General features: G+C 37.3%; 1 protein-coding gene across 7 annotated transcripts; it reads right to left on the reverse strand.

The window, feature by feature from the left end:
* Nucleotides 1-9,989: 9,989 nt before the first annotated feature.
* On the reverse strand, nt 9,990-56,144 carry SLC36A4 (solute carrier family 36 member 4). 7 transcript variants are annotated; one of them, XM_022561422.3, is made up of 12 exons: nt 55,989-56,143; nt 45,182-45,305; nt 43,858-43,948; nt 42,318-42,406; nt 41,199-41,294; nt 39,058-39,142; nt 33,975-34,202; nt 31,936-32,034; nt 28,748-28,917; nt 20,159-20,328; nt 15,143-15,193; nt 14,158-14,263 (listed from the first exon to the last, which is right to left on the reverse strand). In XM_022561422.3, the coding sequence occupies exons 1-11, from the start codon at nt 56,038-56,040 to the stop codon at nt 15,168-15,170; spliced, it is 1,230 nt and encodes a 409-aa protein (XP_022417130.2). In that variant the 5' UTR covers nt 56,041-56,143; the 3' UTR covers nt 14,158-14,263; nt 15,143-15,167. The 7 variants fall into 7 exon arrangements, with proteins under 7 accessions (XP_022417129.2, XP_089771519.1, XP_089771518.1 ...); XM_022561421.3 differs by lacking the exon at nt 15,143-15,193 and having other exon boundaries at nt 9,990-14,263; nt 55,989-56,142; XM_089915393.1 differs by lacking the exons at nt 15,143-15,193; nt 33,975-34,202 and having other exon boundaries at nt 9,990-14,263; nt 55,989-56,144.
* Between the last annotated feature and the right edge of the window lie 15,945 nt (nt 56,145-72,089).

Genomic DNA, 72,089 nt, shown 5'->3' on the forward strand with positions numbered 1-72,089 from the left:
TTAAATTTGGTTCAGTGGCTGCATTCCTTGTTTGATTCTTGTGCAGTTCTAGCCATTATTTTGAAGAGAAAAATTACATACAAATTTCAGGAGGGAAGCACGTGTGAAACATCATTCCATATTCCTCTCCACTGTGAAGTTTCTCCTCTCCTTTTTTTAAATTGTTAAAAGTCTGAACAGACTGGATTCCTCCACCCCTTTTATAACAGCAATTAATCTTCAATCACCTCCTCCTTTTAGGTTCCCATGTTGAGGTCTCTTTGTTCAGATCACAGTGTTAATAAGATCAGCACCTCAGCTGTTTCCATCTTTCACGAGTCGGTTTTGTCCATTAATGGAATGATGGGAGGGAATGTGTGAGAGGAAGCTTTGTGCTAAGTGTACAGATCATGTACCTGATCCTGACTCTCTGATGCTGATTGATCACCAAGATGAAGATGAAAACATGTGGCTTGCTAAGCCTGAGGACATTGCTAGCAACTTCTCAAACTTCGTTACTGAGATATCTCTTCAAACATCAGTGTGCGAATGTGTTTTCTCAGGGGTCCATAGTTTAACTCCATCGAAACCCTTAAGCTCAAAATTTCTTTAAATTATTGTGCTTTATTTTAAAAATTTACGTGATTTTTGGATCTTAATAGTATAATTGTTTTTTGGTGTAAAATAGTATTTTTATTACCATCTCTAGCTGAGACTTACTACATGATTGCCAACCCCATTCCCTCTTCCTGGGCAGACAGAAAGACTCTCTTAGTCCCTCTTTGAATTAGTAACACAGGCCATGTGATGAGGTTCTAGGCAATAGGACGTGGGTAGAAGCGATGTACCCCTCTTCTAGGTCTGGCCACAAAGCTCCACTAAAGGTTGTCCATGCTTTCTCTTTCTCTTCCTTGGTGACCTTGGAGGCCATGAGTTTAATGTGGCAGTGACACAAGATGCAAAGAACTTATTATCACTGTATCCCCACATGGGAGAGGCGGGTCCAACGTACAGCACATTGTGATATGAGCAAGAAGTAAAATTTTATAATGAGTAAGAAGTAGTAATTTTATAATGTTTACAGCTCCTAGGAGCACATTTTCCCTCTGCCTAAGACTACAGGGGTGATTTGTTAGAGCAGCTATATTACTTGTCCTGACTAACATACCATTAGAACAATTTTTTCCTACCAGCTATACCCATCATGATGCAATTTCATTGAGTTAATCAATTTTGAAAATGAGGTTGAATTGAAGGGTGATAATATTATGAGATTTAGTATCTAGGGAGTTTCTCTCTTTCTTGCTGTGACAATATCTCTAGACCTAAGACTAACAAAATATGTGGATACCAAAAATATTTGTTCTTTCACCTGTTTCTTTTTTCCCAAAGCCCAATGAGCTTTTTCACGGTAATCGTTGAGAGAAGATGCCCCGAATACCGTACAAAAAGCAATATTGCATTTTGAAATTTTGGCAAGTGAATCTTCTTGTCAGAGGAAAAATTGTTTGCATCGTTTGGCAGATTTAAAGGGTTTCTGATCTATTGTCATTCTGTCAGCGTCTCAATTTTTATTGAAAAATGGTGACTAATGATGCAATTTATTTTACAAAAATGTGATCATTTCCATCACTTATATTTTAAGTCTCAAAAGATTCAGTCATCCCCATATTCATTGTCGTCACCAACGGCAAATGCCGACATTTGCACCCGTTTTCAGCACTGATTCCCAATTTCCCATGTCCACAACCAGGAAACACCACCTGGGGGCGCTCTTTCATTACTGTCAGGTCTTCTGTAGCCTAGCCAATTCCCTTAGCCATTCCTTCCACCAACAATCTCTCACCAGCATTTCTCAAATTTTTGTTATCCCCAAACCACCGAATGGTTTACTCAGTGTGCTCGTGGACCATTAATTTTAATTGACTAGAAAGAGACATGATAAGTATTTAAATTATAAAAATGGAACATAATACTAATGGTAAGATTAATTATTTCATGTCAGTGGAAGAGGGATGATCTCATTGCTAACCTTTTTCACTTTGAGCTCAATAATTCAAGCATTAGGTTCTACTCTACGTGCATTATGTTTCTTTCCTGCCTCTTTTACCGCTGGTAAATTAGAGGATTAAAATGACAATTATAGGTGATTGGGGATGTAAATGTTTGATGGCGCCATCTGATAAATCTGGATATTCAAGTCAAACATGGACCCAGAATTAATGGAGAGATTTAATGAGTAGTGCCTTGAAAACTCTAAGTCCACAATCAAATCGAAAGCTGACAGTTTATTTGGGGTAGCGACAAACAAATTCTTAATCTACTCTGGTTGCATTGTCTCTGTCAAGCACTTGTTTATATTGTATTGCTGCATCTTGATGTGGCTTTTAAACATACCCACGGTTTCGTTGTTTTGTTTTCTCTAATGGGAAAGAAAATCACCAAATATTGGGAATGAGTCAAATTCCTAGTGACTGAGGCATTTGTACCCTAGCTTGTTTTGTCTTGTTTTTTTTCAATGAACTGAAATATTTATTGAAGAAACAAGGCACAGGTAGATAGAAGATTAATTTTTAAATACTAAATCGTTGCCCAAAACTCTTTGCCACAAATGCGGGCACTCCAATCTAGGAGAGAACATCCCAGGCTGTGATGCTGAGGAAAACTTTCATTAAAGAAGTGGGGTTTGAACTGTCTTCTTTGAAGAAATTACTGACCTATGTGTTCTCACTGCTTCCACTTAATTATACATTTGGGGTTAATCAGAAATCAGCCCAGAATAGTAAGTCCTTCTGTTGCTTCCTATGTCTCTCAGATCACAAAATTAAGCAGAAACATAGAAGATAATCCAGAAGTAGATTTACGGGACAGCTAGAATTTAGAAAGATAACTTGATGGGGGAAGGACAGAATTGTTTATTGACAACCCGTATCTTCATGTCTTGTTTTGTTTTAATCCTGACACATCCTCACCATGAAAAATTGGCAATAGTTCATCTTTGCAGTGATGAGTTCAGGATTGTCAAGATAATTGAAGACATCACTGAGATGCACCGTGCATTTGAAATGATAGAAATGGTCTTTATTGACATTATTAATGTCATGAAGGAATGTCCCCATCCCTGATCTCACAGCTCCTAGAAGCACATTTCTCTCTGCCAACCAGCATTCCTCAGTCAGGAAAAGCACTGTTTTATAGTCACTGACCATTTCTTGGCAGAAAGTCCTGAAAAGGTGTACACGCAATAGCTGCAAGTTGATGGCAGTTATAATTTTCACTATTACTTCATTAAACATAAAGTTGCAATCAGGAGGCACTATTACCAGAGACTGCTAATTAATCTCTGTAAAACCAAGCAGTACATGGATTTGCATTTAGGGGCTACTTTTCTAATCTTGTAAGAATCTGGGCCTTTGTCAGAATTGAGCACAACACATCACCAGTCTGTATAATAGCTCCAAAATAAACTTTTAATTAAAACATCTCTTCTCCTGCGGTATGGGTTTTCTGCTTTACAATAACCCTAAGTCATCAAACACTTCCTTCATATACATACTATACTGCAGTGGTTGAAAAGTGAACCATTGAAGGCATGCTCATTTAATGAGCATCTTCTGCCACTGATATTATGCAATTGCGGCAGTGGTCTTTTAAATTTTTTTTATTGACATATAGTTGACGTGCAATATTATATGTTACACGTGTACAATACAGTGATTCACAATTTTTAAAGGTTATACTCTATTTATAGTTATTATAAAATATTGGCTACATTCCCCATGTTGTACAACATATTGTTGTAGCTTTTTTTTTTTTTTTTTTCAGTACGCGGGTCTCTCACTGTTGTGGCCTCTCCCGTTGCGGAGCACAGGCTCCGGACGCGCAGGCTCAGCAGCCATGGCTCATGGGCTCAGCCTCTCCGCGGCATGTGTGATCTTCCCGGACCGGGGCACGAACCCGTGTCCCCTGCATTGGCAGGTGGACTCTCAACCACTGCGTCACCAGGGAAGCTCCACATGTGTCTTTTTGAATTCTGGTTTTCTCTGGGTATATGCCCAGTAGTGAGATTGCTGGATCATATGGTAGTTCTATTTATAGTCCTTTAAGGAACCTCCATACTGTTCACCATAGTGGCTGTATCAATTTACATTCCCACCAACAGTGCAAGAGGGTTCCCTTTTCTCCACACCCTCTCCAGCATTTATTATTTGTAGACTTTTTGATGATGGCCATTCTGACAGGTGCAAGGTGATACCTCATGGTAGTTTTGATTTGCGTTTCTCTAATGATTAGTGATGTTGAACATCCTTTCATGTGTTTGTTGGCAATCTGTATACCTTCTTTAGAGAAATGTCTATTTAGGTCTTCTGCCCATTTTTAAATTGGGTGGCTTGTTTTTTAAATACTGGGCTGCATGAGTTTATATATTTTGGAGATTAATCCTTTGTCCGATGATTCATTTGCAAATATTTTCTCCCATTCTGAGGGTTGTATTTTCGTCTTGTTTATCATTTCCTTTGCTATGCAAAAGCTTTCAAGTTTTATTAGGTCCCATTTGTTTGTTGGTTGGAAGATTTTTAAACACAGTTTCAATTTCATTACTTGTGATTGGTCTGTTCACATTTTCTGTTTCTTCCTGGTTCAGTCTTGGAAGGTTATACCTTTCTAAGAATTTGTCCATTTCTTACAGGTTGTCCATTTTAGTGGCATAGAGTTGCTTGTAGTAGTCTCTTAGGATGCTTTGTATTTCTGTGGTGTCTGTTGTCACTACTCCTTTTTCATTTCTAAGTTTATTGATTTGAGTCCTCTCCCTCTTTTTCTTGATGAGCCTGGCTAAAGGTTTATTAATTTTGTTTATCTTCTCAAAGAACCAGTTTTAGTTTTATTGATCTTTGCTATTGTTTTCTTTGTTTCTATTTCATTTATTTCTGCTCTGATCTTCATGATTTCTTTCCTTCTACTAGCACTGGGTTTTGTTTGTTCTTCTTTCTCTAGTCCTTTAAGTCTAAGGTTAGATTGTTTATTTGATATTTTTCTTGTTTCTTGAGTTAGGCTTATATTGCTATAAACTTCCCTCTTAGAACTGCTTTTGCTGCATCCCATAGGTTTTGGATCATCGTGTTTTCATTGTCATTTGTCTCTAGGTACTTTTTGATTTCCTGTTTGAGTTCTTCAGTGATCTCTAGGTTATTTAGTAACGTATTGTTTAGCCATCATGTGTTTGTGTTTTTTACATTTTTTTTCCCTGTAATTCATTTCTAATCTCATAGTGTTGTGGTCGGAAAAGATGCTTGGTGTGATTTCAATTTTCTTAACTTTACAGAGGCTTGATTTGTGACACAAGATGTGAACTATCCTGGAGAATGTTCTGTGTTCATTTGAGAAGAAAGGGTAACCTGCTGTTTTTGGATGGAATGTCCTATAAATATCAGTTAAATCTATCTGGTCTATTGTGGCATTTAAGGCTTGTGTTTCCTTATTAATTTTCTGTCTGGATGACCTGTCCATTAGTGTAAGTGAGTTGTTAAAATTCTCCACTATTATTGTGTTACTGTCGATTTCCTCTTTTATAGCTCTTAGTAGTTGCCTTATGTATTGAGGTCCTCCTATGTTGGGTGCATATATATTTATAATTGTTTTATCTTCTTCTTGGATTGATCCCTTGATCATTATGTAGTGTCCTTCCTTGTCTCTTATAACAGTCTTTATTTTAAAGTCTATTTTATCTGATATGAGTATTGCTACTCCAGCTTTCTTTTGATTTCCATTTGCATGGAATATCTTTTTCCATCACCTCACTTTCAGTCTGTATGTGCCCCTAGGTCTAAAGTGGGTCTCTTGTAGACAACATATATATGGATCTTGTTTTTGTATCCATTCAGTGAGTTTGTGTCTTTTGGTTGGAGCATTTAATCCATTCACGTTTAAGGTAATTATTGATATGTATGTTCCTATGACCATTTTCTTAATTGTTTTGTGTTTGTTTTTGTAGGTCCTTTTCTTCTCTTGTGTTTCCCACTTAGAGAAGTTTCTTTAGCATTTGTTGTAGAGCTGGTTTGGTGGTGCTGAATTCTCTTAGCTTTTGCTTGTCTGTAAAGCTTTTGATTTCTCTGTTGAATCTGAATTAGATCCTTGCCGGGTAGAGTAACCTTGGTTGTACGTTCTTCCCTTTCATCACTTCAAATATGTCATGCCACTCCCTTCTGGCTTGTAGAGTTTCTGCTGAGGAATCAGCTGTTAACCTTATGGGAATTCCTTGCATGTTATTTGTCATTTTTCCCTTGTTGTTTCAAAAATTTTTCTTTGTCTTTAAGTTTTGCCAATTTGATTGCTATGTGTCTTGGCATGTTTCTCCTTGGGTTTATCCTGCCTGGGACTCTCTGCACTTCCTGAATGTTGGTGGCTATTTCCTTTCCCATGTTAGGGAAATTTTTGACTATAATCTCTTCAAATATTTTCTCAGGTCCTTTCTCTCTCTCTTCTCCTTCTGGGACCCCTATAATGCGAATGTTGGTACGTTTAATCTTGTCCCAGAATTCCCTTAAGCTGTCTTCATTTCTTTTTCTTTATTCTGTTCCATGGCAGTGAATTCCAACATTCTGTCTTCCAGGTCACTTATCTGTTCTTCTGCCTCAGTTATTCTGCTATTGATTCCTTCTAGTGTATTTTCCATTTCAGTTATTGTATTGTTCATCTCTGCTTGTTTGTTCTTTAATTCTTCTAGGTGTTTTTTCTTTAATTCTTCCAGGTCTTTGTTAAACATTTCTTGCATCTTCTCTACCTTTGCCTCCATTCTTTTTCTGAGGTCCTGGATCATCTTCACTATTGTTATTCTGAATTCTTTTTCTGGAAGGTTGCCTATCTGCACTTCATTTAGTTGCTTTTCTGGGTTTTATCTTGTTCCTTCATCTGGTACATAGTCCTCTGCCTTTTCATTTTGTGTATCTTTCTGTGAATGTGGTTTTCCTTCCACAGCCTGAAGAATTGTAGTTCTTCTTCCTTCTGCTGTCTGCCCTCTCTGATATTCTTCTTAATTTCACTTTCCATTTTTAGGTATTTCTACAAAATGATCACTTTGGCAATCACTTTTCCCAACAGTGATAGCTTCTCATTCTTGATTTGCACTGGGGTCCCTCTCTGGCATATACTGTGATGCACTTTGACAAGAGGTAGCTTCTCGGAACCGCCAGAGAATACTCTCCTGCGTGAGAAGATTCCAAGAAACTGAATGTATGAGTCTTAGCATCAAGGATCCATTAGGCATCAAAAATTCAGGAAAATACCCTCAGATATCAGTACTAGATATTATATTTTAGACAGATACTTTTTTAGGCAGAAATTGTCCACTTGCATTCTAAGTCAGATGTAATCTTTTGTACAATAGGCAGAAAGTGTAACCTCATTTTTTTTCCTACAGAACAATCTGCTTGTATAAAACATGAAGACATAAAGGCTTGCGAAGAAGGATTTTCAATCTTTTCCTACTTATAGACTTCACATCCATTCCCAGAATTTCCTGAATATGTTTTTAAGGCTTGACTATTTCATAGGATTTTCTATAAGAGACTCAGACTTGAGTGCTTTATAGTTCTGTAGCTGGCTAAGCTCACATACAAAGTGGGAAAAGAGTGTCATCGGCCACAGTCATTCAATAAATAGACACGGGGTTGGAGGGGCCAGTACAAAAAGCTTGACTTGGCCCCTGCACCTGAAGATTTTATTAAGTGCCAGAACTCTAATATGGGTTTTTCCTTGTTATTTTTGTCATTTCATTCATTCATCCCACAAATATTTTTTGAGCTTCTCCAATGTGACTGACACTCTTCTAGGCACTGGATATTCAGTAGGGAACACAAATGACAAAATTGCCTCCTTCATGGAACTTATATTCTCTAGGGGAGGACAGACAGAGAGGGAACCAAAAAATGAATATATGTATCTATACACACACACACACACATACACCCACACACACACACAGTATGCTTGTAGAACTCCCAATTTAATAGAGATGGACACAGAAAATGAATTATCACAGTGTAGAAAGTGGGTTAATGAGCCCAAGGTCATTTGCTAGTGTGACGGAAGGAGTACACAACTCGTTCTGGGTGGGGGAGAGGATAGATGGGAAGGCTTCCTGGTAGAAGACATGCCTAAACTGAATCTTAACAATAACCAAGGATTAGCCAGGAAACAATGGGGGAGGGAGTAGAAGGAAGTAGTTTCAGCACGAAGACCTGATGAAGTCATGCAGATGAAAACCAGATGGTGTGTGGTGTGTTTGTGGTGCAACCGGCAATTTGGTGTAATTTGGAGGCTGAGGCAGGGAGTGAGTGAGGCCCTTGATATTTGCACAGCTGAGGTTGGGGAAGGAGAGAAGATTTATGGCAGGGGAGTCTGTAGCACCTAGTCTGTGCCCTCGTGGAGTATTGTTAGGTACTGGAGCTACAAAAGTATGTAAGGCACTGTAGGTCCATGATCTGAAGGCGCTTGCTTCTGCACTGCCCATCTTTTGTTCACTTTCTTGTTCTACTGAAGACCTGCTCAGCCTTGACCCACACCCAGCATACCTTTCCTCTCCACTCAGTGCAGGCTGGGTGGTCAGTGTCCAGCCCTCGTCCTGTAGCCCAGATCTAGATCCAGGATGGAGGATGGGGAAGTTATTCCCTAATTCCTTGGCAAGATGAATGTATTAACTTTCATTTGAGAAGCATTCTATTATCTCGTACAGGTGGTCCTGTGCTTCATGGCACCAGGTTGACAGTGATGATCAAAGACCTTCATACCATTTAAGCCTTCAAACAAATCCGTCTCCATAGGGAAACTCTGAACCAAACCTGTTCTTCAAAAACTGATGTACATTTTCTAAGAATTCTTTCCCCTGGGGTCTGTGGACCCCTTGAAATATGAACCCCATAAACCTATATGCAAAATTTTGAGAGAATGTGCATATCTGTTAAGAACAAACACTAAACTTTTTACATTAAAAAAAAAAAACTAATTTTATAAGGTGGCCATATTTTTCTCCTCCAGCAAGTATTCCACAGGGTATTTCATTGCATTTATGCCTGTATGTTATGTACCCAGCCCTATCCCCACTCTGTATTTTTTTGTTTGGCTGTTTTTTGTTGGTTTTTTTTTTTTTGGTCTTTATGTTCCTTCCGTTGCTTGACAAGAACATGTACTACTACTACTAAAGCTTTATAAACTCCTTGTTTCTCTCTCAAAATCTTATTTTTCTCTCACAGCCTTCCTTTAACTACTCACTTAAAAACAGTAAAACCCATCTCTTTCTCCTAGCATTATGGTTCCACTTTCTGCCGATCCTCCTTTCTTGGTCCAAAAGCATATTTTTACACAGCTGCAGTTAAAGATTAATTGTATTTATTCTTTACCAAATTACTAATCTTCAATATAACATTAGTATAATTAATATGATCCCCATTGTATGCTAGGCTAAGATATCAGAATTTATGATTTCCTTATTGTTGAACATTTAGGTTGTTTTCAGTTTTTCACTATTAAACATAATGTTGCCAATGCACCTTTAGGTATAGGGTCTTTCTCTTCTGATGAACTATAGTATGTCTTTTTATTAAGTTCAAAGAGCAGAATTATTTATGTAAAAGTATAAATACCTTTATGGTCTCTGATTTGGGGTTGGCATAATGCAAGCAAAATGTATTAGTGGGACTGGTACATATTCTTGACCTTGAGAGAGTGGTAAACGACCTCATGGGTGAGGCATCTGCAGACTGCCCTCCCTGCATTCACTCTGAAGGAAGTCCTGGTCATGGTTTTGAGTACGACATTTCATTTTTAGTCAACTTCTGCTCTTAAATCCCAGAGGTGCATAATATCAGCTTCCAAGATTGAGGGTCACATGACAAGGAATTAACTGCAAAGACTTATTAAAATGTTATTATGAGAATATACTAGTGCCCTTTCCAGCTTATGACCTTTTTCAATGTCATTTAACCTTATAAAAGAAAAATTTATTTTAAAAGGTATTTGCAAGCAAAATAATATTTTATTGAAAATTCAGAAGTTACAGTACTTTAAGACATTTTTTCATATTATAAAGAAAAATAAGTTAAAAGAGAAAGAATTAACTCAAGTGCACTGATATTTAGTTTTCATTCAAACAAACATCATTTTGAAAAACCAAAATCCACAGCTTCATTTATTCACGGTATAAGCACATATTTTCCTATTTCTCATCAAGAAAACTAATGGAATAATCTTCAGAGTAATCTTTCAACACATCACCTTCCTGGATCCAATTTAAATGGAAAATTAGTATCTAACTCCACAGACTACTGGAGTGTGCGTATGTGTATACATAAGAACTAGGTAACCTTGATATAAAATTTTAAGAATGAGAGTGATTTGTCACTTCATTTTATCATAGGGCAATAAACAGCATTTCTAAAGCATGTTTTCTTATCCCCTAGGTCAAAACCAACCACTTTCAGAAAGGTGTTTAGCCTAGTGAGCACTAGTGGCATAAATAAGATTAATTATGGTTAATCATACTGCCAAAGTGTTAACTATTACAGTCAGCCATTTAGTATTAAGAAGTATCTTGTTATGACTTTCAGATCAAAGTCTCTCAAATTTTCTTACGAAGGGGAGCTAGTTGAGCCAAAAAGATTAAAAGACTCATTTTTAAAAAACTCATTTTATAGTATCAATGGTCTATATTTTTACCAAATTATTTTCTCAACAGAACATATTCATTGAGCCACTGGTATCACTTACATAATTTTATTTGTTATTTCCATTAGCTCTATTATGTATCCTCTCCCTTTCAAATGAAGAAAGGAGTGGGTACATACTTTCAGTAAACAAATGCAGTACTAAGCTGCTGTACTGCCATCTCTGGCATGTCAGTCCCAGAAGATGCCACGGGGAAGCTACAGTAAGAATGTCCACAGCTGGACATGGCACTAATGTAGGACGTCAATTAATATTTGTACAGTACTTTACAGTTAGAGAGCTTTTCTGTAACTACTATGAAAACAGTGAATGAAATCACCCCACGTTTGGACATTTACAACATGCACGTTGCATAAAATGCTTACAAAAATGTTAATTGCATTACATAGGCAAAAGGCAGAAATTGTTTTAATAGAGGAGAATCCAGAGAGGACAGAATTAAAACATAATGTAGCACTTGCTAACACAGTGCTTTTTTTCGTTTGGTAACACCACACAAATTTGTCTTTAACTAAGAAAAAACTAGGTCTTACTTCAGTTGTGGGGAAATCTGGCCATGGCGGGACAAGAAAATACTCTGATACAAAATAAAAAAGGTCTGAAAGCCACTGTTTTGACAAGTTGACTCTGAAACTGGTGAAAGCCTTTTGGCTGTAAGGGAACAGTGATGACTGACTTAGCTCAGAGGTCATCAGAGGTGAATAAAGCTTTCCTTTCCCCCCCCGCCACTCCACTAGCAGCAAAGGCTCGTAGGCACCTGATTAGCTTTCAGAGAAGAGGGTGCTTTACCGTGGTGGCAGATGAAATGCTGAAGTCATTTAAGCAATAATGTAATGGACCAAAGATACTGGATACAGAATTTGACAGGTGCCATCACTCTCATTTTTCCAGGTCCCAAAGAAAAATCAACAGCTGGCTTAATCAAAATATCTTCTCCAATCGTCTTAGAAAATGTTATGACTCATTAAAACTAAATTTTCAGAGGAAAAATACTGCTTGATTTTTTGCAAATAAAACACATCATTAAAAATCCTTAAGTAAGAGTGCGTTTATACATCTAAATAGTATTTCTTGTTAAGAATTAAAACTGCCCTCTCCCTTCTTGGCCCCTCTTCCTTTCTGCATTTCAACTTTTCTCTTGTATTTAAAGTACTGATAATTTAGTGAACTGAGTACTGTATGTCGAGTCAGCACTCATTGCTTAAGGAAGCCTGGTTGATAATGTACTCAACATTTGTTCATTGAATTAAAAATTTGTATATTACTATTATCAGCTACTTGAAATTTCATTAAATGTGATAAATTCCATAAGGAAAATAAACAAAGGCGAAAGTATAAAAATAAAATATCACACATAGACTAGAAATACTATCTGAAGACAGCTGACAAAAACCTAATAGTGCTTTCTATTAAATAATAGTTTTCAAGTCATATTATACCAAGTTATACGTTAAAAAACACCTAATTTACTCTTAGATTCAAGATTATATAACATTAGTTTCAATGACAATTACTTTGCCTATAACTTCTTCCGCATTCTCCCGTGACTAAAGGTTCAACATAACAGATTTGACATAAAAGTGTCACAATTATTGGTGATTCTCAATGCAAGTGTTTTTTAAAAAGTTTTGATTCTTAAGAATTTGTACCAAAATAAAGCTTCTGATATATCTTTGGATTATACTTGATGACTCAATGATGTAAGCAAAAAAATACTTGAGCTAACATTTACATATAAAAATATAGAATATATACACTACTGTGATCTTGGTGATATCTTACAGTATTACAAATTAGAGTATCACCAACCTGACTAAAAAGTTCGATGAGTTTTAAAGTATGAATTAAAAAAAAAAATCAAGATTCTTAGTTTTAAACTTAACCATTTTCATATTCCATGCCCACTGAGATTCTTTGTTTTGGTTAATAACTGGGCTTGAAGAATATGGAGGAATAAAAGGTATTTCTCTGGAAGAAGCCTGGAGTGTCTCAGTATCTAGCAGAGAGTTTATTATTGTCTTGATTTTTTCCTAGGCCTGAATCTTTCTCTTATTCTGCCCATTCAGATCAATGGAAGGCTATGATAAGGAAAGCCATGAGGCCGAAAAGAGTACACAAGTCCTGTATTGTGTCAGATCTCTATTTTTTGCCATTAGGAAAGATAGTGCCTACAAACCTAGAAAGAAAGAAACAATAAGGAGAGCTGAATCCACACACAGGACAGCTGGGCACCTTCTACCATCCAGCAGTTAAACCAGCAAGGCATTTCTATTCTGTTTAAAAAGCATTGCTTCTTTCCCATGTTGAGGCTTACATGGCCATAGTGCAGGCTTTTTAGAGTTCCCTGACTTTCTGCTCAGGTCACATATACTTGTCAAAGATCATGACTTACAAAATACTGAAATATAATTAAACAGACTTAATACTAAAGTTAAACAACATAATTGATTCTTTTTCTAGGATGTGAAGTGAAAGATAAAAAATCCTGGACTGGGAATCAAAAGATCAGGTTCTCTTCATCTCAAGGCTGAGTGGTCTTGATCAAGTTACTTAACCATCCTGGCTATTCATTTCCTCAGGTTAAAAAAAACAAGGGAACATGTATTGGATAACTTTTAAAGTCTCTCAAATTTGGTTGAAACACTAAGTCAGGATCTTGCACAGTGCCTTTAGGTTTTCAATATGAAGATCAGCTACCATTAAAGAATAGTGAAAAAATAATTCTGGTTTGGGGGATTTTCTGATTCTTACATTATGGCTAATGAGAGTTTTCTAAACTTCCACGGGGAAAACATAAGTATTTGGCTCTCTAATAAAAACATAATCGAGATATTTCTACATTATATACAAAGTATACTTTAAAATTCATTGGGATGGTCAGATTTTAGTCACCTATACTTCTTTTATTCTCTTATTGTTGAAACCCTGTTCTCTCCTCAACTGGGTGGCAATAGAGTAGCATGGAGGTAAAAGAGAGAATCCTGGTTAAAGTATTTGATTGAGAGAAGAATAACAGAAGCATTTTCATTCTTTAATTTTTTTAACATTTTAATTTTCAGAACTAAAATTTTTGAAATTGCTGCTAATACGTAAAACCACAAATCTGTCATAGTTTATCAGTATTGGTAAAGAATTATAATTTATTGCCAAAATATCAATGTTGTGCCGAAAGAAAATGGTTTTTAAGTGTATGGCAATGTGTTGCAATGTTCTTATTTTCATCATTTTCAGACTTGAGACTCATAATTCTGCTTCTACTATTTCAAACCAGATGTAATGCATGTCGAATTCAAATTTAAAGAGGAACTTTGTGGAGTGCCAGCGAAAACTTTGACAGTAGGATAAATAATTTCTTCAACAGTCACATATGCACCTAACAAGAAACCAACAACTCCAGTGAACGCGATAGAAATATTTTTCAGGATCATCCATATACTGTAGTGCTCCTTAGAAAATGTAAGAATTTCAACCAGAGGCGGTAGGATCAAGGCCAATGTGCTGCTGCTCACAGCTCCGACGAAGGAAATCACAATGTCTAAACGAGGAATCAGAATCGCTCCAGCACCTAGAAAATTGAAAATACAAATTTTTCTTATGTAAATATTTAACACTTATATGAATACTAACTGTAGATACATTCACTACATTAAAATTAATTGATGCAAGTAGGCACTACTAAACTATTGCTTGTGGGAGAATCTGTCACATTCTGTTCTGAGCTAAAAAAAGAAAACAAAGAAAGAAACCAAAACAGTGAGTGATATTTCTCGGACTTTGACTTATCAACAGAGTTTCTTACATAAACGACTTTTAATTTTTGCTATAAAGTTCTGGGTGAAGAATGTATTTTCATTACTCTGCCATATAGCTCATTCTATAAAGCACAAAACCTGGGGTGGTGTGATATAAATAAATCATTAAATAAATGAGAGAGAATAGATAGCTATTCCTTACATTAGAATTCCAATTAACCAAAATAGAAGAAACGATGGAAATAGAAAATCATTATTAAGCAAACACCACGGTAATAACCGTTGCAGGAAAAGTCGCTGAAGGATGCTAAAATTAGTGGGCAAAAACTGTATGAGAACAGGATATCTCTCTACAAGATATTTATCAATTATAAAGGGAAAAAGAGTACCTTTACAGTGGAGGCATCTGACAGACACCACCTTAACCAAGTGATCAACGTTAACATCACCAGTAATAAGAAATATTGATGCCACGATGTGATGTACTGAGAAGTGCAAAGCATCACCTGTGGCACTCTTGTTAAAAATGCTTAACTTCAACCTAATCATAAGAAAGCATCACACAAATCTACACTGAAGGAAATTCTGCAAAATTACTGACACTTCAAAGACATCAAGGTAAATAAAGAAAGATAAAAAAAGATAACTGTCAAGACTGGAGGAGACTAAGTAGACATGACAACTAAACTCACGTGGGACCTTGGATTGGCTCCTTGATCAGAAAAAGGGTATCAGTGGGAAAACTAGCAAAATCAAAATAAGGTCGATTAGTTAACAGCAGTGTATTAATGTTAATTTCCTTAACTATACTGTGGTATGTAAGCTGATAACATTAGAGGAAATTGAGTAAAGGGCTTATGGTAATTCTACTTTCTTTTACAACTTTTCTAAGTGATTTCAAAATGAAAAGTTAAAAAAAAATAATGTACCATTATTGGCAACAGGATTTTAGTCCAAGTTACCATCAAGTCTTCTGCAAGTTTTGATCTGGAACTTTCTTGATCTTTATCTTTATCTTACCAAATACCGACAGAAGGTTTGCAAAAATCAAGACTTATATTCGGGACTTCCCTGGTGGCTCAGTGGTTAAGAATCCGCTTGCCAATGCAGGGGACATGGGGTACAGCCCTGGTCCGGGAAGATCCCACATGCCGCGGAGCAACTAAGCCCGTGCGCCACAACTACTGACCCTGTGCTCTAGAGCCCGCGTGCCACAACTACTGAAGCCCGCGTGCCACAACTTCTGAAGCCCACGTGCCTAGAGCCTGTGCTCCACAACAAGAGAAACCACCGCAATGAGAAGCCCGCGCACTGCAACGAAGAGTAGCCCCTGCTCGCCGCAACTAGAGAAAGCCCGCGCACAGCAACGAAGACCCAACGCAGCCAAAAATAAATAAATTAATTAAATAAGTTGTTTTAAAAAGACTCATATTCTTTCTCCAAATTGTCTTTAGATGGTTCATTGAATGATCTGTTGAGGGTTGGAGCTGCCATCAGAAATAACAGCTGAGTTTGCTCACATGAAAGCTGTGACAACTATATCACCACTGCCACCAAAGGTGACTATGTAACCACAGTTCCAGCTGTGAGGACTCTAATTATGTATGTGTTGGCTTTCTTTACTTGTCTTCAAAAGGTATCAGTTTTCTCTCCAATCTTTGTTATCCCTCTTTTATTTCTAAGTTTACCTCCTTTTGCTTTTCTTTTTTCTCTGTCTTTGTCTCTTACTGAACTTTCTGTGGTATATATACAATTTAATTCATGCTCTTTGTAATTAAGTCTTGAGTTTGCAGTCTACTGGCTTCTTTGCTTCTTAATTTTCAGTTTATGGTTTTCTCCCCTCCCCTATTCTCTTTGTGGCCCTCGATGTTTTTCAGGAGGATGTGGGATTAATTTGGAAACACCACATTTCTTAGAACCACAATTATTTACCACTTTTTATTTAAATTATTATGAAAGCTAAAACCCTAAAAATTATTTTGAAATCATAAATCTAGCTGCACATCTACAAGGCTGAAGTACAAGAAACCTTCCTAAGTAAAACAACTGAATCTGAAGAAGTTGGAACTCTAAACTAGAAATACTTTATAAAGTGGACCCCTGTTTAATGGATGCATGCTACATCCTTTTAACATTTCTCTCAAGGGAACTATAAAGTATAACTCTCAAACACAATTAGAACCTTTTAAAATTCATTGACTATATCCATTTTGTGGAAACATGCTTCACCTACTTATAGTAGGTGGCAGTATTTAAAAGGACAACCATACAAACATGACTACAACCTTGCCATCTGAAGAATGGAATCTATTTTTCATCATTAGTGTTTTCCGATAATCCAATATGTTACTAGTAAATCAAGTGAAATGTTGGAAAACCATTCGGAGGAACACTAGAGTATTTTAGAATTTACGCATTCAGACTAAAATTCCACTTATCAAACACTTTTAATTTTTTTTTTTTTTTTGCGGTACACAGGCCTCTCACTGTTGTGGCCTCTCCCGTTGCGGAGCACAGGCTCCGGACGCACAGGCTCAGTGGCCATGGCTCACGGGCCTAGCCACTGCGCAGCATGTGGGATCTTCCCAGACCGGAGCACGAACCCGTGTCCCCTGCATCGGCAGGCGGACTCTCAACCACTGCGCCACCAGGGAAGCCCTATCAAACACTTTTAAATCATGAAATTTATTGATTAAAGTCATTCTTTAAATGTTATATAACCAATAGATATTTGCAAGTAAAAAATGGCTTGAAACGTTATTTGATAATGTTATTAGTCAGACAAGGAAGAGAAATATATACACTTTAGGCAAATCCAACATAGAAGAACTCAAAAATCACAAAAACAGTAAGTCAAAGGAAAGCCTGGGATAAGGATACTTTATTCATTACAAATATTTGCTATAGGATTACTATAAATAGGTTGCCCCATGTCATTTACAGACAGTTGTTATGAATATATCTATTAAGTACTAATTAAGCTTGTCCAGTATTTCCCAAAACTATATTATAGAGAAAAAGAATGTATCCTTAAGGTACAAAGTTTCCTCTAACATGAAAAAAAAGCCTATTTAGGTCCATTTTTTTGCATCTAAATGGTGAAAGCAGATATATCAGAAAATAAAATAAAATGCTTGATATTGTAACATCAACAACAAAACTGTGAGAAACACTCTAGCACATAAATTTTAATTACACAAAGAGTGAATGGTCCTCTCCATATACCTACTGACTCTTAAGATAGAATATTAGGGTACAGAATGGTACTTTTTCTCATCTGCAGTGACAACTAACTTAAATGAAGGATTTTAGTATGTCTTCTTAGTATTCTACAAACTACCAAAGATTTATGCTTTATGTCGTCATCGTTTACTAAAAGTAGAAAGCATCCTCTCAAATCCAAGGGCTTTTCAAATTAGAAATAGTAGAAGGATCAATGAATTGGACAATAACAGAAACAAGCAGTATTTAACATATTTTGCAGGTTCAATTCAAACAAGGAATCAAAATACTCGTGTCAAATCAAAATTTAACAGCTTTTTCTACAGGTCTGCTTTTAAAATAAAAGGCATTTATTGTAGTCCAAGGTGGCCTCTGGCCAGTTTCTATCCACTCTTCTCCCTCACCTGTGCAATGCCTATCTAGCAGGTAAGTGCCTACAGGGAACATGCAGGAAGAGTCTGACGCATCCTTTCAAGCTTTTGAGTTCCACCAAGAAGATGCTGTGAAACAGTGATTCAAATACTAAATGGAGACTTGGACATAACCAGTATAACCCAAGGTGATGAGCCCACTACTTTGAAGACCCATCCTGTAAACGTGGATTCAGTACTTGGAAGGGATTATGGAATGCTGAAACATGCAAACCCAGCTGAGCCTCCACTCTCATTGCTAGTGCTGCACTGCCTGCTCTACAGATATGACAAGGTCCCATCAGCTCTCCACGCATTCATCAATAAAGAGCCTGACCCAGAATCTTATCAAGTGCTTTGGAGAACAGATTCAAAACAGTCGCGTCATGAATATCACTGGGCTTTTACTTTAATTTGGAAGGATGGGCCAAAGACGTAAATGAAGCTCAGGGTCCAATGATGTGTTTCAGTGAAGTAGGACAGAATATGGCACGCTTTGTGTTCTCTCTGTTCAAAGTATGCTGTAAATATAACCCTCATATATGGTTAAGTAGGTTTACCTACTTTTAACTAAAAGAAAGAAGCAGCAAAGAAAAAGCTGCAATCCTCTGTGACATGAACTCAGCTCCTGGGGAAACGCCCTGGCTTCTGGGAATAAACCCTGGTAACAGATGTGCAGTATGGTCTGTACCTCAGCAGACAGGCAGCTCAACATAACGACAGCAGCCCATGTGCAGAAACGGATGAAGTTATTAAAATTCAGTAACTAACTCTAAAAGGAGACCTACTATCAGAATAGAACTGTCTTACATCTACTGATAAAAGGACTTTGACTGAAATAAGTCTTTGTATTTGGTAGTTGTCAAAATGTCAATAAAAGCATTGTATAAAAAACATTCCAAAATGTTTTAAAATAACTTTTTCCTCCTGAATGTTTCATTAGTCGTCAAAGTATGGGCTTATTGACGTCATTCCTCAATGTGATTTCCCTTCTTAGTTTACTTATTTCATTTAAGTGGTTACTTTGAAAAATAAGTTTTATCTAATTTTCCCAGTTTTGCTTTTCCTTTGAACACAATGTAATACACCCAATTCTTTAAATCTAGGCATAAGCTCCACCCCAAGCTGCTCAATGTAATTGACAGAGTTGCCCAGAATTTCTAGTTCTAACATTCTCTAACCTTAAGTGGGCCAAGATGGTTATTCACATCTTCTATAGAATTTCCAAAGCTGCTTGTTCCCCCAAATCCCCAGTAATCTGGTCCCTGGTATCATTCTATGCAATCCCGTTAGTTCAGCGTTGCAGTCATCTTTCTATTTGAGATTATCGTAAAAGTGGCGACAATAAAACAATAATTTCTAACTACTTTGTTAATATTTTTAAATGTCTTATCTTCATTTCACAGTTGAGGAAAGCAGGACTCATAGGTGGTTTGTAACTTACCTAAAGACACCAGCAAGTAAGTGGGAGGCCTGAGTTTGAACCGTCAGTCCAGTGTGACTGTAAAACTCATGCTCTTTCCACTATCCCAAACTCAAGCTCCCTCTCCACGAGCCTCCATCCTTAATCCTACCTTGTGGAGGCATTCTACAATGTGAAACTTTAATAAGAGATTATACACACTCCTTCAAATAATAAGTAAAATAAGCCACTGAAATTATTAAAGACCAAAACAGAAAAAAACCCATTCGTATAGGTAGACATGGAGAGTTAAAATGTTAAATATACAAAAGTTAACAGATACAAAAAAGTTGAGGAAAACTAGAAAACCAAAGTAAAATGTGTATCAACAATATAAGGGGTCGTTTATGCATCTGATTTAAATATACTTATATTTCAATCATGAGTGAGGTCATTTCCAAAATAATAATTTGATTAGTTGTTTTAAGTGTGATAGGAGCTAGTTTGTGTTTTTCTTCTATAGATATAGAATAACAGAATTTTAAACCAAAATGTATCCCAGCTAGGTGAACAAAATTGTTTTAAAAATATAAAAAAATATACTTTTAAGTAGCTTCATTATAAGAAATTCAACAATAAAAATCATTATGCTATAAATATGCAGTGATACTTACAAGTAATAGTAACCAAGAAGGACCTTACTGCAAATTCACAGATTTGCTTCCATTTAGCATGAAATTTGGATGTGATCACAGGGATAATTATCTCTGCTGGGACATAGAACTGAATTGAATATGTCACAAAGATGCCGAAGGAATAGAGAATTTTCACTGATTGATATAACCTGTTAAAGAATTTCAAAATCTAGTCATTCTTTTATTTCCAACTTTATTGAGGTATGACTGACCAATAAAATTATAATACATTTAAAGTCCACAACGTGATGATTTGATATATGTATACATTGTGAAAGAATTCCCACAACTGAGTTAATTAACAAACATATCCATCACCTCACATATTTGCCTTTATTTTTCCGTTTTGGCGATAACACTTTTGATTCTGCTCTCTTGGCAATTTCAATTACATAACACATATCAACCACAGTCACCATGTTATACATTAGATCCTCAGACCTTATTCATCTTTTAACCGAAAATTTGTACCCTTTTACTAAACTCTCCTCTTCTTCCCCATCCACCAGCCCCTGGCAACCACCTATCTATTCTCTGTTTATTTGAGTCATTAAAAAGAAAGTTAGATTAAGACAACAACATGCATGAACCTGGCAGGCATTATGCTAAGTGAAATAAGCCAGAGAAAGACAAATCCTGCATGGTATCACTCAGATGTCAAGATTATAAACAGTTTCCTAAACTGTCGTCAAGCAAGAAGGAATTCGGTAAGTCTCCTTCTATAATGTATTCATCATACAAGTGAAGGAGGAAGGAAGAAAGCTGAGTAGAAATAGATTTGAGGGAGGGGATATGGGGATATATGTATACATATAGCTGATTCACTTTGTTATACAGCAGAAACTAACACAACGTTGTAAAGCAATTATACTCCAATAAAGATGTTAAAAAAAAAAATGAAGTCCCCAAAATACAAAGTGAAAAAATTGTAAAAAAAAAAAAAAAGAGAAATAGATTTGAAAATACTACAAACAGCGTAATTAAGGCAAGAAGGAATGCCTTAGGGCCAGCAACAATACTATCTTAATTTTAAAATGATTCAAGATATATTTCTCAGCTTGATGCTTAAACATAAATGGTCAAGCCATTGAAATGTACAAAATAACCAAAAGATTGCTTCATATACTCTGATATGTAATTGTGGAGAATTAAATGAATATCCTTATCAGTTTATTACAACATTCCTTTCTTTCTAATTATATTTTAACTTACATGTTTTAAAAATATGATTACCAATATATCTAAAAATATATCATTATATTTATAAGTATAATTACTTTTCTATTTATATAAAACAAATTGTATGGGTTAAGAATCTGGTTATTATTAATACCATTCAGTAATATTAACTATATGTAATTACTGTCACTTCGTGTTACACAGAGTAGAAATGGGAAATAAAATGGTTTGGGTCTTTTAGAAGCTGGTATATTTGCTAATCATCCACCAAAGAGTAATATAGAAATGAGTGTTTAAGAGAAGCGCTACAGTCTTTTAAAATCAACTCTTCCACTTTTACTTATTTTTTGTTTTAAGAACCCACTAATTTCTATGTTTGATATCTACATGTTCACGTACTATTTTTCTCTACTCAACTTTTCTATATCTTATCAACCTTTGTTCTCATTTTGGTTTTAAGCATGTATCTGTGGTAATTGTCCATAGGTACTAAGTTTTAGAAATGAAGAGTTGAAAGAAGAATCTACCCAGTAAACTGTCTCTCAAAAGGATAAAAAAACTTGCTTAAAGTGATAGGAATTTGTTTTGATGATATATAAGAACATAAAACAACTTTTAAATAACATATGGTACACGTTAAAGGGTATTTTAAAACTCAGTGCCAGGGACTTCCCTGGCGGTCCAGTGGTTAACACTGCCTTCCAATGCAGCGGGTGTAGGTTTGATCCCTGGTTGGAGAACTAAGATCGCACATGCTGTGGAGTGAAGAGAGAAAGAGAGAGAGAGAGAGAGAGAAAGAAAGAAAGAAAGAAATGAAGGAAGGAAGGAAGGAAGGAAGGAAGGAAGGAAGGAAGGAAGAAAGGAAGAAAGAAAGGAAGAAAGAAAGGAAGAGAGAGAGAGGGAGGGAGGGAGGGAGGGAGGAAAGAAAGAAAGAAAAAGAAAGAAAGAAAGAAAAAGAAAGAAAGCAAGAAAGAAAACAAGTCTTAAAAACAAAACAAAACAAAACTCAGTGCCAAAGTTCTTGAAAGTTAGAGGCTATGTTTTATTCTTCTCTGTATAACCCCCCCATACACTTGGCAGGGGATAGATACTTATTAAATGTTAATTACATTAATATTAATGATCAAAAATGGGTATGGATAGGTGATTCTTAGAAACTACGTCTAATCATTATCACAAATAAAAATACTTCAAAAATAAAATGACTCTTGCTTGAAAACAAAGTCTGTTATACTGGTAGCAAAGAAATGTAGTATCTTAGTAAAGAGCAGAAATATATTTTTTAAATAATTATTTTGCAGTCAATATATAGAATCAGATTATGGGGGAGAAAACAACTCAATAATCCAGTGAAAACGTAAGTTTTGAAAACAGAGGATTTCAAAAATTGCAATGTTTCTATTCTTTTCCCCACATTGGCTAAGAAATCAATACCTAAACAAAATTCATAGATAAGAATATCTTAATTTTTTTAAAGCTAACCTGGGAAATAGGTGGCTGACTGATTCTCTTTCTCTCAAGGTTGAATACAGAAGCGACTCTTGGAAAGAATCTAATAAGTCACTTTCCCTCTTGGACCTTTCATGACTGTCAAGAATCTCGAGGGTTAAGATCTGTCAAGAAGTCTTTGTGAGAACTAGCTACAATCCTGTAGCATGTTCACTAGAATGTAAGCACTACGAGGGAGAGATTTTTTTATCTGTTCACTGCTGTTATCACTAGTGCCTGGGAACACTTCCTAGTACAAAAAACACATACAATAAATATGTTAGATGAAAAATGAATTTGATAGACGCCCTACATTTTAAATGTAATAATATTCACTGTGAGGAAGAAAATGACAGACAGAGGAAAGGAGAGGCAGAAGCCGTTTGGGCCAGGATTCCTAGATACAGGCAACTTTAATATTGGAAGATCATGAAGCATTACTGAGGGAGAGGACAGAGGGAATAGTCCAGAATATACAAACCTTCTTTTTCCAGTTTCCCTAAGTTTACTGCTCTACTTCTTTGTTTACTGTGCCTCTTGGTGAGTCCATTCTTGCCTAAATATTTTCATCTCAGGGGACAAACTCCTCAGAGTTCAGCTCCCTGATTGTGTGGTAGGGTCAGTTAAGGTGTAGTGTAGCTTGATTACCTGCCACTATTTGTGACTTTTATTTCCCAGAATACTCAGCGTCCTAGCTCCTATATGCTGCAAGCATGAGCTCAGACTGAAGGTTTGTTCTGTTTTGGGAGAAAAATGAAGTCCCAGTTCATATTTCCCAGAATACTCAGCGTCCTAGCTCCTATATGCTGCAAGCATGAGCTCAGACTGAAGGTCTGTTCTGTTTTGGGGGGAAAATGAAGTCCCAGTTCAAAATACTAAATACATTAAAATACCTACCCCATACCTTCCCTGTTCTTATATGCTTCTTTCCTATTTTTGGTTGAATCTCCCCTATCCATTGTGTGCTTCACGAAGAATGCCACGTGTGAGGCAGCAGAAGTCACCTAACTGCTTCTCAGTGTTTGTCTATATGAAAACCTAATATCCTTGATATCTGTTAGTGGAAGTGTGTCCGCTATTTGGGTTACTTTAGTGGAAATCTTGGAAAACCTCTGCTAAAACATCATTCAACTAAGACTAGTAGTAACAAGAGAAATGCTTTTATGCCTAGAATACTATTTAACAAACGTTTACTAAGTGCCTCTTAAATGCTGAGTAATGCGCTAGATTGTGGAGATGCATCACAAACCCAGAAGATGCAGGGCTCCTGCCCTCAAGGTGCTAATGTTCTAGCTCAGAATTGTGAATTTACTTCATTATCATCTTTAGAATACACCCTTTACTTCAAAAGCTAAATGCAATATATTGAACAATATTATTCGTAACTAGTTTTAAAAAATGATGCCTCACTAAGATTGAGGGTAATAAATAATAATAACTTGGAGCCTCTCTAATCCATACTTGCTTTATTCTGGGGCTGCTTTCTAATTCAATCTTTTCTTGTAGAAATACCCCGTATGAACTCTGAGACTTTAAGTCAATGTGGCATCAAAAGCCCTTTACAGCTTCCCATAGCTAGCAGCTATGAGTTCCCTAGGCTCTTGTGGCAGTCATTGGATTTCATGCCCAGCCAACAAAGAGTACACTGTATATTCTCTAAATTGCTAGGCCTATTGCCTGAAGCACGGGTGGGTTGCGGGGAGAAGAGACCCATACATAGCATTTCAAGAAAGGAACACTAGATATAACCCCATGACTGTTCTAGTCCAAACTTCTCATTTTGGAAGATTATCACTATAACAGACAAGCATCTCCTCTCCAGTATCCCTCAGCCATGGCTAGTATTTTATTTAACTGTCCCAGCTGAAGACCATAAAGAAATAAGACTATAGGCCACAGAAGGCATATATACACAATGAGAAGGTGTTACAAGTTCTCTAAAGGAGAGTATCTTGACTTGCTTTCCTGTTTTTTCCAGATTTTTGTTTCTTAGGATACAAGGCTCTCCTCTTCTAAATAAAAAAGCAGGTGTCTAGCTAGGCTTTCTTGAATAGAAACTATGGTCTGATAGTCCCTTTTTAATCAAGGCTTGCGACTAGTTCCGTTCTAACTGGGGAGCCACAGCAATTAGGGATAAGGCAAGAGGTGAGAAGGGGATGCAGAAAAAGGGAAGGATTAATTAAAGCTACTGCAGGGACAGTATCACTCGCTCAGGATTTAGTTGTGAATACCAAAAGCACTCCCTCCACAGCCTTGCCCACTGCTCCTTCACCGTGTTCTTAATTCCCTGCGGACAGGAACATCTCAACTTGACATGCATGCACTCTCACCTTCGCCCTTAAGACTTTCTTTAAATACTTTCGTGAGTAAGAGGAGGGACGAATTCTGAGATTGTTTCCCCACCTACATGTTATAGTTAACATTAAAAGTACTTGTCAAATTTATTTATAAATTTGTTTTCAGGATTTAGTCTAAATATTATTCCAAGTGGAGAAAAATACCATCCTATTTTCTAGACATTATATTGTCTTTGAAAGAGGAACTAAGCTACCATAATTTTTAGCCTTGATTCTCTTATATTAAGCTGTTTAAGTTTCTACTCCACATTAAACTGTTACCAAAAAAAGAAGCACATTTGAAGGAAACAAAATTACATAATCAACTATAAAATAGGTTAATGAAATAAATGCTGAACAACCGTATATCTTGTTTGTAGTCATGTCTCCAGCTTGAAACAAATGTATGACATTAAAACATGTTCCACCTTGAAATACCTTTGTAAATATGTCATAGCTAAAGTAAAACTACAATTAAAAATAAATAAATAAACACACTGCATGTATGCCTCTTGTGCAACCTGGAAACTATTCTAGGTACTTTCTCTCTGTCATAAATAGTTCCCTACATACCTTTGTTCTAACAACATTCTGGACTCCAGTGAAGGCCCAGGATTCAAATGATTACTGAATAGCAGTCAAACTCTCATTAGGAAGCCAGCCAAAATATATACTATTTATTTTATTTTATTTTTTTAATGGGAAACAATGCTTTATTTTTTCTTAACATCTTTATTGGAGTATAATTGCTTTGCAATGGTGTGTCAGTTTCTGCTTTATAACAAAGTGAATCAGCTATACATATACATATATCCCCATGTACGTATACCCCCTTGCATCTCCCTCCCACCCTCCCTATCCCACCCCTCTAGGCGGTCACAAAGCACTGTGCTGATCTCCCTGTGCTATGCGGCTGCTTCCCACTAGCTATCTATTTTACAAAAATATATACTATTTAAACTTAAGGTTTCACAGACTTCTACCCAAGCAGCTAAAGGAGTGGTGTGATTTTAATTAAATCAGCATTTATTCTTTGCATTTATCAAAACTAAGGAGTTACCTTCCATTTCATAAATAAGGAGGCAAGTCTGCATTGTAATGACTGCCAATATCTTTTTTAAATCTCCAAAGACCAATCTCTGGAAGAAGAAAAAACCCTGTATATTGCTTCATTTAGCAGAATATGGTTCTAATATTAAAGAAAATATTAAGATGTATATAATATTAATATGAATATTAATACTATTTACTTACAGTTGACCCTTGACCAACATAGAGGTGAGGGGTGCCAACCCGCACAGTTGAAAATTCGCATATAACTTTTGATTCCCCCCAAAATTAACTACTAATAGCCTACTGTTGACTGGAAGCCTTACTGATAACATAAACAGTCAATTAACGCATATTTTGTGTGTTATATGTATAGCTACATATATTTTATAGATTTAAGACATGCCTAACTTTTTAATTTTTTTGATATTTCTAGGCTATGTAGTTTCTGAGTTTTTTCAAATTGTCGCAAATCTCAACAATTTTTTCAAGGAGGTGGGTCAAAAACATCTTGCTGCAATTTATGTCAAAGAGTGTTCTACCTGTGTTTTCCTCTAAGAGTTTTATAGTGTCTGGCCTTACATTAAGGTCTTTAATCCATTTTGAGTTTATTTTTGTGTATGGTGTTAGGGAGTGTTCTAATTTCGTTCTTTTACATGTAGCTGTCCAGTTTTCCCACCTCCTAGAGTAATGAAAATAAAAACAAAAAGAAAACCATAAAGAAGACGAAAAGACAACCCTCAGAATGGGAGAAAATATTTGCAAATGAAGCAACTGACAAAGGATTAATCTCCAAAATATACAATCTGCTCATGTAGCTCAATACCAAAAAAAGAGACAACCAAATCAAAAAATAGCAGAAGACCTAAATAGACATTTCTCCACAGAAGATATACAGATGGCCAACAAACACATGAAAAGATGCTCCACATCACTAATTATCAGAGAAATGCAAATCAAAACTACAATGAGGTATCACTTCACACTGGTCAGAATGGCCATCATCAAAAAATCTACAAACAATGAATGCTGGAGAGGGTGTGGCGTAGGGAACCCTCTTGCACTGTTGGTGGGAATATAAATTGATACAGCCACTATGGAGAACAGTATGGAGGTTCCTTTAAAAACTAAAAATAGAACTATCATATGATCCAGCAATCTCACTACTGGGCATATACTCAGAGAAAACCATAATTCAAAAAGACACATGCACCCCAATGGTCATTGCAGCACTATTTACAATAGCCAGGACATGGCAGCAACCTAAAGGTCCATCAACAGAGGAATGGATAAAGAAGATGTGATACATCTATACAATGGAATATTACTCAGCCATAAAAAGGAATGAAATTGGGTCACTTGTAGAGACATGGATGGACCTAGAAAGTGTCATACAGAGTGAAGTAAGTCAGAAAGAGAAAAACAAATATCGTATATTAACGCATATACGTGGAATCTAGAAAAATGGTACAGATGATCTTATCTGCAAAGCAGAAATAGAGACACAGACATAGAGGACAAATGTATGGATACCAAGGGGGAAGGAGGGATGGGAGGAATTGGGAGATTGGGATTGACACATATACACTATTGGTACTATGCATAAAATAGACAACTGATGAGAACCTACTGTACAGCACAGAGAACTCTACGTAGTGCACTGTGGTGACCTAAATGGGAAGGAAATCCAAAACAGAGGGGATATCTGTATATGTACAGCTGATTCATTTTGCCGTACAGCAGAAGCTAACATAACATTGTAAAGCAACTATATTCCAATAAAAAATAGTTAAAAATTTTTTTCTAATATGTTAATTGAAAAAAATCCACGTATAAGTGGACCCACGCAGTTCAAACCCATGTTGTTTGAGGGTCAACTGTACAATGTGGCCTAACTGTGTTCAGAAAGGACTTGGGGCACATACAGTATTAAAGGTGACCAGTAAAACAGTGAGGGCCATGAGTGATGGGTTGTATTATTTAATCAGGAACCCAGAGTGTTGTATTTTTGACAGCAAGGATAAGTATTAAATTTTTTTAATAAGGTGAGTCTATATTAAAAGATTCATGTTTGGTATGGACACCAAGGGGGAAAAGCAGCGGGGGGTGGTGGTGGTGGTGTGATGAATTGGGAGATTGGGATTGACATGTATACACTGATATGTATAAAATGGATAACTAATAAGAACCTGCTATATAAAAAAATAAATAAAATTCGAAAAATCCAAAAAATAAAAATAAATAAATAAAAGTCATGTTTTACTCTTATATGTTACTCAAATTTGGAATACCCTATAATTCTGAATCTTTTAAAAAATCCCACAAGAATATGTAAAATCACAGGTGATCTCTTCTGAAGATTATGAAAAAAATTTAGATTACACAAATAAAGAAATCACAGTAAAGATTTTAAATGTTTAAATCATAAAACCAAGAATACACCTTTATCATGAAACATTGGTAAATTATATCTACAAAATACACAAACTAGGTTAACAAACTCTTGTCTACCTACCACACATCTTGGGGAAGATTTAAAGTTATGCTGCCTTTGATTTCATCATGGAAACACATATATCCTAAGGTAGCTAAGGTTACATAGAGAGTTGTAACAATTCCCATGCCAATATTCAATGCTTGGGTGAAGCGTTTTGATTCTTTCATTTGGTTTTCCAGTGGAAGGACCTAAGAAGAGAATGCAAATAATTTAAAACAATCTAATATCCCGTCTTATATGTACACAAATTAATCTTTCTATAGCTTATATGCAAACATAACTGTTGATGTATTTTTCTACGTGTTATATATTTTTTCACACTACAGATTTTTTTATTCTTAAAATAAAAAGATTTGAAATCAGCTCTTAGTAGGCAAAACTATCTGTCAGGTTTTTTAAAATAAACTTCTTACTCTGGAATAATGTTAGATTTACAGAAAAGATGCAGAGATAAACAGGAGACTCCCATATATTCCTGACCAGTTTCCGCTATTGTTAACATTTCACACTACCTAAGTACCTGTGTTACAACTAAGAACCAATATTGGTACATTACTATTAAACTCCAAACTTTATTTGCATTTCACTAGTTTTCCCACTAACGTCCTTTTTCTGCTCCAGGGTCCCATCCAGGACAGCACGTTGCATTTTGCTGTCCTGTCTCCTTAATCTCCTCTGGTCTGTGGCAGTTTCTCAGTCCTTCCTTATTATACATTACCTTGACAGCTCTGAGGAGCATTGGTTAGGTATTTGGTACACTGTCGCTCTATTTGGGTTTGTCTGATGGTTTCTTCATGACTAGACTGGGAAAATAGGTTTCAGAAAAGGATACCACAGAGGTGCAGTGCCCTTCTCATCACCCATGCTATCAACGTGATTTATCACTGGTGAAGTTAATTTTGATCACTTGGGCAAGACAGTGTTTGCCAGGTTTCTCTGCCTGTAGAGATTTTTCCTCCTGCCTCATCATACTCTATTCATTGGAAGTAAGTCACTACAGATAGAGGGGATTAAACTAGAGCTCCTGGAGGGGGGGTATCTACATAAGTTATTTGAAAATCTGCCCTATGTATTTATTTATTTAATCATTTATTTGTATAAGTATGGATTCATGTATATTTGTTTTATACTTTGAGTATGAATCCCAAACACTATTATTTATTTTGTTGCTCATATCGTTCCATCTTTGGTCATCGTGAATTCTATCAGGTTGGGTCCTGTGTCCCTTTGACATGATTCCATTCTTTTGTTTTTTGAGCACTTCCATACTTTCTGGCACTACAAGATGCTCCAGACCCACACTGAATTTCCTTGCTTCAGCCCTATGATCAGCTATTTCTCCAAAGAACTTTGGTTCCTTTGTTGGAGAACTGTATTTAGAACTCAAGATCTGGGCGCTGAGTGTGCTCATTGCTACTGGGTGCCACTGCTTCCAGTTCTCTCAGCAGACAGAGTTAGGAAATATATGTATGTATACTAACCCATGTATATACATGTCTATAACTGTTTCTATATCTATCCATCTGTATCTAATGTCCGTCAATTTAATAAGATGAATATTTTCATTACGGGGAAAAAAAAAACCTTTAAAGGAAAAAAGGCTAACTGAAAGGTTAATTTTTTAGGCAAATATTTGGAGATTTTGGCCATACAATTTGACCATGCAGTAAAAGACACTAAGTAATAATAATAACAAGTATTTACTGAGTGCTTACAATGTGCTAGGTATTTTTCAAAAGCTTTGCATGTAATACATCACATCGTATTTACAATAACCTCATGAGATAATAACTAATTTCATCTCCACTTTTCAGGTGCGTTAGTCAGGTCTACGTGGAAATTTTAAGTGATTAACAGAAAACAGAACAGTGAACAATTTGTATGTTCCGGAGATAATCCAGACCTGAAATAAGAAGCTAAAGTCAAGAACGGTGTCAATGCAGCTAGAAAAGGAGGAAGAGAAGGAAATGAACATTTACAGAGGCTCCCTCAAGCAGCATTAAGTGTTTTACACATAATCTCCTTTATGGAGTAGATTTGGGGAAATATGAAAAGAAGACTCAACATGTCTTAATTACTGACTGGAATGGGGAAACCAGGGACACAGTGAAAAGAAATACTCCAACATTTCAAGCTTGAGTGACTGGAAGTAAAACTAAAATAAATAGAGAAATGAGAAAGTGAAACTGGTTTGAGATTAAAAAAAAAAAGAGGTTATCTGTCAGACTTCGGAGTTGTTGAATTTGAGATGTCAGAGGAACAACACTTAACTGGAAATGTCCAACAGTTAACTAGAGCTTACTAGTTAAAGCAGAAATGAAAATCTACACTTATGTCTGTAACACAGATAAGTGGAGCTGTAAGAATTAGTGAGAATTCTATAAAGGAGAATTCAGAGAGAGCAGAAACCCAAGTAAAATGGCATAAAATTGTCTTTTAGTTCTGTTTTGTCTGCGGTTCATATAAATAGATGTTTATGAGTGGTTTTGCTCCCATACCAAACCATCAGGCTATGGAACATAAGCTGTGGAGTAAACAGCAATATTCAACTTTCCCCAGATCTCCATATTCTAGGCTTGAAATGAACTGGAAGCGTCTTTAATGGAAATATTTAGGATCTCAGAATTCTCAGGATGTTTGTATCTCTTGGTATTAGCTTTATGATAACATCATTTCTCAAAACAAGTATGATACGTATAAATCTAAGAAGAGAATTTATATTTGACTCTTCTTATGCAATAGTAACTTTGTAACAATTTCAATTCATTTAAAATCATCTAGTCTATAAAATATGATGCTTGGGATTTGTCTGAATATAACCCAGACTTGCTAGAGTAGGCAGAATACAGATCAAACAAAATTAGCCATAAGTTAATGGTGTTTGAAGCTGGGTGATGCTTCCATAGGCGTTCATCACACTATTCTCTAAGTTTTGTATAGGTTTGAAACTTTCCACGATAAAATGTTAAAAAATCATCTATTCGAATGTTCTCATTTTACAGATTAAGAAAAAGTGATACATCTAAGATAAAAGTCTTGTTAAGTAGAAGAAGTAAACTATAATTCAAGTCTATCATACCAAAATGCAAATTGTTTTCTAGGAATAAAATAATAGAAACAAAAGAAAAACAGGCATTTTTAAATGTAAATAAATCCTTGTGTTAACTTAAGATTCTAAAGAATAGTAATAAAGACTAAATCCTTACCACTCCTATGCCTTCAAAAGCAAATACAGCAGTACCAAAAAAGAGAGGGTATTTTTTCCAGCCAGCCACTACTGGAAGGTTGTGGGGATCTGGCATATTCTGGAGAAAGGAAAAATAAGATGTCAATAAGTTACATCTTTACTTACTTGAAAGAATTAAAAATGGAAGAGCGAAATCATATACTTCTGAGCTTCACAGCAGCAAACGTGTATTATAAATGTGAATAATTCTTTCAATAAAAACTTTAAGCATCCTATGTTAAACGTAGCCAAGCCGTTAGGATTTCACTGCCAAAAGCCATTGTTTCCCTCAAGCCCGTACATTCCATCTGAGCTAAATGCTCCTGATTACCTGTTTCCACCTGTAAGTCCCAGGCTGTTCTCACTGGGTATGGCTCCTGCCACAACAGGAAATACATAAGCATATTCAACGTCTGAGCTGAGAGCCATGTAGTCAGTTATCAACCACTTCTGACGGTGTCCAATGAAATTTATTCCCCACTCTACTTTCATTGCTCTTTTGGTCTCTAAGATTTCCTGGCTTTGGCTTTCTATCTCAATAACGCTGTGCTGTTCTCTAGAACAGGTCTCCTCGTGGTTTCAGCATCTTACTCTTTGACCTGACAGTTGCCATTACCCTTATTACTTGTGCCTATGCCTTGACTCTGGCTTTGATTTCTTGGTCCTGACTCATATAGCCTTCTTCTAACTCTCGTTATCTGGAAGCTCACAGACTGCGCATCTTGTTCAAGATCCCTGGGTCCACACTGGCCACTTCTTCCAGCTAGCCCAAGTCTCCTCACCAGCCTGTGTCCTCTGCCTTTACCTGACTACAAGTGGAATTCAAGGCCAACGAAAGGGGATGAACAAAGAAACTGAAGTGTGACAGCACAGGGAAAATTTGGGGAATAGATTTAGAAGATCTGAAGCATAGGCAGAACTGTGTGATATAATGGTGAAACATAAGCTAGGGTCAAAATGAAAAGATTATTAAAATGTTTGGATTATTGGATAACGCTAAACTGTACTTCAAGGCTCACATGGTTTCCTCTACCTAAGGAGCCTCCTTTTCTGCTCCACTAACTCCTACATGTCCAGCCAAGGGGTCAGGAACTCCAGAAAGCCTTGTGAGATCTTCCTGCCTGTCCCCTTTCACTCTCACATGCTATAACAAAGAGTCTACAGGCTTTGGAATTAAGATGGGGCAAAAAGGAAACATAGATCCATCATAAGAGAATTTGTAATGAATTGCTAATGGAGATTTTAGGACAACTGCTTTGGCAGCAATGTATAAAATGGACTGTATCAGGGGAAAATAGGATTCTCCACCTTTTTTGAGTCATTGGCTCCTATGAGAGATGAAAGCTATACAGTTGCTCAGTAGAAAAATGCATATATGCAGACAGAAACCCTAAATCTTATAAATGATTTTAAGGGATTTGCAGATCCCCTGAATCCCATCAACAGAATATTTTAAGGAAACTGGGCTAAGAATCTCCAGACTGCCGACAATGAAATGAGTTGAGGTTATTGCATACATCAGATGAAGAGGCCACAGCCTAGTGTAGTGGCAGGGAGCTGAAGTGGTGGCAGCAAATAAAGGTTCAGAAGTGAAAGAAAATGATAAAATCACGTCTATAGTCCCGTCTCTTGTGATTGGTTTAAATCTTAAAGGAATAAACAAAACGCTAATGAGTTCTTTGTTTCATGTTAGGCAGTGCACTAAGGCACGATCCTAAATCTCACAACTCTAGTAAGTCAGGTATTGCTACCTTCTGAAGCAACATCATACAGCCCAGAAACATACTTACCAGGATTCAAAACCAGATCTGACTACAAAGCCTATGCTTTCAACCTCTATGTCATATACTGCTTTTTCAACTAAGCAGTATCCCCGAGAAGGAAACCAGAGTTCCCTGATTATCTCCTGTGTGACACATATGAAGTAGAGTCTTTACTTATCATTACTTTTACCTCCAAAGTGAAAAATATTTACTTGTTAAGAAACATATGACACGGTTAAAAACATGTTATACTTACCCTAACAATGTACTGATAAATTATCACAAGACTCACAGCCATGGAAACGTTGGCAAGGAATGAAAGCACAAATAGATTCTTGAGCTCACGAATGAAGACCAAAAGAATCAGAAATGGAAGAAAGCAAAGCATATATATCCTTAGGTCAATAGTTCTTCTCTCACATGGATCTGATGAATTGGTACTATTCAAAACAAACACTTTACTCTCCAGGAACCCTTCATGAACCTATACAGGATTACCAGGAGAATAAGGAAGAGGGGGGAAAAAAACTTCCATCAACTTATAATAATAAAGGAGAAATATGAAGAAAATTATGATCTATATACACTCTATGATAAATTCATTTACAATAAACAAAATACACAGTTTTAAGGTACTCTAGTGTCTTAGAAATATATATATCAAATTTAAGGATAATTAAAATCAGATAATCTTCTTTGCAAAATAACTTTATCATACTGTGAAAAGAAAGTTCACTAGAAAATTATGAGGATGGATTTACTAATTTATTGTGAAGCTTTGTGACTGTGATGCTCATGATGTCTAGAAAGGCTCAACCTGCTTCTGAGATAATCAAAAGTGGAAGGCATGCTTGTCCAGAATGGCCACTGGGTATTCTACTAACATACTTTTTTCAAAGTAAGAAACAATGTCTCAGTACCTCTTAGAGATGTACAGTACTCAAAATTAAACTTAGAAATCAGAGCCTAACTTTAAAGGTATCTTACAAAGCAACTGCTGATGAATTATCGTCACTGTCAATAAATATTTGTTAAAAATCAACTGTCTTCATGCATGCCAGACGCTAAATAAATTTTTATTAGAGCAAAAAACTTCTACAAGATAAAGCAACTTTGCCTCAGAATTTATTCAGCCACGTCTATAAAACTATATTCAACTTTCAAAAGAGATTCAATGATTATAGGCTCCACTTATTAAAAATTGTCCTTGATTCGATTAATCACATAATCCAACTTACAAAAATAGAAATGAAATTATAGAGGACTTTAAAAATAATCTTAAAAACTCACAGCACAGGCAGATCAAACTATAATATAAATTCCAGTGAAAATCTATTTGCCCCAAATACTGTACCCTCCTTTGAACACAATGGAACGCAAAGACTTATCAAGTCTCTGGATACATAAATTCTTAAGAACCAGACCCTATAGTAATAACAGCAAGTATTTTCTGAGTACTTTCTACGTGTCAGGTACTGAACTAAATGTTATACAACATCTCATTTAATCCTCAAAACAACACTCTGAGGTGGGTGGTAGTATTAATATCAATTTATAGCTGAGGAAACTGAGGTTTGGGGAGGGTAAAAAGAAAAAAAACACCCTATATAATATCAAGCCAGTAAGTCCTGGTTCTAGGATTCAAACCCAGGCCTGAGATCCCAGAATCTAGCTTGTGACAGGTACATGTTTACCTGACCAAAATGCTGCAATCCTTAAAGAGGGGCCCTGCCCAAGTAGCCACCTGGCCTCCACCTTGACATCTCTCTCTCTCTCCCCTTAAATACAGTAACAAAGGGCCAAAAAGTCAGAAGTACAGAACAAAATCCTGATATGAATAATAATTTAAGTGTTTAATTTTACACTTATCCACAATAAGCAAGGTTTAGTGTCACTACAAATGTATGTATCATCTTAAACTGCAGGGAATATATCTACTAGTTTTAAGTTATATTGGCAATTTATAACTCACACAGGACTAACAAACTCTCAGGTTACACCATGTACCATTTAAGAAATGCATAGCTCTCATTTATATTGTAATTGTCCATTAAAACTTTTAATTTTATTTTCTATAATTTGAAATAGAAGCAAATTTGATAATTCACATTACTTGGCTTTTAAGAATGTATTTTATTTGTTGACCCAGTTTCCTCTGTAATCAAATTATTTACAGCCAAATACTTCTGTATCAAAGAAGTACGTCCAATAATCAGATTAGATAATGATCAAAGTTAAGCTCTAACAAGGATACCAGGTAAGAGAAAAGCAGTTATATAACCAATTTTAGAAAGGACTGTTTGAGTCATTAGGTGCTTGGGAATTTGAAATCAATTCTACCACAAATCTCTCATAATAATTAGTATTCTTTGGCAGAAAGATGATTATAAAAATTCTCAAGATTAAAAAATAAAGTAAAATAAAAATGTAGATACATACCCAGAGCAAGATTCAGGTAAACATTTGAATCCTTTGGTGCCCTCTAGAGACAGAGACTGGCTATCTAATAGGACTTCCTATGATCTCACATGTTTACCAAAATGCAAAACACTGAAATAAATATTATAAAATAAAATTACTAAATTCAGTTGTTTCCATTGAGATCTCAAATTTACTAAATTCTACTATTTATTAACTTTTCAATTCAGTAATTTAATGGTTAAAATTCCAAAGGCAGATTATGTTCTTCAGCAAAGCTAAAATGTAGAATTAAAGACACAATACGCTACATTTGCATACTGCATATAAAATGCATAATGCATTTTACAAAGGCTTTTGCAGACCTTTTGTCAGCTGAGCCTCACAATAAATTTATGAGGAACATGGGGAGATTCTGCTACCGTTCCCATTTTACAGATAAGGAAACCGAGGCTTGACGAGGGACAAGAGGGTCTTACCCAATGTGTGAGTTACAACTGAGAGCACGGATTTGAATTCAAACCTTCTGACTCTAAAGTCCATGGTCTTTGGTATCACAGCATTTCTCTTCCTCTGAATGTAAAATCCCTTCCCAACTCTTCATGCCCACACACACTATTGTGTCGACCTGACATTTTCTTGAGTATCTTAGAGTGAGAGCAGAGAGGAGCTACTATAACCATCACGGACTAGAACCACTGGAAGCACCACAGTTCTCTTCCCCCTGTCGATTGTCCACAGTGGCTTAATGGGACCAAGGACAGCCATGTGACAGTTACAAAGCAGGAGGTGTACACGTTTGTATGCGAACTAAACGCTTAATTCTTTGGTTCGATGAAATACTGAAACTTTAATTTTATGTAGATTAAGGAGGTAAAAATCTTACACATTTTAACTGTAATAGTAGTAGCAATTAGTAAGGTTTAATCAAACCATGTGTCTTTTATTGGAGATTGCTATCAAGTGTGAGAACACCTCTGCAGAGACGGAAAATCTCTGATGATGCTGTTTCAATGACCATCTGTCTGCTCTGCAGAGGTGAGGTGCTCAGCGTTGTGAAATCAGCTTTTCAAGTCTCAAGTCTGACTGAGTGTCTTTTTCCATGTTGCTCTTCATGCCTCAAAAGATCTTTCATCTATCTACAGCAAGCTTCTCCTTACCTTCCAGAGAGTCACTTTTTCTACCTGGTCTTCTTAGGATGTGTGCAAATGAGTTAAATTCTTCCATTCAACTTTGGAAGCATCTGATATCAGGAGAAAGTCACCAATCCTAAGCTTATATTTATTTTATGTACTTAACACAGTCCATGTCACACACGTACACATACACACAACTAAAATCAGACAATGTCCTGCCCAGTGATGAACAATTAATATACTGTGTGGCAGCTATGTCAGGCACCTAAGTTTCTGCCCAATTCACATGACCTAGGGGGACACTGCTCATGCTCTGTGAGACTAGGTTTCCTCATTCATAAAATGAGCATAGAACTTATATTACAGAGTAGTTGTAAAAAATTAAAGGATATATATCATAGCTTATAAATATAAGATTATAAGGCATTATTAGCATTGTTTATAACTTTAAATCAAGCTTGTTGGTAGCTCTCTTAGGAGATGATAGAAAAGATATAGTACTACCATGCTGCACCATCCTAGAAAGGCACCATTTCCACTGTATTCTATGTAAATGACTGCTAAGATGGTACGTCTATCTTGCCAATAAACAGCTTCTTAACTGAGTTAGCAGCCCTAAAAATATGGGACTTGTGGAACTAAATACTTGTAAAGTCAAAGGCACATCATCTATAATGAGTCGTGCTGATAAAACCATCAACTCTCTTATTTATAAGAGAAAGACTCAGTGACCCTTTCCAACATTAAAAAGCTAACCTGGTGGCTTTATTAAACTTTGGCCTGCAGACCAAACCCATTCTACCACCTATTTTTGCAAATAAAATTTTATTGGAATACAGCCATATCTAATGTATTGTTGTCTATGGCTGAGTTGAGACAGAGATCATATGGCCTGCAAAACAGAAAATACTTATTATGGCCCTTTATAAAAAATGTTGCCAAATCTTGGTCTAAATATAAAATGAAGCAGTTTATAACTTAGAAAAATGAGTCAAATATATACTTAGATATATACATATAGATTCTTTAGAACACATATTCTGCATTAAAATACTTATGAGAAGTTCTACATATTACTATATATAATGCCTACTACTGCACCATGCACTTGTGTATACTAATAAATGTTATTGATTAAAATAAAGAAGAGCAGAGGGTGAAGTAGGAATAATAGGCCAACTACCAGTTAAAGCACATAAAGAAATGTGCTTTGGCATTATTCTGATAGGGGAGCTTTTTTATTTCAGTGCTTTGCATGTTTGTTCAAATTGACAGTCTCTACCAAGACTGCAAACCACTCTTAAAACAAACCTTTATAATATGGAGAGAACTACAGAACACTGTACATTTCTGGACACAGTATCTTTTTAGACAATGGCAATAATTATGAGATTTTAATAATGCCCACTTTTTAACTTCACTTTTTAGTCTGCTGGCTAATGCCTTATATACTTTTTTATAAAATATCAATGTAAAAAATATGTTACCAAAACATCTGTGTATCTGCTTTTGAGATCTAAATTCCAAATAGCCAAGAATCAGTAAATTATGCCTGTTTTGATCTGAAAGAACAAGCATTATTGATATAATAGCAAGAAACGTAAAATTCAATTATAGCAGAATCCAACTTGCAAAAAAAAACGACTAAAGGAAAATCTAGAAAGATACATGATTTATGAAAGAAACACATTTTCATATTCAACCACAGCTTACTCAGAGGAAATATGATGCCATAACCATGGCATCAGAAGAAAATGATTTCAAAAACTGGAGAAAAATACTTACTTGTTTCACATTTTCAGCTAAGAAGACAATATAAACACTACAGAATCCCAGCTGTGTTATCACCAGAAAAAAATCAACCACACTCCTGAAAAGAGATACCCACAAATAAGTATTAATAAGAGCTGCTAAGATGTCGATGTATTTTTTCTCTTTTTAACTATTTTAAAACATTTCATAATAGTATTTATTCTTTTTACTTCATTACAATAAGAAATAGGCTTAAAGCATTTATTTTCTACAAAGAGCACGTATTTACGATCTGTATATCACTAGAATTATTATTAAGCAAAAATATGTTACATAAGTTAAAAGCCCATATTTTCCCATCATTTCCTTCTGAAATTCAACAGTTTAAGAGTATCTGTCTAGGGCTTCCCTGGTGGCGCAGTGGTTGAGAGTCCGCCTGCCGATGCAGGGGACGCAGGTTCGTGCCCCGGTCCGGGAAGATCCCACATGCCGCCGAGCGGCTGGGCCCATGAGCCATGGCCACTGAGCCTGCACGTCCGGAGCCTGTGCTCCGCAGGGAGAGAGGCCACAGCAGTGAGAGGCCCACGTACCGCAAAAAAGAAAAAAAAAAAAAAAGAGTATCTGTCTATAAAATGATTTCATGAAAACATTTCATCAGTTACTTTAAGCCCATCTCTCCTACTTCTCAAGATCTTTTTCAGATCAACCCAGTGTATTTCCCAGCAAACAGGATGAACATATTCCCTACTATCCAAATCACTAATAAGAACAGGAATGGGAGAGGACTGGGGGCATGGCCCTAAGTCATTCCACCAGAGACCTCTCCAGGAGCTTAGCTCTGTCCATATTTTTTTAGATACTCTAAAAAATTCCAGCTACATAAAATAGCATATGGGAGTAGGAAAGGGGAATCACCGGTCAAATGAGCTTTATTTGGGTATTATTATAATCAAAAGTCGGCCTACATGTTATTAGTATACAGCCCATACCTTTCCCTATTGTTCTGGGAACAATTAGTGACACAAGAGCTTGCACTTACTAATTCCTTATAGTCTCTTGTTTGACCATTAATGTCAAGCTGTCAAGCAACCTAGTCTAAAAAATCTACAGACCCTCCTCCTCCCATTTGAAACTTGAAGCGCCCGTGCCCATCTTCATTCTTGCCGTAACTCTCTAGTTCTCTATGGTTCTTCAGGGATCTCATTTAGTTAGTAATCTTGGTACCTTGAAATGAATTCAAGTTTCCTCTCACTGATGAATTACATACAAGGTATTCCCTTAAGATCTCTTCATCCACCTTTGATTTTAGTATCCTTACCAACAATCATTCCAGCCACTTCTATCTGAAAGCCATTCTTTTTGACAGAAAAAAATAGACAAAGTTGCCTATAGACTGGGGGCGAAGAAGGAAGAAGACAGTGTTCTGGGGGCAAATCCCTAGGGCATTAGGCTCTGTTTTCTTCCTTCTCCTACACAGCATATCAGGCTGTGAACTCTGAGCAGCTCATAAACACATCTAACGTCCTGAAAATCCCCAGAAAGGCCATGTTGAACCATAAACTACTCTACTAACACTGCTCTTTTCCTTCTTTTAATTTCCACCGCGTGTATCATTTGCACCATAGTCAGCATGTTGTGAATTGCCTGTGCTTATTTTCCAGTCCTGTATTTACCTGATTTTGATTAGCCATGTCCACCAATAATAAAGTTACATTTAAACAATACAAAAATAAAAACAAGATTATGCTAAAATACATACTTCGGATGTCTTAAGAACATGTAGCCAAACACCACAATTTTATTTGAAATAGAGATAGCAACATTTCTCTTGCTCTTTTTCCTTTACTTAATTATTGATCATGATTATACCAGAGGTTAGCTCGGTGCTTTATAAATATCATTTTATTTAGACTACCATAATAATACTTCACAGGATTACTCATTTGATAGTGAAAAACTAAAACAAAATAAAAATACTTTGACTCAGGTCATAAATTTGTAAGATGGTAGAGTTGAGATTTGAATCCAAGTCTGTCTAACTCTAAATATTGTTTCCTCCCAACTTTATCACACTTTTGTTAATGTATCTTGCCAGGTTAAAATACTTAAAATTAATGTAAGTTTAAATATTATTAATACTTAAAATAATTACTAATAACATAGCAAGTACTTACCGTCCCCATGCTGCTTGCTTCTGCAGACAACTCCAAGGACTTACTTCCATAGCAAAACTCACAGTGTCACTATACCCTAATGTTGACCTTTTAAACCTGAAATTTAATGACATACATGCATATGAAAAAGAAAAATTTTTAATTGGTCCATAAATCCATTTCTTGAAAAGAACATCAGATAAATCGTCTATACACTGACAGAGGAGTTTTCGAAATTTTGAGATCTGCATACTTCTAAAGTTATCTCATGAAATTAAAAATTTTTATATACCCTTCTTACCGGTATATTAGTTTTTATCCACTGTTAAAGTTTATGTATTTGTTGAATTCATATAACGTAGTATTTGTGTTTCACTGATTTAAATGTTTCAATTATCTAAAAATATCAACTACACTGTTCATGCTTAAATTATTCCATTCTTAGAACGGCATTATTTAATACAACTGTACAGGGCTTTATAATATATTGTTACACAAACTACCCTATTTAATCATCAAAATAGCCATGTTGTCTCTCCTATTTTTTTTAAGTATATATTGTTATTTAAAGATCATAAATGACGTGCCCGAAGTTTTAAGAACATTTAGCAACAACAAAAAAGAGTTAAGATTAGAATGTTAGTTTATCAGAATAGACAATATTCGTTTTTTTAAAAAGTTGGTTCACTATCCAATAGAATCATTTTATGAGGCAAAAATAAAGAAAACAAAATATTGTTTCATTGACTATCTACCAACCCACATATCAGCAAAGAGCAGCAAAGGCATTACACCCAAAATGAAATTACTAACAAATTAAAGACCATTATTCTTTAACTAAAAGTAGCCCTGCTGCCTCCACTTTCCTCATATAACTTCCCTGATTTTTTTCGCTTACACTAAATAAAAGAAACCATTCTATTTCACTTCTTTTAAAAGAAGTATATATATTCTGACTAGATTGCAATCATGACATCCTACGTTTTCCCATATTCATTATCCTAGACTTGTCTATGTAACAGATTATAGGAAATACAACTTCTAGTTGCAAAGCACAGTAGAAATATAAGACTATCTGATACTTTAAATAAATATATAGATTTAAAATAAATTAAATAGACTTGACAAATCCACATTTACCTCTGACATAGAAAGTGACTGCAACGTACCAAAATGTGCATACAGTGAACAGAAATAATTCCTATAAACACAAGGCTGATTGGTCCAAGCTGTGAGGGAAACATTTTATATTTAAATATTTCAGTTTAATAGAAATCAAGTTACCTTATAAACAATGAGACAACAGACTACTAATTTGCAGTGAGTAAATATTCGTTAGGCAAAATGATTAAAGAGTCATTTGCGTAAGGGAAATTAGTGAACCTGATACAGAAAGAATTTAGTAATATTTAAGACAACCACATATGATTCCATCTTATCGACTTGGCTGTCCAAAGCTATGAATGTAGAGTATAGGTATGCAACAAAGTAGAATAGAATACAACATCATACTTAACATCGGATGGCAAATCTGTGACTATCAGTGTCTCACCATTATAAGTATACGCAACTATGAATCATTATCTAAATGACTAAAAAGCACTGCATCATCTGGCATTGTGGGCAATCTACTTCTTCCATAGATTGCTTGTTGAGAATTACGTGTGAGAAACTGTGCCTAGAAAATAATTATTTGAAAAAGTGGTACATAAAACTTTTCAAGTATTTATTTACTAAAATTAAAATGATGCCTGATTATTGAGAGACAGACAAAATGTTGCCAAAGTTTATTTTTATAATCAAAAATTTTAAAGTTTCTCTAAATTAGGGTGGACAAAGTCCAATGCAGAGAAAGATGATAGTTACAACTGTTGTTAAGAAAACTGGTCAGTTAAAAAAAGTTAAATATAATTTCACTACCACATAAGTGAATTCTCCCCTATCAGGATTCTCTATAATTACAATAATTGGTTCTAACAAAACTTTGAATATTTGTTTTCAAAAGATATTGTTATTCCTAGGGGCTTCCCTGGTGGCGCAGTGGTTGAGAGTCCACCTGCCAATGCAGGGGACTTGGGTTCGTGCCCCGGTCCGAGAAAATCTCACATGCCGCAGAGCGGCTGGGCCCATAAGCCATGGCCGCTGAGCCTGCACGTCCGGAGCCTGTGCTCCACAACGGGAGAGGCCACAGCAGTGAGAGGCCCACGTACCGCAAAAAAACAAACACAAACAACAAAAAAAGATATTGTTATTCCTTTTCTTAACTATTATTCTTTAAGTCTGAAAACTACATATTTTATTTGGAATCTAAAAAACTATAAAATTTCACCAATACAAATACTCTATAAATGTTTGTTGATATGAACATATTACTTAAATTCCTGAAAATCCAAAAGAATAATAAGATATAACCATACCTGGAAAAATCAAATAGTGATTTAGGATCTTTCTGTCAAATATTATAAATAAGTAATTAAGTAGAAATGAAAAGAGTAATTAACTCTCATTTTTAGATATTATTATCACAGTTCACATAATTTTATCAGCAACAGCTAAATGATTATCTAGTTGTCACCTGACCAGGTTATATTTGACTAGGTCAGATGTTAACTTGTAATTTTTGCTGTAAATTAAGACTGATAACTGTATTTTAACTAGAGATTACAAAGATGAGTCTTACCACTATGCCTGCATTTTTTATTGCCAGTGGAAGTCCTAAAAGACCAGTTCCAATATTTCCCTTAAGAAGATGCATAAGAGTTTGTACAAATCTGAAAAGTAAAAGTTGTAAGATTTAAACATTTTAGAACAAAAGCTATTAAAATCACATGACCATGGTTTTAGCATTAGAAGGGAACTAAAAATTAATCTAGGCAAGGAATCAAATTAACATTTCCATTCAACCAGAAGTTTAATGAGCCAAAAGTTATATTTGGTTCAAGTCCTATCTTTGCTACTTAAAAGTGGAATACAGAGGGTTACTATGGAGATTAAATGAGTTATTTAAGTAAAAGTATTTTTGTACTTATTAAGGTAATAAAGAAAAGGTAATTTTCTCATAAGATTCTTTGCTGCTATGATATTCAGAACAATGTTGAAGACTATATACAGCTAAGCTGGTAAAACAGCAATTTGTTGCACTATCTATGTAATCATGATATTAAACATAGCTGATCTATGATTATCAACCTCAGAGGAAGTTAATTAAAAGAAAAAACCATACAATTTCTAAAACTATGTGTATCATCAGGTAAGATGATGTATCATCAGGTAAGATGTGTATCATCTTACCTGATCATCAGGTAAGATGTGTATCATCAGGTAAGAGCTAATTAACTTTCAGACAACATGAACTCCCAAGGGATTTCACCTAAGAAAAGTTTCCAAGAGGCATTTGAAGGAGGTCTCTTGACCAAGAAAAAACAAATTAAACTAGGAAGGATAGCACAAATTTTTAACTTATGAAACAAAAATGCTTGCCTAAACTTTTTTTTACTTTATTCTTTTTTGATCAATTAAAATGTTACTTTGCTTAACTGTTAAATCACTATTAGAATAACACCTTATTTAAATCTATTAATGATGACAAAATAACAAAAAAAGTTTAAAAAATGTTCCACTGCTTCCCTGGGACCGTGACTTTGTTTCATACCATTCACTCAACATAAAGAAGTGTTTACTACCTACTTCCCACGGTCTAACTCCTAACCATTTCAGAAGCCCCTTCTCTTAAAATTTCTCTTCCTCTCAATCTGATCTCCCTTCTTTCAAGATCCATAGCATTTGATACATATCATCATTTTAGTAATTCCTACACACGGCTCTGTAATTTAGATGTATTTCTTCTTTCCCAAATAGACTATAAACGCCTTGAGGGTGAGAACCGTATCTTATTCATCTTTGTGTCTTCTGTAGTATCTACTTAAGTGCCTGGTCCATAGAAGATGATTACAAAAATATACACTGAGTGAAAAGAGAAAATGACATTTAACCTTAACACTTACGAAATACCCTCTTGACCATCAAGCTGGTAACGCTTCTGAACAGGCAGGAGCTCTTGCTCATGTTCTTCATCTGATGTCCCATCAAAGTTTTGCTCATTTATTAAGGGTCTCATTATATCCATATCTTTAAAAAGAAAAAGTGCTTCACTACCATTTTAAAACTTGGCTTAAAGCTGGTATAAATAACAGTTTTAATAGTAGGACATGCCATTTGTACGCATCTTTACTATTTCCACCCTAAGTTAATTCACATTAATACTTTTGAGTTCTACCATATTTAGAAAGAAACAACTAGACTCATTTGCTGGATATTTGGTTTGGACTAAGCAGTGAAAAGCATACGTATTCAATGCAAAATGTTTTCTGTTTTGTCTACCTGAGGTTTATAGTAAATGATGATAGAATTATGGGGTGAAAAATGTGAAGAAATAATAAAATGAACTTCCATCTCTTGTTAGCTTCAAATCATACTGAGTACATAAATGGTAATCATATTTTTATTTATTTTTATTCTTAAAAATTAAAAAAACTTTTTAACTTAAGTAGAGTTGTATAATATTATATGTTACAGGTGTATGTGTAGTGGTTCACAATTTTTAAAGGTTATACTCCATTTATAGTTATAAAATATTGGCTATATTCCCCATGTTGTACAATATATCCTTGTAGCTTATTTTATATCTAATAATTTGTACCTCATAATCCCTTAGCCCTATATTGCCCCTCCCCCTTCCCTCTCCCCACTGGCATCCACTAGTTTGTTCTCCATATCCGTGAGTCTGCTTTTTTGTTATACTCACTAGTTTGTTGTATTTTTTAGATTCCACATAAGTGATATCATACAGTATCTGTCTGTCTGACATAATACCTTCCAAGTCCATACATGTTGTTGCATATGGCAAAATTTCATTCCTTTTTTATGGCTGAGTAGTATTCCATTGTGCATACATACCACATCTTCTTTATCCACCCATCTGTTCATAAACACTTAGGTTGCTTCCATATCTTGGCTATTGTAAATAATGCTGTTGTGCACATCGGGGTGCATGTAGCTTTTCAGATTAGTGTTTTGGGTTTTTTTGTACATATACCCAGGAGTGGAATTGCTGGCAAGCATAATTTTAAATGCTTTAAGAAAATTATAAAGCCATTCTAATCTTTAAATTTTTAGTACCACAATCTATTCTTATATCTAGCAATTTTTAGCATGATTTTGCTCCTTCTGAGGAGAAAGATAACACTAGTCATCACTGTCTGTCTTGTTCTCGTAAAATTCACTAAATTCAAATTTATTGAGATGACTGATATGCATTAGTAAGGTCTGAAGTATAGGATATTTTAAAGAAGTGAAAGTTTGTTCCATTCAAATACATACAATAAACCTACGTAACAGGGAATTGGGGTAACCTAAATGATTTAGTTGGAAATGACTGACTGACATAACTTTTTAAAACTTCTTATTTTGTAATAATTTCAAACTTACATTAAATTTGCATGAATAGTACAAAAAACCCTCCCATGTGCCCTTTACAGGCTCAACAAATTTTAACATTTTCCCATGTTTTCTTTTTCTCTCTCAAATGTTTATCACTTGTTATTAACTATTTGAGACTAGGTTACATATATCATGCCATTTTACCCTATCACTAGCATGTATTCCCTATGAACAAGAATATTTTCCTGAATATTCACAGTACAGTTATTAAGTTCAAGTAGTTTAATATTGATCAATACTTTTACTTAATCTACAATTTATTTTCCAGTTTCATCAACTGTACTAATAAGGTTCTCTTAGTAATTTTTTTTTGGATCATGTATTGCATTTAGTTGAGCTATTCTACTAGTTACCTTTGCCATTTTATCTTTTATGGTGCCCTAAATCCTCTTTTTTTCTTATTCTTTTTTTTTTTTTTTTTTTTTTTGCGGTACGCAGGCCTCTCACTGTTGTGGCCTCTCCCGTTGCAGAGCACAGGCTCCAGACGCACAGGCTCAGTGGCCATGGCTCACGGGCCCAGCCGCTCCGTGGCATGTGGGATCTTCCCGGACCGGGGCACGCACCCGTGTCCCCTGCATAGGCAGGCGGACTCTCAACCACTGCGCCACCAGGGAAGCCCATTCTTATTCTTTTACTATCTTGTTTATCAGTTTTAAATGGTGTCCTCTGACTTCCACCTATACAACAATTAATGGTCTAATTCTACTTTTGCCTTTCTGTGTCTCTTATTCTCTCATCTTTCAGTTGTATTCTTTCTATCTACTTTGGCAATTTACAAATTGCTTTACATACTGTTGTTCAATCATGTCGCCACTCATGTCTTAGACTTAAATCTACAATCAATGTGTTAAATGCTTGTGATCAGTCCTCTGCCAAAGTTTCCTCAATCATCCCTTTGCTGGAAGAAGTTCATTCTCCTGTAGAATGTGCATCAGAACCACCTGCAGGGCTTGCTTAAACACAAACTGATATACTCCATGCCAAAGCTTCTGATTTTAGCAGGTCTGAGGTGGACCTGAGAATATACATTTTTAACAAGGTCCCAGGGGACTCTGATGTTGCTGGTCTGGGGACTACACTCTGAGAACCACTGCTCTAGTAGATTGCTCAGGAAGGACGCATGGGCTCAGTATTCCCTGAATTTTTGTATGTTTTAAACTATATTCTATAGCCTTGATATGAAGGGCAGCTAGACAGAACATCCTTGGCTCATACTTTCTACCCTTGAGTTTCTTGGAAAATGCTGCTCTACTCTTACTTTACCTTGTATGCTATTCTTGAGAAGTCTTATGTCAGACTAATTTTCTCAGCCATTACATAATTTGTTCTTTTCGCTTGAGGTCCTGAGGAATCTTCCCTTGTTTTAAAAGTCTAATGGTTTTATTTTATGTCTTAGGGTTGAGCAGTCTGAGTCAAAAGGGTACAAAGTAGGTCTGTTTGATATACAGATTTAGGTTTTCTTTATTTCTGGAAAATTTTCTTGGATTATATCTTTAAGCATTTGTTTGGTTTAAATATTTTGTTTTTCTTTTGTAGAGATTCCAATTACATGCTGGATCTTTGTTGTCTGTCTTCCATTTTAACTACTTTCTCTAGAACCCTTTTACTGTCTTTCTTTACCTCATTTAAATTCTTTTTTGAAATTCAATGACTTAAATTTTCATTTCAATATTTCCCTTAGACACCTGGTAATTTATTCTTTATTTATGATTTCTCCTATTGCTAGGCATTTCATGAACAGGGATCCTAGTTTGACAGTATTTCCTTCTGTTAGCACAGTGAAGTTCAGTTTATTTAATGGATGATGTTGTGTTATCAGGGGTCATAGGGAGTAACTGGCATGTCTTCTGGTTCTTTTCCATTTCTGCAGAATCTTCAATTTCTCCCCTGTTACTTTCCTTCTTCTCTTTACTTCCAGGGATCTGAGGGGCATTTCCACTGCTTTTTTATATCCTTCTCCTCCAGAGACAATGTTTTGCTAAGGCTGCCTCCTCTATTCCTGCTAATGTTCAAATTCCTTCCCTGTATTCCTGGAATACAGGAATACCCTGTATTCCTTCCCTGTGAATTACCAACTCCCCGACCTGACCTCTGTTTAGACTTTTAACACTTTAGTTTAGATTTTTTCTTTCTAAGGGAGATTTTCACTGTGCTTCTTCCAAGCCTCCTGCTCCCCTCTCCTCTTTTCCACAGAGATTCTAAAGACTCCTCCTCCATTCTCCATATTTGCAGCAGTGACAGGAGCTCTGTTTGAAATTTTGTTTATTTTTCTATTTACAGATTATTTGAAGTTTGTGGTATCCTTGGTCTCCTATTAATGCTATAAGAATAATTTCATGAATGTGTTTACTTGTGCTCCTTGTTGAATTAACAGGTTTTGGGGGAGGATATGTGGAGAGATTAGGATTTAGGCAGCTGCCATTATCCCAGTGTTATTTGGAACTCAGCACAACAGTTTTTCACAAGAGTAAAGTTATGCTTTAAGATACTGAAAGATTCTTTAGCTTTGTAATATATTTTGAAATCAGAAAGTGTGATCAGCTTTGTTCTTTTTCAAAATTGTTTGGGATATTTAAGGTCTTCTGTAATTAAAGCATTATGATATTGGCATAATGACAGACATACAGACCAACAGAACAGAATAGAGAGCCCAGAAATCAGTCTATGCAACTGATCTTCAACAAGGGTGCCAAGAATACACAATGTGGAAAAGACAGTGTTTTCAACAAATGGTGCTCAGAATACTGGGTATCCACATACAAAAGAATGAAATTGGATTTTTATCTTATACCATACACAAAAATCAACTCAAAATGGATTAAAAACTTACATGTAAACTTGAAACTGTAAAGCTTCTACAAGAAAACATAGGAGGAAAGGTTTAGATATTGGTTTTGGCAATGAATTCACGAATATGTCACCAAAAGTACAGTTAACTAAAGCAAAAATAGGTAAGTGGGACTACATCAAACTAAAAAGCTTCTGCACAGCAAAGGAAACAATCAACAGAGTGAAAAGTCAATCTAAGGAATAGGAGAATGTATTTGCAAACCATATATCTGATAAGGGGTTAATTTCCAAAGTACATAAGGAACTCCTTCAACTAAAGAGCAAGAAAAACAAAAACAAATAAAAAGAGAACCTAATAACCTGATTAATAAATTGGCTAAAGATTTGAACAGACATTTCTCCAAAGAAGACATACAAATGGCCAACAGAAAAGATGCTCAATATCACTAATCATCATGAAATGCAAATCAAAATCACAATGAAATGTCACTTCATACATGGTAGGGTGGCCATTATCAAAAAGCAAAAGGCAAAAAAGCAACAAGTAACATTAATAACATTTTATTTAACCCAATATATCCAAAATATTATCATTTCAATGATAATGTAATCAACATAAAAATTATTAACAAGATATTTTACATTCTATTTTTCATACTAAGTCTTAGAAATCCAGAGTGTATTTTATAATTACAGCATATTTTAATTCAGACAAACCATATTTCAGATCAGATACACATATGGCTAAAGGCTACCATGCTGGACAAAAGTAAAGTTTTGTGCAGAGGCGTGACATGATCTGATTTATATTTTAACCAGGATTCCTCTGGGCCTATCTTTTCATGTAGAAAATGAGAGTAGTAATTTCTAACTCACAGGGGTTTTGTGATAGTGAAATGGGATAATATATATGAAGCATAGAGCCTCGTCCTTGGCACATAATAAGTAATCAATAAATGTTTTCTTCCCCTTCCTACATAATGAAATATTAGAAAAAAATTTTGCTTTACAGGATTTTAAAATATAAACCTGACATGAAATTAATTCATTTACTACTAATAATTAATAATTCTGAGCACTTATGCACTACAAACTGTGCTATAATACTGAGTATGCATACAGACAAAATATGTTATGCCAGACAGAAGGAAATTGAGACTAGCGAAGGAGGCAAATACTTAAAAACCTAACATTGGATAAGCTTTAATAGAGGTAAGAACATATGAAATACAACAGGAATACTCGTGCAAAGTAATTAAAAATTACAAAATCCAACTTACATTACACATAAAGTCTATTACTTGCCAGTGTCTTGCCTTTGGCCAATTATTGAATTGGACAGCTCTGAAAAATGCTTGTGATTACTATAGCTAAGAATTAACAGTGCTTTATACGGTGTTAGAGGATGTTCTGATTTCATTCTTTTACACGCAGCTATCCAATTTTCCCAGCACCACTTATTGAAGAGACTATCATTTCTCCATTGTATATTCTTGCCTCCTTTGTCACAGATTAATTGTCCATAAGTGTGTGGATTTATTTCTGGGTTCTCTTTCTGTTCCATTGATCTGTGTCTGTTTTAGTGCCAGTACCATACCGTTTTAATTACTGTAGCTTTGTGGTATAATCTGAAGTTGGGAACTGTGATTCCTCCAGCTCTATTCTTTTTTATCCAGACTGTTTTGGCTATTTGGGGTCTTTGTGTTTCCATACAAATTTTAAATGTAATTGTTCTAGTTCTGTGAAAAACGTCATTGGTATTTTGAAAGCGATTGCACTGAATTTGTAGACTGCACAATGGAATACTGCTCAGCCATAAACAAGAATGAAATTTTGCTATTTGCAACAACATGGATGGACTTGGAAGTCATGCTAAATGAAATAAGTCAGACAGAGAAATGCAAATACTGTATGATATCACTTATATGTGGAATCTAAAAAATACAACAAACTGGTGAATATAACAAAAAAGAAGCAGACCCACAGATATGGAGGGCAAACTAGTGGCTACCAGTGGGGAGATGGAAGGGAGGAGGTGCAATAAAGAAGTAGGGAGTTAAGAGGTGCAAACTATTAGGTATAAAATAAGGTACAAGGATATATTGTACAATGTGGGGAATATAGCCAATATATTATAGTAACTATAAGTGGAATATAATCTTTAAAAATTGTGAATCACTATATTGTACACCTGTAACATATAATACTGTACAGCAACTATATTTCAGTTAAAAAAAAGAATTAACAATGCCTTATAAAATAAATTATTAATCAATGGATATCAAACTACCTAGACAAAATTATTTCTATTTACAAATAGAAAAATATAAATGAATAAGAAATACTAGCTTCATTCAATATTATAAACCATACATTATACACCACATGTATACATTAATGGTGCATACAACTGGAACATTCTTAGGCAGTGCTTTTTATGCTCTCTTATATTGCCCAGGCAATTGTTTCAACCTGAATTTTCTAACCTAAAATCAACCTAAATTTCCACCTGTTGTCAGAATAGAGAAAAATCACATTCATTTAGCAATATGTATTGAAACCTTTAAAATGTTTATCCTTTTCACCGAGTAATTCCACTTCTGCAAATCCAGTATATGGAGAAAAGGATTTCTGCACAAAGATCTTAATCAAAACACTATACTGGGGCTTCCCTGGTGGCGCAGTGGTTGAGAGTCCGCCTGCCGATGCAGGAGACATGGGTTTGTGCCCCAGCCCGGGAAGATCCCACATGCCGCGGAGCGGCTGGGCCCGTGAGCCATGGCCGCTGGGCCTGCGCGTCCGGAGCCTGTGCTCCGCAACGGGAGAGGCCACAACAGTGAGAGGCCCACATACTGCAAAAAAAAAACAACAAAAAAACCCCACTATACTGAAAATTTGGAAACAACCTAAATGTGCAACAATCAGGAAACTGCTAAATTCACTACAGCAGTGGTCCCCAACCTTTCTGGTACCAGGGACCGGTTTCATGGAAGACAATTTTTCCACGGACTGGGAGGGGGAGGGTGCAATGGTTCAGGCGGTAATTCAAGCGATGGGGAGCAGCAGATGAAGCTTCACTCGCTCACCTTCCAGAGGTCCCCATCCTCTTTGAAATAAAGTGCAGACCTTAAGGAAACCTGTATTTTAACAACTCTACCAGTGCTTTTCACACAGACACCCAATTTTTTAAATTCTTTTTTAAATTAAATAATATTTGGTCATTGTAGAAAATCAGAAAAGATAAGCAACATTTTTGAAAATAAAATGACCCCATCACCTAGAAACTACTGCTGGCAACATTTTAGAGTATACACAAACACATACACTCACTCCAGTATATTTTCATTCGATCCCATGGCTTTAAATATTATCTTCATGATGATGACTTCCGAATTCATATCTCCAGCCGAGACATCTCCCTAACTCTAGACATAAATCCACCTGCCTACCTGACATCTACACTTTCATATCTAATAGACATTTCAAACTCAGCATGCCCCAAACTGAACTCCTCATCTTCACCACCAAGCCTGCTCTTCCTGGCTTAACCCATCTCAACTGGCTATGGATTACTGTATAACAACTTATCGCTGCCATCAGGACGCCTCAGTTCTATGCAATGTGGGCCCTTCCTTACAACTGCTTGAGTATCCTTGCAACATGGCAGCTGCCTCTCTCCAAGTAACTAATCCAAAAACGAGAGCCTGGCACAATGCCTTTTAGGACCTAGCTTTGAAGTCAAACATCATCACCTCCACCATAATCTATTCAATAGAAGCAAGTTACTAAATACAGCCCACACTCAAAAGGAAGGAAATTAAGTTCCTCCTCTTGACGAGAGAAACATCAGAGAATTTGTAGACATATTATACAACAACCACAACATCTCATTTGATGGCAATTTCATTCTTCTAGATACTCAGGTCCCTGGAGTTATCCTTGTCTCTGTCTCACTCTCACCCCTCATCTAATCTGTTAGGAAATCATTCTCATTCTACTTTAAATATATATCCAGAGTCTAACCATTTCTCTCCACTCCCACTGCTGCTACCACTACTGCTGTGAAGGACATGTACACCTGTCTCCTGAATTGCTGAAATACCCTGCTTCTACTTTAGCCCTGTACAGTGCACTCTTCACACAGTGTGATCCTTTTAGAATTTAAGTCAGATCATGTCTCTCCTCTGCTGAAACCCTGCACTGGCTCCCCATTCTCTCAGAGCAAAAGCCAAAGGCTTCACATGGAACTGCAAGACCCTACATCAGAGGCCTCCAACCCCCAGGCTGTGGACCGGTACCGGTCCACGGCCTGTTAGGAACCAGGCCGCACAGCAGGAGTTGAGCGGCAGGTGAGCAAGCAAAGCTTCATATGCCGCTCCCCATCGCTCCCATAACTGCCTGAACCATCCCCCCACCCCACCCCCCGCACTCACCGGGTGGAAAAACTGTCTTCCACGAAACCAGTCCCTGGTGCCAAAAAGGTTGGGGACCGCTGTCCTACATAATCTGGCCTCATCACCACCTTGATCATTCTGCTTCAGCCTCCTTGCCCTCCTCACTACTTCTGTCTTTACTCCAGCTGTTCTTTCTGCCTAGAAGAGTCTTTCCTCAGATATCCACTTGACTAATTCCCTCACCTCTTCCAAGCCTTTGCTCAAGTCCCACCTATTCAATAAGGTCCATTCTGACTACTTTATAAAATGCTATAAACTGCCTAACTCCCACGCCTTCTCCGGATTTCCCTTACTCTGCTCTTTTTTCCATAGCACTTTTAGCCTAATGTACTTTAAATTAACTGATAATTGTCTTTACTGTTCATTGTCTGCTTCCTCTTACTAGAATATAAGTTCCATGAGAGCAGGAATCTTGATCTGTGTTGTTCACAAATGTAGCACAGTTGTATCCCAAATGCCTAAGGCAGTGCCTAGCACATAGGAGAAGCTCAACAAATATGTGTTGAATTAATGAAGAGACATAACTTTAAAAAATTAAAATAATTTAGAAAACTTTTTCAGTTAGTAAAAATACATATGGCGAACATCTTCCCACATGACTTTAAAGGGCTATTCAGTATATGACTACACAGCTATATCACAATTTACCTAAACAATTTCCTTTAATTGGACATTTAGATAGTCACCAGCTTTTCTCATTTATAAATAACGTAATGAACATCTATTGATATGTTACATGACTTATTTCCTTGGGAAATATTTCTAGAAGTAGAAATGCTGAGTCAAACGATGTGTGCATTTTTAAGGATAAGTATATTATACTGCTTTTACCAGCAATGCATGAGAATGCACATTTTCCCACCTCCTAAGATGGGTTATTAACGAATTTAAAACAGATAAACCTGGATTCCTATCTGGGTACTGCCATTAATGAGCTTAAAATTATTCTATCTATAAAACAGGGATAATAATTGCACCTACCTCCCCATTGTTGTGAGGATTAAAGGAAACAAAACATATGTAAAGCACTTACACTGCTCGACACAGTAAACATTCAATAACATGTTACGTTTATTTCTACCATTACTGTGACTTGAAAGAAATCAACTGCAAAGTGCCCTGCACATTATTACAGGACAGCAATCTGTTACTATAATAAAGTATTTCTTTAAAGCTCAACTTCTTTTTTAATCATTTAGCAGCGAATTACAAATATTCCTAATACAATGCATCTAACTGGGAGGAACAATATTACTACTACCTCGATCTCTATTTTTGTTTTCCTTTTGACAGCGGGAAACCATAAACAAAGTTTCGCATTCCCTGTCGCCAAGGAGACAAGACACCAGAGGAAAGCAGGAAAACAATCTCTGCCAAGTGAGCCAACTACACGTCGTATCTCAGTCTGGTCAGCACGTCCCACTCGCCACTCCTGGGGTGGCAGACGGTAAATTAAGGATTCTCCAGGGACTCCGAACAGGGCTGCCGTGTCTGAAAGGCCAAACCATGGCAACTTCCTTAAAGCATCGTTGGAAAAAAACAGTGAGAGTCTGCGAAGGCTCTGCATTGCCTTTGAAATGTACACCAGCGCACGACAACCGTCAGCGCGCGCTCGCGCTCGCGCGCACACAGACACACACGTACATTTTGACGCCCTCTGTAGGGCCTAGCTTTTCGCCTGACCCAGCTCTCATATCGGACAACTCGTTCCTGTGCAGGTGCTGACTCGGAGGTCAGTCACCTCCTAAGCCTCGGCTCAACCCAAATGTCCCAGGGAGGTCCGCTTTGATGGTTTTACATTCAAACCTACGCCAGACCCACAACCCCAAGAACCTTGACCCCCAAGAAACCCCAACAACGACCGGAAAGCCACTCCGCGTTTCTCCCTGTCTAGGGACAGGAAACGCGAACCCTGACGCGTGGGACAGGGTGGGCGGCCGCCCGGGCGCCCGCACCGCCCCCAGAACCCCGGCCGAGGCCGAGCGCGGGCTCGGGGCCTCGGCGCTTCCCGCGGACGCGCATCCCTGCGCCACGTCGGCCAGCGCCCCCGCCCGCGCCCAGCACCCACCGAGCTCTTCGTGCCCAGCCGCCTCGGCCGCCGCCGGCGCCGCAGCTTCCATCTCTCGGGGGTCTCCAGGACGCCGCCGCCCCGGGACGCGCGCTCCTGCCGCTGCGTGGCCAAAGCCTTCCCGGCTGAACGGGAACCGCGCCCGGCCCGCCGCACCGCACCCGCGCGGCGGGGAGCATGCGCAGTGGGGCGGCCCGGCCCGGCCGAGGAGCCGGGGCTCGAGGAGCCTTCCTGGGGCGTTGGGTTGCGGCCAGTGAGCAGCGCTCGGGGTAGAAGACCCGAGTGAGAGGAGGTCTGGCTGCAGAAGGGCGGGGTAACGGGAGAGGAGGGACGTTTTGGAGATAACGGGGTAGTAACTTAGAGCTGGCGGAGACCCAGGCCTACAGCTCCCTGGTGGGGATGGGGGTGGGGAGGGTGTCTTTACAGATGACCACGAGCTTAAATTCCAGGACGCCATCTACTTGCAAGGCTTTAGCATTCTGCAAGGCACCTTGAAGAATGCAAAGTAGGAGGGAATTTGCCCCATCCATGTTGGAGTTCTGACTACTTGTTTTTCCGTCTCTATGTCTCTATTTAGAGATAGAGGGTGCCCTCAAGTAGCGTTTCATTTAGTCAAATAGTTTCACTTTAAGGATTTTTCAGTGCCCTTCAGATACTTGACGTTAGCTGCAGTGTTGAAAGGAAATTAAGGTTAAGAGTAATTATACTGATGCAGTGTCAAATATTCTTAAGCACTGTACATGCATTGTCTTATTTAATTCAGATGACAAGCCTGTGCGATAATTCTAATGTGTATATCCATTTTACAGATGTGGGAACTAAACACACAGAGCTAAGTAACCTGTCCAAGGATAATAAAGTAGTAAATGGCAAAGATGGAATTCTATCTGCAGCCAGAGCTGGGGCTTACAATATGCAGCTGGCCCCTCAGGTGGGTACATCTGAAGCAGGCTTTTGGATAGAATGAAAGTGCTTTAATTTTGAAATTGCTCTTTTTTTTTTTTTTTTCATTTCATAGTTCTTTAAAGCCAGGACATAAGACTTTTTCTTTTTGTCCGTTCTATTTCAGTAGGGTCTTCTGAGGAAAGTTGGTTTGTTGTTGTTGTTTTGATGGGGGGGGTGTGTCTGATTTCTAGGATCACTGATATAACTACATGGTGATAGTGATAAATATTTAAAATGCTAAGATTTAAAAAGTACGCAGTTACATAATATCTGTATCTTTCCTCCTGTTGCATCTTTTGTGAGTTTTACTAGTGGTTTGCCAAAACCCTTTGTTTTCCTTAAATCAACCCCAGTCATTCACAAACATACACTTGCAAACCCCAAAGAAAGGTTTTCTGTAAAATGTTCCTGACACATAACAAAGATGTAGGGGAGATAGAGAACTCTGTCGTGGTGGATCATAACTAGAGGAGTAGTCCCTAAGCCGTATTGGGGTGGGGTACCTAGTTACAGATCAGTGGGAGAGAAGACAGGCATCGGATAGGTAACTGTCCAAGAAACCACCCATTGTAGTGAGGACACTTGGGACAGTGTCTTGAGAGAGCAACATTATCCTTTGAGTGTTAAAAGGGATCAAAAGCCATTGTCCTCTAATCTCAGCATCAGGAAAAGCAGATCTGGCAGTGTGGAAGGGAAAAAGGTCTGACCTGTAATGGAGGCCTGGGCTGAGGCAGGCAGCCAGGCTCAGTGTTTTTACAGACTGATATGGAGATAAGCCAAGTGATAGGGATGATCGTAAAATTCAAGACAATTATATGGTTTCATATTGCACTACTTGAGAAGATATTTACTGTGACTTCTGCTCCAGATCTTGTAAATTGGAAGAGGGTATAGGGAAAAGCTATATTAGAATAAAGACATTATAAAGAATCTGACTATTTGAACCCTGGCGATTCCTTTCTTTCTTCTCCTCACTTTAACTTCCTGGATCATATGTCAATTACTTCCTCCTTTGTAACTACCATACTTTGTTCATATCTCTGTTGTAACATCTCTCCCTGTGCATTATAATTATTTCCCTGTCCGAGTCTCCTGCTATACTGTGAATGCCTGCAGGAGAGAAGCTGTATCTTTGTCTGTGTCTTTGTCTCAAAAGGCCTAGCAGAGTGCCCTGCATGTATCAGTGGTTCAGTAAATAGGTGTTGAAAGTTGTTGAATATAGCCTCATGGATACACGAAGGGAAATATTTAGAAAGCTTTAATTTATCCAAACACATTTATGGAGCACCTCCCCTGTGCCAGGGACTATGCTAGATGCAGGGTCTGTAATGGCAAAGAATATTGGTATGAACTGGAGTTCATAGTCTAGTATAGGAGGATGCAAAAGAAAAGAACTAAACAAAATATTAACTATGTAATTACAGTGTTGGTGAAGAAAATAGTAATAGGGTGCTACTGGAGAAACTACTTCGGATTGAGTAGGCAGGACAGTCTTCTCGGAGAACATTTAAGCTGACACCTCAAGATTAGAAGGAGTTAGATGTATGTAGGGAGACAAGCAGTTCAGGCTGTGAGAATAGCCTTCACCATTTCACAGATGGAGAAACGGCTGTGTTTCAGACATGTTGATTTGAGACACCTGTGGAACATCTAGATAGCATCTTTTATACAGTAGTTAGATCTCAAAAGTTTCTTCATGTGTAAAATAATATTTCCAACCTCACAGTTTGTTGTGAAGATTTAATGAGATAAAGTATTTAGAACATTAGTCCATTGCCTAGTTCACAGAAAGCATCAAGTAAACTGAACATATTAATTAGGAGTTTTTTATTGTACTAGAGAGAGGGACCAGCTTAAACTAACTTAAGACAAAGGGGGACTTTTACTGAGATCCCCAGGACAGAGATTTGACTGGGTTCAGGAACAGCTGATTTTGATGCCTCTGAGACTCTGTCTCCTTCTCCTGCCATTGCTTTTCTCTGTGCACCTGCTTGTATATCTGTGCAGGTTTTTGCTGCAGAGGTCCTCTGCTTCTCAGGTTTACCTGGCAGGAAACATGGTTCTTAAACCCTCGCAATTTCTGTATTTTACGGTTCAGGTGTCCAGAAAGACACTAGTTTCTTTTTTTTCAGTTTCAGTTTTTAAATTTCTCAGGAAAGAATTGTGATTAGATCAACTTAGATCAGGTTCTCACCCCAGACTGGTAAAGTGAGGGGTGAACAAAGTCATATATGTGGTAGGTACTGATGAAATTATTGCAGATGACGGTGTGAAGAAGGTAACAGTTTCCAAAAAAGAAAAGCTGAGCGGACCAAATCCTCAGCATTTACTCTATTTTGATTCCCTCTGGGTAAAATATTATTTATTATGTATCTTAAATATGTTTTACCCTCTTATGTTTTCAATGTATATAGAGATAATTTCTCACCATCTTCTAATTAATATCCACTTTAATGACTTCTGTCTTCTGTTGAAGAATTTAGGAAACATGCTGACCAGCACTGGTCCTCTTAAGAGTTTCTTTGTTGGAGTAATTGTTGCTGATAACCATACTTTTATTACCAATAAGTTTGTTTTATTTAACTCTTTATGACTGAGTTAGTAGATTAAAATTAACTGAAAACTGTGCCTTGGGGAAAGAGAATGCAAGTAGTACAAGATAACTAAAAAAACCTGATATTCTCAAACAAAAATTTTTTAAAAGATAGTGCATCCATAAAACAAGAATAGAATGCCACGGAAAAAAGGAATGTTCATGGAACAAAAAGTAGAACAAAAAGACAAAAAGAAAGGAAAATAGAAAATATAATAAAATTAAGGATTCGTCTAGCGGGTCCAAGGAGAAGGAAAAAATCAAAGTAATAATACAACAGAATTTCTCAGAATTGAAGGGTATTTGTTTCCAAATTAGAAGAATTGCCCAGTACAACACTGAATACCCAGTACAGCAGATGAAAACAGACTTAAGCCAAGACATATCTAAATTGTAAAATTTTGGAACACTGAAAGTAATAGGGAGATCCTAACAGCTTTTTGAGATAAAAAAAAAATGAAAAAATAAAAGGTAAGGAAGGGATCACATTCAATTGCAGTTGCATCTAACTGCCCAGTAGCAACAACAAAAGCTGGAGGACAGTGGAGCACTGCATTACAACTTCCGAAGTAAAACACATCCAACTTAGAATCTGATACCTAGCCAAACTATCAATCAGATGAAAGCATAAAATAAACACATTTTAAGATATATAAGAGCTCAAAAAATATACTTCCTATGTTCCTTCTCTTAGAAAGCATGGGAGGAATGCTCCGTCAAAATTAAGGAGTAAACCTAGGAAGAAGTAGACGTGGGATCCAGGAAAGCAGGGATCCAACGCAGGGGAGGTGAATCCCAAGAAAATGCCAAATGCCAGGGTCCCAGTTGTGCAGCAGTCCTAGAGAGTAAGCAGTCCAAATTGGGGCAGGAGAACAGAAGGTACCAAGAAGGGATACCTTCAAACACAAAACATTGATAAAAGAAATACAAGTACAGTGTGCCATTTTCCTTGGCGGTGAATAATATGTGTCAAGTCATAATAATAAAAACACAAAACATAACTTTAACAGAGAATGTATTACAACTCTGTTCGAAGATGTGGGTGTGGTGGGGAGAAATATTCTCTATGAAGGCTGTGTAAAAGAGCTAAATTCTCACTTTTCAGAGTTGTGAGAAAATAGATAATATCTAAAGCTGAAACATCAATACTACTGTAAGAGTGTTATTTACAGATACGGAGGTAAATACCAAATGAAACTACAGAGGAGTTCGAAGTGGTTGCCTCTTGAGAAAGGGAATTGTAGGGAGAACTGGTTTTTCATTATGTCTTGTTTGATTCTTTGAGTACATGATAAAAACAAACACTAAATTTACAAAAAGGGAAAGTCATGGTCCCTGCCAAACACTAATTTTTGTCAAGGCAGGTATTCAAGAAAGTCATCTATATGTGAAGTTTATTATTTTTTAAAATTTACGTTTTCCTATTCTTAGTTGATTTCAAATACTTCATTTTTAATGTCAGTTATCTCTGTGACTGGGGAGACAGCAGTTTCAGGATTTACATTCGAATGACTGGGAACAACTGAAGAGAGGAGATTTTCTCAAAAGTCTTTTGAAATTTTATAGTCAAAATGAGAGGGACCCGTCTTGAGAAAGACTGCTGGCCTACAAGAAATAGAGTTTTTAAATATCAACTTACCCAACTACTGCTACATCCTGCTTTTAGATTATTTATATGCAAAATTGTATCACCATCATAAATAATGTCTTTTTGTCATTTGGATTGGGAAAAGGTAAATTCTCCACACAACGTGGCATTTATTGAAGACTCTGAATTGAATACTTGTTTCATTAATGGACCCAAGAAGGACTCCCTAGAAAAGCTTGACACTTCAGGACGAAGGGAACCCAAATGAACTGGGTGTCAGTGGAATTACCATTAAATCCCAGATCGACCACACTTAGGGTCTTTTCCCAGAAAGCTGAAGCAATACAGTTAAGATTGTGCTTGAAACATGTACCACTGAGCATACGAGACAATATTATCGGAAAAAGCCCCTTGACAGTAAGCAGACAACTGAAGTACATCTCTGAAAATGTTCAGAAAGTCTACATTTATAAAGCTTTGAACATTTCTGAAAAATTCTTGGATTATTTGCCACTCACGCCCGCAAAGGTAGAGCTAGAATTTGAAACCTGGTCTGTGTATTCTTTTCTTTGCTGTAATAATTATAATTACATACAACCTAGGCACCAGGCAAAATACTATGTGCCTGAAAGCGTTCTCCACCTGTCTTCCATTTCCCCCTCAGATCCTCTTTCCCACTTTTTCCATCCTGTTCTGGGTCCCAGAAGGCTGTCCTGTATAGAATGCTTCAATGGGCCTCCAATTGGTTTTGAGGTTTGGAGATAGTGGAAGGAGGTCGATCCTAGGACAGAGGTGAAGGAGGTCAGGAATTCATTTTTCTGGTACCCTCCTTACTAAGTACCCTACAGGTTGGCTGCATCCCTCTAAGAAAGTCACAGCTTCTATCAGGCAGCCCTTTCCAGGGTCCCGGTAAACACTCCTTCTTATTGCCTTTCCAGGCATAGAGGCAGGAATGTTCCTCCTCCCCACTGCCTGCCCTCGGATACTACATCATCCCCTGTTGATGTTCTTGAAAAACTGCCCATATCATTGTAAAGAGTTCCTCTCCTCGACTCTCCTCAATTAGCACTTTGTATGAGTATGTATGCATATGCCAGCCGTTTCCTGGTGAGACCTTTATAACTGCACATACATAATCTCATTTATTTCCCTAAGAAGACTTCATGTATTATCTCCAGTTTACAAATGAAGAAACTGAGAGTAAGAGAAGTTAAACGATTTGCTCAAAATCCAATAGTAGTGTCAAGTTTCAACTACACTGTCTCCAGAAACATTTATTCAGACAATGGGAAATCACATCCGTATCCCAGAAAGTTCTTAAAATTTGGAATCCTGTATGGCTTTCATTACCACCTCAGTAACTTTCTTGAGGGTGGTTATTGATTCAGGCCAATAATCGTCAGGTAGGAGGGCGGCAGTTAGTGAAGCAGCTGTTGCCTTGATTTTGGCGAAACACTCAGGCTTCTGACCAAAAAACGAAAGCATGCTGGGTAGAGCAGTACCTGGGTACCAAGTGAGGGCCCCTATCATATGTCACTCTCTCTGCCTATCCATCTATCATCTCCAGGCTCTTCCCCTTTCTTCAGGGCTATTAAGTTGGGAATAGAATTTTCTGCAGTCCCCTCCTCTCATCTTCCCTCCCCCATGTCCAGTTCCTGGAGGGCCCTACTGAGGATATACTGTCCTAGGGCTGTATATGAAATTGTAAATTATCCTAGAAAAATTGTCCATGGAGGCTCCACTTTTCTGCCATTTGGCAGTGGGGCAAAGATGGGGTTAAAAAGAGGGGGTAAAATGATAAGAGCTAGGTTAGGTTAGTTCAGTTTGGTCCCTTTAACTAGATTCTTGCTCTTAACCTTTTCTTCTAAGTCATATTTTAAAAAGGTAAGAAAATGAGTTCTCACATCACAATGGTCTAGTTAATTTTGTTGAAAGTAGTCATAGTAATAAATGTAACAACAAGGGAATCTAACTTTCATGGAGGCAAGCCCCACGCTAAGTGAGTTTCACTCATAAATTACCCCATTTACCCTGCACAGCAACCCTACGAGGCAGGTGTTGTATTACCCCATTTTTTAGCTGAAAAAAACTGAGGCTTAGACAGATGAAGCAACTTGCCCAAAGTCCCACAGCTGAAAACCAAGTTCAGTTGCAACGCTGGGATGCATGTTGCAAACCGCTGAGCCTCATGAGGGCCTGACTCCTGAGCTGGCAGGTTGTGGGTGCCTGTCCACGCTGCAGGCCACTGGTTGGTGGGTGATTGAGTCATTAGTGCATTGTACGTATTGTCTGTCCGTTCTCATAGAGCCAATGAAAGGTAAGGAAGATCCTCGGGAAATCAGGTAATTGAGCTTCACTGTTGGGGCTTAACTCTGACATAAATGTCACTACTCACACATTCAACATTGTCCTCTGAAAATATTACCCTGTGAAGGGCAATAGAAAAAGTGACTTACGGCAGGTGCTAGGAAGCACACACTTATTTTCCCACATGTTATTTATTCCTTTTGGTATTTAATATAAATGGTAAGAAGACTTAAAACTTGTACTTAAATAAATCCCAGGTGTCCTTCCAAAAGGCTTAAAAGAAGAAGAGTGCTTTCAAATATGTGCTTCTTTCCATTTTAAGCATTATGTATTCGTTAAATATTAACCTACAAGGAAGTTATTTAACCTGCATTGCCTTCTAATGAAACTATTGTCATGCCAAGTACAGAAGTCTGGGTTTTCTCTGGTCACTAAGAATTCATTATCCTCACGTGTAAAATTTAACTTGATAAGCCCCCTCTGTTTCAGGATTTTAACATCAGGGTCTGGTTTGGGATTTGATTTGATAGGCCATACCCGTCGGTTTTTGTGTAGCCTACTTTTTATCACAGTTCAAAGGGAGTATGTGAAAGACTTACTTATGGTAAGTAGGTCACCAGAGACGCATGTCAGGCCTGAGGAATCCTAGAATTTCCACTACTTAGAACACTCTCCACGGTGATCTGAGGAGCTTGCTCACAACTTAATAATGTTGAGTGATGCCAGCTGCATTGGGAAGGAGTAGAACCATACCTCACTAGGGAAATCTGCCTAGGAGATGCCGATCCCCAGTGGACCTCGTTAGAGAAAATAAGTACACACAATCTGCTTTTTTGTAATGAAAAAGAGTGGCGTGGAGGTTAGAAAGTTTCCACTCAGGAGACAGGAGATGTTCCAGCTAGAGGATTGCATTCCAGCTTATGTCCTCAGAAGTTTATAAGACAAGACGTCCTTAGAAAAAGGTACCCTTTTAAAAAGAAAATGTCACCACCCTGTTTCCTTTAAGGCCAAGCTGGTAGGCAACCACATTAGGCTCCATTTATATGGTTCTGTTCCTGTCAATTTTGTTTCTCAGTCATAATAGCCCATAATTGTTCATTGTTTGATTTTTCCCTCATAAAATGGCTAAGCACTTTGACCTGATTTTCTCAATAGACTGCATCCATTTTATAATAAATTAGATCAGTGATTGACTTCTTAAAGATGGGCTATTGTATTAAGTCAGAGAAGTGAGAAATTGACCAAGGAACAGTTCATTTTGCATAATATAAATGTTTCCTAATTCATCCTCTAATCAGCTCTTCGGATCTACATTAATTGTGTCAAGAAATTCTTTATCATCTAACAAGTTTGACTTTATTGGCGATCATTCAAATGTGGCTCTTTCAGGAAATAAAAAACAAAGCTATTTATATCACAACACTTAGGTTTTTAAAAATAAGACTCTTAATATCTTCATTTACGTGTCAATTACCACAACTTGATTCTGACATAGAAAACAAACTTACGGTTACCAAAGGGGAATGGGGGGGAGGGATAAATTAAGAGTTCGGGATTAGCAGATACACACTATATATATATAAAATAGGTAAACAACAAGGACCTACTGTATAGCACAGGGAACTATATTCAGTATCTTGGAATAGCCTATAATAGAAAAGAATCTGAAAAAGAATATGTGTTTATATATAAATATAAATAGAAAAGAATCTGAAAAAGAATATGTGTTTATATATAAATATATAAACTGAATCACTGTGCTGTACACCTGAAACATTATATATCAATTATATTTCAATTAAAAATGTAAAAACAAAAAAACTTGATTCTGGAATATAGCTCTCCGTGCATAAAATTTGCCTGGCCTCATACCTTCTGGACTTGGACTAGTACAGTAGGAATGGGGACAGAGTAGACTTTCCATTCATGGCGGATAGGTTTTACATGCATAAGAGGGTACCTCCTGGAGCTGACCATAAATTACATCCTCGTGCTGTACAAAATAGTGCCTTACAATTGCTATGCATGTTCCACAGCTTGATTTCTTTAAGCATGTCCTGAAAACATGAAGCCACTAGCCCAAATTGGGCTGAATTCCAGGTTGTTACAACTGAATGGTCAAAGAATTTCCCCCAGAAAAGCTGCTCTCCTGTATACTATCCAAACCAATGGAAGAACATGTCGGTAACAGCTGCTATTCACAGGAATTGGTTCCTTGCAGGACTCCTGAAACCCATTTAACGGGTTTATAAAGATTTGCTGCTGAACCATCTACTGTCTTTGTAATTATCTTCTTTTACTGTTGAGAAAGAAAGATAAACCAGGAAACATTTAAAAAGTGCATTTTACAACAGTACTTTCCACCAGGTCTAGAGTAACACACAAGCATATCTTAATACCTTAAGTGAATGTCCCTCAAGCAAATTGCTATCCCCATGCCCCCATTTTCCCTCCCCTTCCACAGTTTATTAGTATCATTGCTATAACAGAGATTATTCATTGTCCCTTCTTTTTCTTTCATTGAAATACAACTTTTAACTCTGCACATGGGAACCTAGCCATGTGTGCTGTATGACTAGACTCTGGCCAATAAGATCTGAGCAGAAAGAATAAGTGCAGCATATGAGTCTTGCCCTTGAACCATGCAAATAAGGGTAACACTCTAGGGATGACAAGCCACCAAAACAGAATGAGCCTGGGCCCTTGATGATTTCCTAGAGTAGAACTAGTAACATCATCTTGGACTTCGTTATGAGAGAGAAATCTTATTTGAATCATTGTTACGTTGGGCCTCTGTCACCCACAGCTAATGAATACAAGCTTTCATTCAGATGACTATAAGGTTTACGGTAAATCATACGAAGAAAAGATTACAGACTCTTACTCAAGTCTATGTTAGCCTGATAATGTCAGCAGAAAACTTGCTCCACACAAATCCTCTGTGAAATTTTGTGTTTGTCCAGATAGACAAAGGAAATCAGTTTACTTTTCTGGTTAACTTGGAATTTACAGAAATACTTACCAGAAGTTTTGATAGAAGGATGTCTTATTACTTGGAGAGCAAAAGAGCTTGGGCAGTATCACGTTCTATTGGTTCACTTCTCAAAGTTGGGTCCATGGACCAACAGCATCCTTGTCTTTCAGTGAAGAATCTCAGACCACACCCCAGATCTACTGATCAGAATCTCTATTTGTAAAACAATACAATGTGATTGGTGGCACATTCAAGTTTGAGAAGCATTGTTCTAGGAAATAACATGAGAGAGCCTGGTGGAATTTCTATATTCTAAAACACTAGTTCTCAAAGTGTAGTCCCTAGACCAGTAACATCAGCATCACCTAGAAACTTGCTAGAAATATAAATTCTTGGCCCCCACCCCAGACCTACTGACTCAGAAATGCTGAGGGTGTGTCCCAGCTATTTGTATTTTAACAAGCCCACCAGGGTGATTCTGATGCATGCTAAAGTTTGAGAGCCACCATTTTAAAGCAGTATTTCCTGAAATTTGTTTTTGGAATAGTAAAGTCAGTGTAAACAAATGGCACGTGGAAAGTGTTCCATGGTCAAATAAGTTTAACAAAACGAAACAGTTTTATTTAATGCAGAGTTTTCATAGTCTCTAATATGTTAATGTGCATGGCCATATCCAAGAGGGTGATACAGAATGCAGTATTTAACAAGCACACTTGACATCAGAACCATTTTTCATGAATTAACTCTTACGACTGGTGTTCCATGGACCAAACTTTGGGAAATGCTTTTCTGTAGTTTCTCAAATTAGCTGAAATATTTTCAGGCTGAGGATACAGTTTACAATTGATTAACATTTAAAGTGAAAGGTTCCAGAGAAGTCAATCCAAACTCCAGGATTATTGTTTCTTTACCACACTCCTTTCCAGGCATCTGGCATCAGGTGTAATCGCTGAGATTTCTTTATTCCTCTTTTTCTTACAACCACTCTCATCTTCTGTCCTAGGCTTACAGGATTTGGCATCCCCTAAAACAACATAGGGAACCCATTCAGCTTGAGGATTATCTAACATTTACTGAGCACTTACTCTGTTCTAGGCCTCATGCTAAGTGCTTTCTTATATGTTATCTCATTTAATCCTCGCAACAGCCCTGCAAAACAGATGTTATTATCAATATTTTAGAAATAGCTGATGCTCAGAAAGGAAGTGAATCCCAAAGCCCCATAGTAAAAACCAGACCCAGGACCCCAATTCTGATCTGATGGATTTTAAAGCTCCTACTGATTATACCATTTCCACTGCATACTTCAGGCTGTCAGCATCACCCTGCCGGCTAAAATATTGACTCCATGCCCCTGTGTCTCTAAGCAATCTGATTATCCATACCAGACTAGGATAGGGCTTTTTGGTAATGTGTTGAGAAATAAGGGGAAAGCTCAGGTAATTTTTGAAGTTAACAGCTCTTCCACTTGGAACAAACCCAGGATGGTTCTACATACAAAACAAGCTTCTCAAAATCAACAAGTATTCACTGATCATTGAGTCATGTGCGTGGAGGATGGACAATGGTTCATTTGCCCAATCAATTTGGGAACACAAAACAGTCCACGTGCAAGAACACTTACCCATGCACAACTGTATATGCCAAGGGCGGAACAACTGGACTGAACAACTTCTCAATGTGACAGGGGTTTAAAATAAGTAGAGGTGCCTTCTAGTTGGGTGGGTGATGCATTTCCCCTTAAATCTCAAAATCTGTAGTAGAGGAGGTATAGCAGTTCTGAGGAAGTGGAAAGCGGTGGCATTTGAAGGACCGTGAGAATACTTCCTAGAGCAGTTCACCTCTGACTGAGCCTTGAAGATGGAGTCAGGATTTGGAGAGGCCCTAGGATGACCACTTGGCTGGAGAGTCCAGAAGATGGCGGATGCAGTCAGTGTGATGACCGCCCCCCATTGACACTCCCAGTTCAGGTGTTAGTTTCGGTGTACAGGCAGAGTCCACGCCTCCCCATTGTCACAGGGCGGTGTTTACAAGAAGAGGCCTGACTCTCCTCAGCCGACCCAATGCATGACTTGCTCTTTTGATTGAGAAGGCTGCTCTTACGTTAGGTCACAGTACAGAGACTTATTGAATAGTTCAGTCACTTCAAGATTAATCTGGCACATCCAGGGATCTTTGTACTTGCTCTCAGGATTCACACCTTCTCTTTTGGTGCTTATCTGTTGTTGAAAAGAGTGGCTGCCTCGACTCCATTTCCCATGGGGTGATCCATGCTCTGATAGCAAAGGTCCCAGTTTGCCTGGGATAGCCCCAATTTACTCTGTTGTTTGGAATGTCCCAGTTCGAATAGTAAGTTTATGGCCACCCTATGCACAGTGCTAGTCACCTTCCAACATGGGAGCACGTGCCCAGAGAGCCACTCTTGTCCCTTGTTCCAGCGAGTTGGATCTACATTTCTGGTACCGTTCACAGGGACATAATGCCATGGGCCAATACTGTCACCCCTCCCAGGAGGGTGGATTTGGGTAAAGTCACTGCTCTTTGAAACTCATCCTTCGAAAACAATTTAAATAGCCACCTAGCCGACAGTAAGGACAAATTATAGATATTTTGACTTTTAACAGTATGTTACACTTTTCAAAAGAGCACTGCTAACACATCAGTCACAAATTGTGCCCTTGCTCGACAGCTCTGGTCCCAAATTCTCAGAGGAAAATCTTGAGTACCTGGCGTTACCATCCAGTGAACTGTTTCCTCTTTACCAGGCTCAGAAACAACTGGGGAGGTGCGCTAAGCAAATGTCAGACGTAAATGTTACATTGAGCAAACAACGGGAGGGAAGAGTACATGACAAGGCAGGAGCAGCTCCACGCCACACAGCTGTTCCAAGGGCGAACAGGCCATGGTGTCCTGGAAGACGGTATGTACTCAAACAACGTTAATGTCGTCTTCTCCCCGCTCTGATTGGAAATTCTCTTGCCACTTTTAATTTAAAGGGCTCTTAGGCTTCTCCGCTGCTCAGCTCTGAGACAAGACGTGCTGGGCATGAAGGCTGGAAATGCCCCTTAACATCTGCTTCTGGCTGGATTGGCAATTAACATGGATCATTTAGAGCTCAATTTAAAAGAGTAAAAATTTGTTGAGAATATAACTGTGAGCAAGACTAAGCGGGGACTAGAGGGGTTTTTGTTTGTTTTTATAAATTTTATTTATCTATTTTGGCTGCGTCGGAGCTTCATTGCTGCCCACGGGCTTTCTATAGTTGTGGCGAGCGGGGGCTACTCTTCATCGCAGTGCGCGGGCCTCTCATTGGGGTGGCCTCTGTTGCTGCGGAGCACGGGCTCTAGGCACACCGGCTCAGCAGTTGTGGCGCACGGGCTTAGTTGCTCCGCGGCATTGTGGGATCCTCCCAGATCAGGGCTCGAACCCGTGTCCCCTGCATTGGCAGGCGGATTCTTAACCACTGCGCCACGAGGGAAGCCCCGACTATAGGGTTTTGAATATGATGTGGTCCTTGACCAGCACAGAATTCATCAACAAGGATGCACTTACCAGGAGAGGTGAGGCTGGTACAAAAATAACTGGAAAATGAAATAGAATCTGACAAGTACCCTAAAAGGAGTAGAAACAAAGGGCAAAAAAGAAGGAGAGAGTAGTTTTGACTTAGGGGAAGGTAAGGATTCATGGAGGTAGAATTTTTAAATATATATCTTCATAATAACAACATCCACTAGTATTTATGAGGGCTTATTATCACTCAACAGCTATTCTAAGTGCTTCAAATGTATTTTTATTGAAATTAGTCTCATTTAAGCTTGCCCTTGAACAAAAGGCATAATTGAGAGAAACAAATGGAGAAGAAAGGGTATTCCTGGTAACAAAAGCAGACTAATGAAAGGTATGACACATCAGGAGGCATCCAGGAAACAGTAACTGTTGTAGTCAGTTTGCGCCAGACTTTGGGATATGTAAGGAGTAAGGGAGATAAGGCTCGAAGCAAAAGTTAGTGCCTTAAATATCGCAATAACAAATCTAAGGTGTTTTCACAAAGTACACAGGCCCTTGCCCCAGTGCCAGAGACCACGTAAGTCTCATTTGCAGTTCAGGTTTTCAAAACTCCTGGGCAATTTGGGGAGACATCCCAGTTGAGAACCACTAATCTTCTGGGGACTGCTGTGATTAGATTTTAGCTCTAGGAAGACGTAAGCAGCAACGTAGAGGATAATCAGGTGGGACACAGCCTAATCTCGGGGTGCTGAGTTAATACACCCCTGCAATACAAGTGAAGTGTGAGGAGGCCTGATGGGAGGTGACAGTGGGCATGCTCTGCTGAGGTGAACATAGCACAGTGTTAGAAGCAGCTGGGTCTGTGCATTGGCCAGATGGGAGGAGGGAATGCGATAACTCTGATATTTAAGCTCAGGCTAAGTTTGTACTGGTTGGTTGGTACTAGTCCTGGCAGAGATGGAAAAAACAGAAAAAGGATCATATTTGAAAGCTCAAATGATGAGTCTGGTTTTGAACATACTGAATTTGAGATGACCTGGGCAACCTTAGGTGAAGGGTACCAGACAATCAGAAATGTACATCTAGCCCTCATCCCTGGAAACCCGTCAATCCTGGCAACCTAGGAAATTTGGTCACCCTACCACCCTTAAAGAAAAGAGCACAGTGACCTTAGAATGATCATTAGATAGCCTTAGATTTAGCACTTTTAACTGTTCAAAATCCGTTCTAAGGAGATTTTTCACTATGATCCCACTGAAGGATAGAATAATAATTATTATTAACAATAGCTATAATAATGCATTCATTGAGCAATTGCTACATTCTAGGCAATGTGATAAGTTGATGCAACAATGCTGTGAAATTAGTAGTATTATTCCCTAGCAAATGTCTAGTTCCAGTGCCATTTATCTGGACAAAAGTGAAAATCAAGAAACTAACAATTTATTCTATAAATTACAACCAAAGTAATTGGTAAATTTAGAATAGGAAGATACTCCCTTCATACAAATTCCTGTCCTAAACCAATAGCACACATCAGTTTTTATGGTAGAATACTAGAGGCATTCTACTAAAGTCAGGAAGAAAACAAGCCAGCTATCACTGTTATTATTTAATTTTATCCTAGAAGTTTTAGACTCTAAAACAAGAATATTTAAAAGATTAAATAAATAAATATTGGAAGGGTGTCAACATAGCTATTAGTTGCAAATCATGATTGTTTACCCGGAAAAGTTACACAAATCAGATGAAAAACTGCTAGCTCTAATAAAAGACTTTACGTATATATCCAGAAGAAGATGTTTTAATAATAGTAACCACTGGAAATTTCTAGTTGAGGGTTATGGTGGAGTTTTATTTTCTTCTTTTTCCTGCGTTACAGGTGACATGCTAGGGATTTGATGGGACCCAAAAGAACTATCCTGAGAAATTACTCTTCTCAGGATAGTGCAGGCCTTTGAAGAAAGGGGATATAGGGATTTAGGACGACCAATCTTCGAAGGGAGGGCGGAGAGTTTCATTGTCTGGACTGGAGGTAGCCCTTTTATGTTCAAGGACCCCAGAAATAGGGAACTGCTAGACAGGAGCGGCCCCAGGGAGAGAAAGATGGTTAGAGCTTTGGGTACGTAAGCTGCTAGACTCCTGAGCCTGCCCTAACTCAGAGGTCCCTAATCATTCCAACCCCCT

Source organism: Delphinapterus leucas, chromosome 7 (assembly GCF_059928025.1).
Source record: "Delphinapterus leucas isolate spDelLeu-1000000601 "Yukka" chromosome 7, BTC_Dleu_Yukka2, whole genome shotgun sequence".
NCBI classification, from domain to species: Eukaryota; Metazoa; Chordata; class Mammalia; order Artiodactyla; family Monodontidae; genus Delphinapterus; species Delphinapterus leucas.

Bases quoted from the DNA above. Each gene is read 5' to 3' on its own strand.
- SLC36A4 (XM_022561421.3), bottom strand. From the start codon at position 56,040: ATGGAAGCTGCGGCGCCGGCGGCGGCCGAGGCGGCTGGGCACGAAGAG. The intron at 42,407-43,857 runs GTAAGACTCATC...TTTCCCTCACAG, and splicing joins TAAAAAATGCAGGCATAGTG to CTTGGACCAATCAGCCTTGT. The intron at 14,264-20,158 runs GTAAGTATCACT...TCAATTTTCTAG, and splicing joins CTTCTTGGTTACTATTACTT to GTGCTGGAGCGATTCTGATT.